At 37.6% G+C, this 72,089-nt stretch overlaps 2 protein-coding genes across 2 annotated transcripts; both read right to left on the bottom strand.

The window, feature by feature from the left end:
* Window positions 1-34,139: 34,139 nt before the first annotated feature.
* Window positions 34,140-42,598, bottom strand: LOC110806147 (synaptotagmin-2). The gene is made up of 12 exons (XM_022011780.2): window positions 42,107-42,598; window positions 41,667-41,765; window positions 41,520-41,570; window positions 41,307-41,430; window positions 40,578-40,696; window positions 40,354-40,455; window positions 40,015-40,089; window positions 36,598-36,674; window positions 36,230-36,476; window positions 35,791-36,141; window positions 34,546-34,677; window positions 34,140-34,440 (listed from the first exon to the last, which is right to left on the bottom strand). The coding sequence occupies exons 1-12, from the start codon at window positions 42,215-42,217 to the stop codon at window positions 34,312-34,314; spliced, it is 1,617 nt and encodes a 538-aa protein (XP_021867472.1). The 5' UTR covers window positions 42,218-42,598; the 3' UTR covers window positions 34,140-34,311.
* Window positions 42,599-43,471: 873 nt separating this feature from the next.
* Window positions 43,472-44,113, bottom strand: LOC130463266 (uncharacterized). Its single transcript, XM_056832347.1, has 2 exons — window positions 43,772-44,113; window positions 43,472-43,645 (listed from the first exon to the last, which is right to left on the bottom strand). Exons 1-2 carry the CDS (start codon window positions 44,111-44,113, stop codon window positions 43,472-43,474), a joined length of 516 nt encoding a protein of 171 aa, XP_056688325.1.
* Window positions 44,114-72,089: the final 27,976 nt, after the last annotated feature.

Below are 72,089 nucleotides of genomic sequence, written 5' to 3'. Positions count from 1 at the left end.
TTGCAAGAATGGATAAAAAGAAATTCTCAAAAGAAATCATAAAAAACCAAAGAAATAGGAACTTGCCCATCTTCAGTTGGCAAGACCGCGGCACGCGAATCCCAAATCAAAAAGATGAATTCAGGTTCGCTCACCTCCAGCGAGTGGGGCGTCCACCCTTAGCGGACAGGGCTCGCCCATCTTCAGCCGGCGGGGTCTACGTCACAAACCACGTAGGTCCTTATTTTCAAAAAAACACAAAACAAATTTCAAAATAGATTCGTCCACTTCTATCGGACGGGGTGTCCACCCTTAGCGGACAGGTTCGCCATCTTTAGCCGGCGGGGTCTACGTCACAAACCGCGTAGGTCCTTATTTTCAAATTTCAAAAACAGATTCGTCCACTTCTATCGGACGGGGTGTCCACCCTTAGCGGACAGGCTCGCCATCTTTAGCCGGCGGGGTCTGCATCACTAACCGTGCAAGTCCTTAGTCGCTGCAGCGATAACTTTTTCTGGTTTTCCCTTTTCCAAAAATTAAAAGAATTGGTTTTCCGTTTTTTCCAAAAAAGAGCGATGTGCTGGATTTTCCTTCGTTTTACGTCCCATAAAAACAAGGGGGTTTTCTCGTTTAGCTAGCCCTGAAAATGAGAATCTTTAAAAACACTTTTACCTCGTGGTTGGGCTTGGCCAGGCCCAATTACACTTTATAGCTTTGATTTCGAAAACATCTGTAGCTACTCCCAATGACAAAGTGAGGGAGTTTCTACGCATCTTTAGATACTTCCAATGACAAAGTGAGGGAGTTTCTATACTATCCGTTCACAAATCCCAATGATACGTGAAGGATATGTCGACACTTCAAGTGATGACCCTTAAGTCAAATGTTATCACTCGGGGGCTCGTGAGACCCTCGCAAAAGCAGGTCACCATGACTTGTGTGGCGCACTCCGTCTAATACTTTGACCATCGTCTTACTCCAAGACTCAGTCAAAGTGGGGGCAAACTGTAGACACCTACTTTTGTCCCCATTCTCGAAAGGGAAAGGTTCGATGATGAAAACATAAATCTCCACTTGACAACGCATCTCCTTAAAATAAACGAATCTCAATTCCCCTTTTCATTTCACCCGAAACCTGCTATTTATAGAAACCTGCTAAAAATAGTAACTGCCGTAAAGGGTAGCTCCTAAAAGTGGCAAGTCATAAAAGATAGAAACCTGTCAGAATTAGGTGTTGCATTCCGACGTAAATCTTAAATGAGATAGAAAACTGCGAGAATCCTATTCCTAATATGATTCGGAAATAAGAGTTACGTAATAATTAAAATCCTAACGAGCCTAGAGTTCGTAACGGGCCCAGACGCATTCCGTCATGAAATTGATACGCACTAAAAGACTCGATTAAGTCTCAAACACTACAGATTTCAGGAATCCGAATCTGACTAAGAAAACAGCCCAGACCCTATTTTCAACGCCTGGCTCTGGGCGCCGAAATCTTCGGCGCCCAGGCCTGGGCGCTGAAAATACCTGGGTACGTGTTTTTTCCTAATTCTTTGTGGATTAGAACTCTGCAATTCTATCTTTCCACGAACTCTTCCCTATAAATACAGCCCCAAATTTGACGTGAAAGGAACACATACAACACACAATTATATTCTGAGTATTGACTCCAACCCTTAGCCTAAGCCTCACGCTGCGAAATTGTTCACGCGTTCTGTCGCAATCGATCCATAAATCGAACAGAACGTATCCTGTCCCATAATTGAGATTCGTTAAATAAAAAGGAGAAATAGCAAAGTCAAAGTGGTTAGTTTTCTGAGAACCGTGACGCACCTCTCAAGGGTGCGTCGTAATGTGCCCCTTCTCGATGATTTAATTGCTTTCCTCGCCCTTTTTATGAACTGTTAAACTAACTAAATCTGATTGTTCTATCACGCCTAACAAATATAATATTTTTGGGAAATTGGATTATCATGCTAGGTCCCTTAATGCTACTTAAATCAGATAATCGCGATCGATCTAGTATTATATGTTGCATATTGCTAAAATCAACTCAGATTAGTTTAATAGTTAACGCATGTCCCTTCAATTATTTATGCTGAGCTAGTAAGGATATCCTGCCTCTGGAGTTATCGACGAGCGAAGTACTCCTCTCGGTAGTTACAGTCCCCCGAACCCTCAATCTCTACCTTACGGGTGTATGTTGAAAGATCCCCACACCAGGGATCACAAGGGAACCTACGGCCCTCGTGGTCAAACATAATTGCACTCCCTTTATGTCACGATAACCGGGTTTTGTCAGTTTTTCTCATTGTCGTTAAAAACTGAATGGCAACTCCTATATTACTAGTCAATTGGGTGTAAACTCACAGGAAATCCAATTACACTTGATTGAATAAAAAGAATCGTCACACCCACGAGGGACGAGGTCACGCATTAGCCTGGTGCTTTTTCGACCCCCTCACAACGCCCACGGTGCAAAAACACAAAATATTCTTAAAAGCGCCCACGGTGCATAACAAGCAAAATCGTCAGAAGTCAACCGTCTGGAGCGTCCTCCTCATCATCAGAAGGCACAAACTCTGGGGGCGGGTGACCAAGGCGTTCAGCGGCCAGAACGGCAGAGCTATGGATCAGCCGTCGTTCGAACCAATGGAAGTTCTCCCCTCCATGTGATTCTCCCAAGCAAGCTTGGTAGCCTCCCATACGGCTTGCTCCCCTTGGTCGTAAGATTCTTGCAGACGCTCCCCAAAGGCACGGACTTGAGAGGTGGCGGCGTTCAGCTATACTTGTAACTGCTCAGAACTCTCGGCTAGTTCTTTGACTCGAGGATAATGCTCGAGCTGAGTCTAAAGTTCCTCCACCTCAGCCACTGCCTTCTTGTTCTCTTTTGTCAAGACCAACATAGCCTTGTCCTGCTGAAGAATTTTTTTCAGAAGCTCGGCCTTGTTCGACTTCAACGCCACCAATTCTTTTTCCTGGAGATCAATGGTTGTTTGCTTCTCGATACGAATCTCCTCTTTTATAGCAAAAGCATAGTCACCATGGTTGACGGCTTTGGAAACCTGCGTCTGGAGCTCTTTGGCCTTCATCTTAATCCTGTTTTTGCAGAACTCCATACGAATGAACAACTGCACAAGTAAATCAATAGAGATTCAGACGTCTACCAAAATAACAAGAAACCAAAAGAATAAAATGATACTCACGTCAGCCAAGGATACCTAGATAGCGCCAAACTAAGCCTCTGATTGGCCAGGAAGAGAAGTGATTTAGTCCTTTGGGACGGTGTTATACATGCGCTGGCAAATAGCCGGCCGTTCCCTAGCAGAGAAGTGAGGGGTATCAGGAATCTGCTAATCCTCCTCCAAACCTTGACGCTCGTTCCTTTGAGCTATAGGAAAAACAATGGCCTTAGAATGACACGGAGAGAAAGAAGAACTGCCATAAGAGGAACGATACGTCCTTACCACGTTCGGATAAAACTTACCACCAGATTCTCTCGCTCGATGGGCAATCTTCTCCGAAATTTGAGAACGGACGTCGGCAGGAATGCCGGCCAGGGGATCCACTTGCCCCACAAGGGCATCACTAGACTTTGACTTAGACTCCAGGTCCACAACAGCGATCGGCTTCTCCACCATCAGCTTTTCAACAGCCATGGTCTCCTCTTTTTTGGCCAAGCGGCGAGTCTTAGGTCGTGGCCTCTTTGGAGCAGTGGCCGACCCCGATTGCGTTAGAGCGGCCCTTTTTCTTAAGCAGTGAAAGGTCGGTGCCCTTCGTCTTAGCAGTCAACTTAGCCGCCTCCCTAGCTTGTTGTCATCACCAATTATATACACTAAGTGTCCAAAAGGCCGCTCGTCCAAAACACTAACGAGACACACTCAAGTGATCACCAGTCACTCACTAAGTAGTGACTCGTCATCAAATAAGACGCCCGTCCTAAACACTGACGAAGCGCACTTAAGTAATAACAAGTCACTCACTAAGTAGTGACTCGTCATCAAATATGACGCCCGCCCTGAACGTTGACGAGGCGCACTCAATTGATCACAAGCCACTAACTAAGTAGTGACTCGTCCTCAAAACAGCCGACTCGTCAATAAACAAAGCATACTCACTAGTACGCTTACCTTCTCTTCTAGCTCAGCAGTGGCCTTCCTCATTTTGGCCTTGTAGATGTCGGCCATCCAGTCCGTCACATCCCCCTCTCCAATATCAGCATCCTTCAGCTGGCTCATACCTGCACAAGCAAGTGAGAATCATGGTCAATTTCTATCAAAAGAAATCATACAAGAGAAATGAAAGATGCGGTCGCGCGGCCCATGACCTAAGACGCTACCTTTGGTCATAGAATATCCTAAACCTACGGCGGCCAGAAATGCCTCATCTCGAAACTGACTTATGTGCGGAAACCATTGAGCTGGCACGTGAAAGGACTTGTCTGCAGTTAATTGGTGGGAGTTGGCCTTAAAAATTATATTTTTTTGGTCCCACTCCGTAGCTGTCAAAGGGGGAAGGGCCTCGTGATGGTCCATAAAGCTAGTCGCAGCACTCCAACAGCCCATTCTGTAATACATCTTCCGGTCGTCCGTATGGAAGACGACCCACCTCTTTCTCCAGTTATGCCACTTGGAGAGCTTACCCACTCCAATATTGAACCCATCAAGGACCTCCACGACAAAGGGATGAGGAGGAAACCACATACCCAATTTGATAGCAGCGGCATAGACAGGAAATTCCCCGTCGGCTAAGAGACTCACGGTAGAGTCCAGGTCCGCCTGCACTCTCATCTCATATCCCGCGCCTACGCAAAGGTCGTCTCTAAGGTCAACCCCATTTTATCCAACCACTTCATCCATCCCTGATTCGGATGAATCTCTGAAGGGAGAATATGAGCCTCTTCTCGGCCGCCTGGCTTCGTCGGCCCTGGATCCACAGTCGACGGTTCTTTATGACTTGCTCGGCTACCCTTGTCTACCTCATCCACCTTTGTGCATTCGGATGAGCTAGTCGTCCCCCCCTCCTTGTGATCGACATACTCATCGATCTCTTGAAAGAGATCGGCATATTCATCGTCAAGTGTCGGCTCCGTAGAAGAGTTTCTCTCAGGAGGGGGCATTGAAGTCTCATCCCGCAAGCGTAAGCGGGTAGGATCGGCCGTCTGCTTAGTTCTTGCCATGCCGTCTGCATAGTTTAACAGAATACGGCTTAGGGTAGACCGAGAATGAGGAAAAAGGACGACCGAGTATGCGCTTGGCTAAAGCCGACGGCACAACGCTATATAAATCTAACCAACGCACGTCTATCACTAGACTTCCGCCCACTAACCATGTTCAAATTATTGGTACAAAAATCAACAAATTAAAGAAAACATATACCGAAAGCCGAAACACTAACCTGAAAGATCTGATAGCAAGTAAAGGATGAGTTTGGTGAAGAACAGGTTGAGTTTGGTGAAGAACAGCTGGAGCTTGCTATGGCCGAAAATCGCCTACTGGTGTTTTACACTTGCCGGAAATCGCCACTCCCCAGAGCTCAGTGAATTTAATGAAGTGAAAATAAAAAAATGAAGTTTACCTCCTCTATATTTATAGAATGGCGGAAATGAGATGTGTGACACGTGTCATCATCCCCAGGCTTTACTTAATTGGCATCTGGGATACCAAAGGTCAAGGAGCGATATCTGAAAGATCGTTTCCAGAAATACCCTCCTTGAGGGGCAAATTTAGTAGGCAAAATTACCACGCCACTTGAATCAGTTGAAAAGTGACACATGGTCCTATGGCGTTCAGTGGAATGTCCAGTGTGGATAAATACCTGCAAGGTGGCACAATATACCCAGCATAACTATAGTTATGCCCCGTGTCTACATCTGGCCCGCATACCGAGGCTTAGGATAATCTTTAGAAATAAATTCAATCATCTTTATGATTATTGCAATCATAATTTATGATTAAGCTAAATTTGGGGATTACATCAATTAACCCATAATTCATTCACATAAATCACATATCAAGAAGCCAAAAATAAGTAACATTTGTTTATTACTACGTACATAAACTTAACCCCATCTCCATTCTAATCACTGAAAACACAATATATGTTTCGCTCTCCCTTTATTTGATCTCTAATGTATGACCATGTTATACATTTACTTTGTAGAGTATTGAGCTAGCATTATTATTATTGGTTGTAGTTGAATAGCTATTAATTGTACAATATAATGTCAGTTTATTTTACAATGATCTTACAATTATAACACATTTGGTGGATCTCAACCTATCATTTTATTTTAAAGTTTTCAACATATCCCTATTATTGCTTAATGTTTTCATAATTTTTATTACTCTGTAATAACTAATCAAGTTCTCTATTTTTCTTATACTATTTTTTTGTAGAAACTAAAGAGGTAGGTGAAAATGATGTTCATATGTTATTTGCTACTCCGTACTATAGCCTTTTCACATTATAATCGACCTCTATAATATCTTTTTTTTATATTTTTTATCATATGTTATTGTTAAAGCACTAATGCATTAAAGATTCTGTCATTCTTATTTATCGTAACGCATGAAATTGTTTTAAAAAAAAATCATGTACTCTGTAATACTAAAGTATTTAACACTTATTATTGCACGAAACACCTTTCAAAAAATATTGGCAGTCTCCCATCTTTTTTTTTCTTTGATAGTGACAATCTATCATCTACTCCCTCCGCCCCAAAATTATAATCTTATATTGCAAATCTGGCATCCTATAATTCTAGTCTTGTTTCCTTATTTGAACATAAAATACTTCTTATATTATCATAATTTGGAAACACAAAAAAAATGCATTGAAAACCTCTCTATGTACTATATTCCCCTTCCTCGTGTACTTTACTATATTCTCTTTCCACATGTACTTTATTCCTTTTTACATGTACTATATTTTATTTTCTCATACAAAGCAATCATCAATTTACTATATTTCAATTTCCCACACACTATATTCCACTTTTCTTAAAATTTGTGTTTTTAGTCAAACAGGACTATAACTTTGGGACGGAGGTATAAAACAAGAAAAAAAAACCTGACCAAAGAAATTAGGCTTTTCATAAGTTTTTAATTTATATATTAATTTGTAAACCAAAACATGATGAATAGTATATACCACTATACCTCAAATAATTGTTAAAACTTTGATTTGACAACAAAAATCGCGTACAAATTGGTTTGTGTAGATCTTTTTGACAATTTTGTTCGATCAGACATTTGTGATGAAATCTTGCAACAGGTATTAAACAATTCGTTAAAATACGTACTTTTTGAATAAAAGAAAAAAAAATAGTGATAATAAATATTGATTTATTGATGTTGGTGTGTATGAAATCTAAATTCCATGCACACAAAACTAGTAATAATAGTAGTAGTAAGCTACTCCCTCCGTCCTAAAATTATAGTCATGTTTGACTAAAAAACGGATTTTAAGAATAGTAGAATATAGTGTGTGGGAAATTGAAATATAGTACAATGATGATGGGAAAATAGAATATAGTATATGTAAAAAGGAATATAGTACATGTGGAAAAGAAAATAGTACATGTAAAAAGGAATAAAGTAGATTTTCTTTTTGTTTTGTGGTCCCATGAGGGTAACATGGGAATTATTTTATGTTCAAATAAGGAAACATTATTATAATTATGGGACGTCCGATTTGAAAAACAAGACTATAATTTTGGGACAAAGGGAGTAGTAAAGAGTAGGTAGCTAGGGTAGCTGCATGTTCATTGGTTTTGAGAATGGACTTGATAAGCAAGAGGATTCTTGTTCTATCCACCGTTAAATGGGATTAACGGTTATCACACTTTTGGGGGGTTTTGGCCATTTATTATTATTTGGATTCCATTTGCATCAGATTTTAATGACTTCTTTGGTGATGGTGTGACAGCTTCACTCCTCCATTTTTATTTTCTTTTATATTAAAAGCTTCCCCAATTACACCTTAAATAGAATCGAATACTCCATACTCGTCGTTCTTAAATAGATAAAAATTTTAAGATAGTCATCATAAAAATGACCATGGTAGGGAATTAATATAAACCACACAAATTGGGTTTTTTTTCTTTTTTTTTATCCAAAAATCATTTAATTGATTTTTGAGAAATATGAAAAATCAATATATTTAATTTTGTGAAAATCAATAAATAATTTCCATAAATAATTAGGAAAATAATTAACTTTTGAGTGTTGTTAATTTATGGGTTAAGCTCAATTCTCTCTCCTCTTCCTCTCCTCTGCCGGTGCCGAAAAATTCACCGGCGAAATCAAATCGAGGCGCGCTGTCACCATCTCTTTCCCCCGACATCCACTCCTCCTTCTCAACTCTCTCAGTACACCATAAGATGATTTCCATCGTCTTCATCCTCTGCTCATACTCCAGGAAAAAAAAATATTGAATGGCGATGGTTGTCAACGAGAGGTACAACGTTTCCGAATGCAGATTAATTTAATGATATGGAGAAATGGTTGTCGAAGTTTGGTTAAGGATTGTTAAAAAAATGGTTTCTCAATTTTCCAGATCAGTGTTGCAAATATATGTTTTAGATCTAGAAATTTTGTTGACAAGTACTTTGTAATATTGTTTGGTTAAATTCAAAGTTACACATTAACACTTTGGGTGTATGTAAGCTATTGGGGGTCCGAGGGAAAAGATGCTGAAAGTTGCGTTTTGGGTTTGAAGGAAGAAGACGATGAACAATAGTTAAATTTAGAACTAAGTCCCGGACGTGGCAATTACAAAACTTGAGTGAAAAACCCTGATTATAGTATTGTCTATGAATATTTGTGGCCACTACCAACGCACATGGATGATTAAAAAACCACGCACAATAGGACATTACCAAGTATATTTATGGACATCACCGACCATATAAGATGAACTATAATAGTCTAGTAGTTTAGTGAAATTACCAAATAGGTGTAGAAGTTAGGACACTTATCAAACGTGTAAGAGAACAAACAAGTAAATCATATAGATTCAACAGATTACGAATTAAGAGATAAAACACAAACAAAATTGTATATTAATCCCTCTTATTTATTTAAGGGATACACTTGCCTTTTTCCGGCCGTATTTATTTAAGAGATACACTTGCCATTTTTAGTAACTTATCAACTCCACCATCTAATTAAATAATATATCTACATCCCACCCCCCACTCCCTAAAATTACATAGCCCCCACTTGTTTTTCTTATTAAAATATCTACTCAACCCCACTTGTTTTATTACTTTATTTCATTCAATTCTTTTTCTTAATACCCGTGCCCGGCCAAGTGTATCTCTTAAATAAATACGGAGGGAGCATTAGGGTAACGTAAAAAACAACAAAAAACATAAAATATAGAGGCATATATAGCTCAACTTGGCTGCCACTAGATAATTAAAACGGGGGTACAGAAAAAGGAAATAAAACTAGTACATGAAACAGAGACTACATCATCATCCATGGAAGCACCACCAGCTTCACCAGCTTCACTGCATGGACCAGATGTTCAAACAAGCTTGTACATCTTGTTAAAGCCGGCTGAAATTGCTTCATATATCCTAATGCTCTCATGCATTGTCGTTTCCGCGTTGATTCTAGCTATTGTTGCTATATCAGCAGTCTGATAGCACAGATGGGCACCTCTAAACAGACGAGCATCTGTCCTCGTAGCCAACCATGCATAAATCCCAGTCGGGGCTCCCATATTAGATAGGTAATGTGTTCTACCATGCCCTGCCAACTCATACTGTCTAGACAACCGTGCAGCAGACTCAAAATGTTCTTGGCGCCCCCCAAAATCAACGAAGGGATATCCTAAGAAACTAGACCCATCCCATTGTCCCCTCACCTTGGTTACCCTGAATCCAAGGTCGATGAGTTCATGTTTCAGCCAAGAAAGACTTCTGCTTGTTGTCTTCCCTCCGATGAACTCTATCGGCAAGTTTTTCATAACAATTGTGTAAGGATGAACGTACGGAACATTGGAAGCCATTTCCGACGAGAATAAGAGGGGAAAAAGAAAGAAAATATGGATGGTTGTTTGAAATGAGAAAGAAAGGGAAGTGATGGATATTGGAAATAAAAAACAAAGCTCTATTTATAAAGGTGTTATCAACTTAACATGCATTGGATTCTGTTGTCATGGTAGTTACCTAGGTAATTTACCACGGTTTGAATACATGCATGGTAATCACCAATTTATTTTCATACGTTAGTCTTCCAACAATAACTGACTTCTTTTAAAAAAAAAAGCACTGAAAATTTATTTAAAGTCTTCAACAAGTTCATTTATTGAATTGATTGGTCGTATCCCACTGTTTCCATGCTTGGTAGGTACCTGAATCATATGTTATTGATTGAATGCATGTAGGTACCTAGGTCTTGTAGCCTTCTATTGTTTCGTTTCCCAATAACTAAGTCAGAAGCACTGAAAAGTTTCAAAGCATGACATTTTCAGCTAGGAATCTGACTGGTATTTGCTTAGTGTTCACTAATGTAACTATTCTTAATAAAAGTAACCAGATAAAACTAGTTCCGTTGGCATGTATTTATCAGGAACACCACTGCTGGAACAATGGCATAGAGTATCAATGACTAAATGTTTATCCTTGGTTGTATCTGTAGTGTAGTAATGGCCTATGCGAAATACAGATACTACCCAGAACAATTGAAACGTAAGATAACTAGAGTGTCACTAAATAGTTGAACAACAAAAAATATTGATAAATTTAGATAAATGTGTACTACATGCGGGTTGGTGGTAGAAAAAAAATGAATAAATATAACATGAGAAAAAACATATACGTGTTGTGGGGAAGAAAGATAAGATGGTTTATTTCCATGTTCACAAATAAAATAAATCATAACAATATGAAACGGACTACAAAGATTAGTAATTTTGAAATGGAGGTATTATTTGTTAAAATAATAAAACAATTATTATTTTTCTCAAAATAAAAACTATGAGTTTTCTGTATTAGTATTATAAATTAGTGAACATGTGTGGGTAATTACCAACTATTCACATGGATGGATAACACTATATTTGTATACCAATTGGTCATTACCGACTTTTGTCTCGGTAGTTACTTTCGACAAAACATGGTTCTATATTTAAGTTATTATCTTTAAGTAATTACCAAGATCATTCTCGGTAGTATCCCAAAAACTAAGTCTCAGGGTCGAAAGGTGAATTTTGTGGTAGTTGGGTATGAGATTTAGTTAAAGTATTTTAATTTGGTCATTACTGAGTAATCAGTTAGTTGTTACCGTAGGGAAAAACATGGTTCTAAATTTAAGTTATTATCTGTCAGTAAAGACCACGATATCTCTCGGTAGTGACCAACATAATAAATCTCAAAGTGGAAAGGTAAATTTTTTGGTAGCTGGGTATGAGATTTAGTTCAAGGATTTTAATCTATGAAATAGATCTCCATATGTATTTTTCCCACCAAAATAATGGGTATTGGTTAGGGTGAGGGCTTTCTCAAGGGTAAACATTTTTATGATCCATTTCTATTGCAATGAATATGTGTGTAACACCCCGACAATTCTCTCTTTTCTAAAATAACATTTTAATATAAAGCGTAGAGAATTATCAAGGCATTATCGCCCGTGTGAAAACGTTATTCAGAATTTTGCAGCGGAAAACATAAAACTAACTTTAGGTTTATAAATAATCGATTACAGGTTTAATCCCAAAATCATCCAACGAAAATAAGGAAATATAAATAGTACGACAAGTTTAAAGTCCCAATTAACAAACCCAAGTTAACTTAGCAAATCAAAACTAAATACAAGCTCTCTATTCCCGATCCCAATGATGCAACATCTTCAAACCTGCAGATGGACAATGCTTATTGATCCTTAGAGACTGCTCACCAAAGATTGGGTCATCACAGGATCAATAAGGCATAGCCATGATCAACATGCACAAGCAAAAGCACGTAATCAGCAAAGCTGAGTACTACATACTAAATCAATAATAATCCTAACATGATTCTATTAAACGAACAATCCTAACATGGTACTAAATAAAACATAAGCAAGGATAATCAAGATATATTGACTTGAAGACTATACTTGACTGAACTAGACCTTTGTATCATTAACATTATTTTAATTGAAATAGTCAATGGACTGAGTTGTCTACTAGAAACTTCTTCTTCTTCACTAAGGAAGACGAGGTACGGGCGCGACTCCGTAAACCCCAATGACCTGCGATATCGAGGGACTTTTTAAATAAAAATAGAACCGGTGATCAATCCGGCCCCAGAAAAAGCCATAGGCTACCCATGACCCCAACTCCTGATTGTCCGTCACTTTAGACGTGCACAGTCTAAAGCTATTGCTACTCATTTCACTTTACATGACTTAACTTTTAATACTTGGTTATGACTCATTAAACATAAATATCATATTCAACAAGTAAACACAACTTCTTTTAACCAGTGATCACAACATTCAACCAATAGCCAATTCCAACTATTTTAATCCTTTCTTTATCCATATTTAAAAACCTTTATTAGGTATAAGGTTCAACCACCAAACAAGGTCCTCGGCCCTTATAAAGTAGTGAAAATCTAAAGAGGAACAACGATCAATAAAGATCTAAACCAATATTAAATAATATAAAGTTCCACAAAACCAACATGCTTGCATCAATATTCCATGCTAACATGCATGATTCAATTCTTATAAATAAAGTTCTATGCTCAACGCATTAATTCAACGACATTGAACATGAAATTCCAACATAAACAAGTTCATAAATATATTCATCATATTCTCAATACAACACACATCCAAGCACACGGTATGTACGTACCTTGTGTAAACAAACTGATAAGTCACTTTAACGAATTCAAAAGTCGCCTACAAAGAATTCTCCGCCTAAAATAATCAAGAAACGTACCCAAATCAATTCCTAATCATGGGCAACCATAACAAAACATTCTAAATGCATCCTAAACATATTTAGAACATTCCCCAATATCAAAACTTAAACCTTTGATTTCCTAGCATCATAATTATTGAATTAATGATTCAAATTCATTGAAAACTCTTCGCAAACACCATACTTAGAATTTTCAGCGATATGCATTAATTCCAAACCACTCCAAAATATATTCAACATACTTAAAATCATAAAAATAATAATTTAATAACTTATAATCATCCTAACATGAATTTAAAATATTAGAACCTTAAAATTCGCGCTTTAAATAATTCAAATTCTTGTTTCAAACCAATTATATAATCTGAAAATTACATTATTAATTAAGAAAATATATAATCTGAAAATTCATAACTTAATCATAAAAATCATAAATTTAATTCAAGAAACATAAATTAAATTATTAAAACGTAATTAAAACATTAATTAGTTTTAAGGGTTTAGAAATCAACCAAAGGAAAGAGAGGGAAGCTGGCCGACGGCGGGCTGTGCGACGGCGGTGCAGGTGGTCGCCGAGGTTGGGCGACGCTTGCTGATGGTGGCGGTTGTAGGTAGACACGTCGTGGTGGCGAGCAGGCCGACGGTAAGAATCGCGACAAGAACTCGCGACGGCTGTGCTGGTGGCGAGCTTGGTGGTCTCGTTGGTTGTTGTAGGTGGTGGTGAGAGGAGCACTCAAAGGAGGAGGGAGAAATCCACGCGAATTGAAAGAGGAAGAGAGGAAGGAAGGGCGCCGGCTGGTTGGCGGCGGCGGTGCAGCAAGGGTCGACGGCGGTGCTGGTACAGCAGCCACCAAGGAGAGGAGAATTACGAACGTGAAGGTGGAGGTTTTGGGGTTTTTTACGTGAAGCTTGAAGTAGCAGGGGTTTGAGGTTTGCTTTTCCACGTGAAGTTGGATTAGAAAAGGGAGTAGTTTGGGTTTTTGTTATTTGGGCTTCATCCAAATGGGCTAGAATTAGGATTGAAGTTGCTTGAATCCAGAATGGTTAGGATTGCTTTTTAAATTCAAACGAACGTGTTTTCGTAAAACGAATTCTTTTCAATGTAAAGTTCTAAAACTATTTTGATTTCATAAATCGTTAAAAAAAATATTTAAAATGTAATTAACTAAAATAAATATACGTTAATTATATATTTATTATTAAAATTCAAAAATTTTATTTAAATATAAATAATATACGTTAAAATATATTAATAAAATTTATAAATTTACGGGGGATTACAATCTACCCCTCTTAAAGAAGTTTCGTCCCGAAACTTGACACGAAATTTCCCACATATGTTTCCAAACTTTTCAACTTATTCTTATTGTAGAAGTACTTTGTGCCACTCTTGTGCACTCTTTTGCCACTCTTGTGCACTCTTTTGCCAACTCAAAGCTGTTTGTGTTACTCATGAACACCTTTTCTTATGCGGAGAATCTATTTGCTTTGCATCAACTTGTAAAGGTTGCTAAAAATAAGCATAAAATGCATAAAACAACCATAAAAATAGGTAAAAAGCTCGAATTTCTATCGCATTCTACCCCCTTAAAGAAAACGAGTTACGCCCTCGTAACTCACCTCAGGGAATAGCTAACCAAAATTCTCTTTCGACGAATTCTATCCTCAAAATTCCTATTTCATTAAAACTATTAACTTTAGACTTTTCACAACATATGACGAAACAAAAGAACAAGTTACCACGAATTACATAATGCTTAACTTGCGTGGAGTTAATAGAAAAGTACCAGAATCTATATTGGCAGATCGTTCATCCTCATTCTGATTCATCATGTACAACTTTCCTGGAGCCTTATTCGGGTTGTTGTTATCATTTGCAGGCTTATTATAGTTCTCTTGATTGTTTTGTGCCCCTCCAGGCTTTGAATTTTGACCTCCAAACTGGTTAAACCTCACTTGGTTTCCACCTCCATTACTATTTTGTTCCTTTCTGTGCTTAGTGAAGCACTCATACTCCCTATGTCCCCTTTTCTGACAATAGTTGCAGGTCACTAATTCTCCTTTGCAGTTCTTGCCAGGGTGATTGTTACTGCACATTTTGCAATGATGCACTCTCTCAGATGGGTTCGAGTTGTTGTGGTGCCCCTGATTGTTTCCTCCTTGGAAATTTCCATTTCCATTCCCATTTCCGTTTCTATTCCTTTTAAAGTTTTCTTGGTTACCCCCAGCATTAAAATCTTTTCTCTTTTCCCCAATTATTACAGTTTTCTTGTCCCTTCTAAACTGCAGACCATAAATATGAGCGGCTCTCCCATACACTATGTCTAAGGATGTAAAAGTTTCCCCACCTAATCCCAGTTGAATTTCATCAGTCAGCCCTTGCTCGAACCTTTGAGCCTTTAGCTCCTCAGTAGCTACCACCTCAGGTGCAAACCTCGATAAAGCTATAAACTTGCTATAGTATTCAGCAATAGTCATATTCCCCATCCTAAGGTTGATGAACTCCTGAGCTTTCTGCTTTCTCATAAAAGGAGGATAAAACTTCCCCCTCAAGGCAACAATAAATGAATCCCAATTGAATCCATCAGCAGCACTTAGTCTAGTTCCATTTTCCTTCCACCAAAGGTCGGCCTCATCTTTCAGGTAAAGGACAGCTTGACTTACTCTCATACTCTCAGGGCAACTCACAGCCTCAAATAGTTTCTCAAACTCCCTAATCCAGTTTTCCAGGAAGGTTGGGTCTGCTTGCCCATTGAAATACGGTGGCTTAACCTTAGAAAGTCTTTCAAACATTTCCCCTGCAGAATCGGGGCGCTCAGTTCTCTCCTGGGTTAGCTTTTCCGCCAAGAGGCGAATCGCAACAGCTAGATCATTGTTGTTGGCCATTCTAGAACGCGACCTGCAATTAGTATATTCTACTTTAGGTTTGAAACATCACTTATACGTTATCCCATACAATTTAATACTTGAATTGACCATAAAGATCGCCTCAACCAACAATGTTCACATTAATACACATCATTTACGAAGGCACGACAATCGTTTACGAAGGTGCAACGATCGTCTACAAGATGCAATAATCATTGGAAAATAATCATCCTCAATAATTCACGAAAGACATTTACACACTACACATAAGGCATAACATTTTGAATCATATTGGTCATGAGGGTCTAGATTTGTCCTCACTTCCTTTATGTACTCAAATCATTTAATATTATTGTGGCAATTAAATTGATCCACAATTCACACTGAGTATGCAACCAATAGAAAAATTAATCCATGACGTACTACCTAGAGGTTGGAGTATTATGGAATCCTCAAAATAGAATAAAGAACAATTCCTTGAAAACTTTAACTTTTATTGCTAACTCCATAGAGGTTTATTACATCCTTGAAAATAATAAAGAACATTTCAAACTTCAATAAACTTAACCCTTAAACAGTTGTAGCTTTGCTACTTATTCTTTAAAACATAAAAGAGCTAATTAACTATTTATGACTTCAAAATATTTGTGGCCTCTTGCCTATCCATTGCTCCTGAAACTTGCGGAGTGAAATTTAGATCTCAAGATCATCGAACTCTTCTTCAGGGTCTTCCTCAGGGTTTACATCTTCTCCCATGTCTTCATCTTGATTAGGCTCACTTGCCATCTCCTGTTCACTTTCGAGCTCTGCATCCGAATCACTAGAAATCTCAATGGTTGGCTCATGAGCCGCTGGGTTAGGATTCTCTGCCTCAACACCTACATTCTCATTCTCCACAGCTACGTCATTTTCCTCTAGGTCATTATTTACACTTATTCCCATAGGTTCTTCTGTAACTGAATCCCCAACATGACTTCCTACGATTTTACCGTCTCTAAACCCACTTTCTGCCGCTTCAATAATGGTGGTCAGAATTTCTGAATCATATTTCCATCTACCATCCCAAGTCCCATACTTAGTCAAGTTTGGAGTTCCATTATCAGAATGCATGTCTTTAAACTTTTCCTTGAGTTCTAGGTATGGAAATTTGTTAGGTAAGCAATTAATGATAGTGGCTGCTATGATATCCTTTCTCATTAAGATAGGTTGCCCTTGAACTTTAGCATAATATTCACATCCAAACACAATTTTCTTCACGTAAATATCAGGGGTTTCTATATCAAGTTTCTCGAAGGATCCTATGTTGGTATACTTGGAAAGAAACATTTTATTCCTGAAATAAACAATTCAAGGTCTCACTAACGATTTTCCAGCCAAAACATAAACAAGGTTCAATAATCAATAAGTTTGGTGGAATCAAACAATTCTTTATGCACATGTAAATGTAACACTTAAACAATTAGCACATGCACATACATAACAATCAATTTCTTATCATTGACAAGCTACTAATGCACATATAATTCTATCTTATATGCCCTTCTTATACTACCCATCTTTCATAAACTAAAGCATTGAAATAATTTAAATAACAAAGTAAAAAGACGATGATATAAGAAAATTATAACATAGAATAATAACATAAATAAAAATATAAATAAATAAAATAAAATAAATTAAGGAAATGCGTAGCGAATAAATTCGAAAATAAAGTTATTAATTCGAAAAAGATTTATATTTCCTAAATAACGAATTTTAAATCTTGAAACAACTTAAAAAGAAAATTTGAACTCCATTAAAAAGTGTATTCATTTTTATTTATTTTTGAATAATAAATAATAAGGAAAATAAAAATGTCGAAAGTATCGCTTTAATTCGAATAAATAATTTGATTTCGAACTTTAATAAAAAATATTTTATACTTTCAAACGAGATAAAAGGAAATCGGCCCCCCAAAAAAAAGTACCAATTTTTTATCACTATAATGCGTAGAATCTCGATTTTTAAGAAATTTATTTTAAATAACTAGATAGTTAGGCGCCTAAAAATTTATTAAAATAAAACCTTAGCTTCTAGATACCACTTTGTAACACCCCGACAATTCTCTCTTTTCTAAAATAACATTTTAATATAAAGCGTAGAGAATTATCAAGGCATTATCGCCCGTGTGAAAACGTAACGGCTTATTCAGAATTTTGCAGCGGAAAACATAAAACTAACTTTAGGTTTATAAATAATCGATTACAGGTTTAATCCCAAAATCATCCAACGAAAATAAGGAAATATAAATAGTACGACAAGTTTAAAGTCCCAATTAACAAACCCAAGTTAACTTAGCAAATCAAAACTAAATACAAGCTCTCTATTCCCGATCCCAATGATGCAACATCTTCAACCCTGCAGATGGACAATGCTTATTGATCCTTAGAGACTGCTCACCAAAGATTGGGTCATCACAGGATCAATAAGGCATAGCCATGATCAACATGCACAAGCAAAAGCACGTAATCAGCAAAGCTGAGTACTACATACTAAATCAATAATAATCCTAACATGATTCTATTAAACGAACAATCCTAACATGGTACTAAATAAAACATAAGCAAGGATAATCATGATATATTGACTTGAAGACTATACTTGACTGAACTAGACCTTTGTATCATTAACATTATTTTAATTGAAATAGTCAATGGACTGAGTTGTCTACTAGAAACTTCTTCTTCTTCACTAAGGAAGACGAGGTACGGGCGCGACTCCGTAAACCCCAATGACCTGCGATATCGAGGGACTTTTTAAATAAAAATAGAACCGGTGATCAATCCTGCCCCAGAAAAAGCCATAGGCTACCCATGACCCCAACTCCTGATTGTCCGTCACTTTAGACGTGCACAGTCTAAAGCTATTGCTACTCATTTCACTTTACATGACTTAACTTTTAATACTTGGTTATGACTCATTAAACATAAATATCATATTCAACAAGTAAACACAACTTCTTTTAACCAGTGATCACAACATTCAACCAAGAGCCAATTCCAACTATTTTAATCCTTCCTTTATCCATATTTAAAAACCTTTATTAGGTATAAGGTTCAACCACCAAACAAGGTCCTCGGCCCTTATAAAGTAGTGAAAATCTAAAGAGGAACAACGATCAATAAAGATCTAAACCAATATTAAATAATATAAAGTTCCACAAAACCAACATGCTTGCATCAATATTCCATGCTAACATGCATGATTCAATTCTTATAAATAAAGTTCTATGCTCAACGCATTAATTCAACGACATTGAACATGAAATTCCAACATAAACAAGTTCATAAATATATTCATCATATTCTCAATACAACACACATCGAAGCACACGGTATGTACGTACCTTGTGTAAACAAACTGATAAGTCACTTTAACGAATTCAAAAGTCGCCTACAAATAATTCTCCGCCTAAAATAATCAAGAAACGTACCCAAATCAATTCCTAATCATGGGCAACCATAACAAAACATTCTAAATGCATCCTAAACATATTTAGAACATTCCCCAATATCAAAACTTAAACCTTTGATTTCCTAGCATCATAATTATTGAATTAATGATTCAAATTCATTGAAAACTCTTCGCAAACACCATACTTAGAATTTTCAGCGATATGCATTAATTCCAAACCACTCCAAAATATATTCAACATACTTAAAATCATAAAAATAATAATTTAATAACTTATAATCATCCTAACATGAATTTAAAATATTAGAACCTTAAAATTCGCGCTTTAAATAATTCAAATTCTTGTTTCAAACCAATTATATAATCTGAAAATTACATTATTAATTAAGAAAATATATAATCTGAAAATTCATAACTTAATCATAAAAATCATAAATTTAATTCAAGAAACATAAATTAAATTATTAAAACGTAATTAAAACATTAATTAGTTTTAAGGGTTTAGAAATCAACCAAAGGAAAGAGAGGGAAGCTGGCCGACGGCGGGCTGTGCGACGGCGGTGCAGGTGGTCGCCGAGGTTGGGCGACGCTTGCTGATGGTGGCGGTTGTAGGTAGACACGTCGTGGTGGCGAGCAGGCCGACGGTAAGAATCGCGACAAGAACTCGCGACGGCTGTGCTGGTGGCGAGCTTGGTGGTCTCGTTGGTTGCTGTAGGTGGTGGTGAGAGGAGCACTCAAAGGAGGAGGGAGAAATCCACGCGAATTGAAAGAGGAAGAGAGGAAGGAAGGGCGCCGGCTGGTTGGCGGCGGCGGTGCAGCAAGGGTCGACGGCGGTGCTGGTACAGCAGCCACCAAGGAGAGGAGAATTACGAACGTGAAGGAGGAGGTTTTGGGGGTTTTTACGTGAAGCTTGAAGTAGCAGGGGTTTGAGGTTTGCTTTTCCACGTGAAGTTGGATTAGAAAAGGGAGTAGTTTGGGTTTTTGTTATTTGGGCTTCATCCAAATGGGCTAGAATTAGGATTGAAGTTGCTTGAATCCAGAATGGTTAGGATTGCTTTTTAAATTCAAACGAACGTGTTTTCGTAAAACGAATTCTTTTCAATGTAAAGTTCTAAAACTATTTTGATTTCATAAATCGTTAAAAAAAAATATTTAAAATGTAATTAACTAAAATAAACATACGTTAATTATATATTTATTATTAAAATTCAAAAATTTTATTTAAATATAAATAATATACGTTAAAATATATTAAATAAAATTTATAAATTTACGGGGGATTACAATGTGTGTTGTACTTATTTTGTCCATAAAGAATGCTACTAGTGAGTAAGGTGTACGTAGTAAGTTATGATGTTACTTTAACTCTAACTAATAACTCTTAGAGGCATAGGGGTATTTACATTTGGTTTAACATTAATAAGGGGTCGGCGGGTTCATCTATGAAACTAATAGTGAAACTTAAATCAATATACTGGTAATTACCTTTAGTAACTACCTAGATACATACTGGTAACTACCTTTGGAAAAAGAGCCCACTAACCAACCAGGTAACATTTCAAATTATTTGGGTTGTGTACAAACTTACTAATAAGGGAAAATTACAATATTTACCCCAATTGTTGAAATTTATTTGCCTCTTCATTTACTCCGTGTTCATTTATCAAGCTTTGATTGTTTGTGATTTATGAGTGACTTTACCGGGATGGGGAAGTTATCATTTGAAATGACAAAGGGGAGATAAGACAATACTTATACATTTCATATAAGAAAGACTAAAATAAAAATAATGTATCAGTTCCAAAAGTGGTAATCGCCAGGAATACTTAACATAATGTTAATAGTCTTGCGGATGCATATTGATAATTAGTGATGTGATGAACTGAATTTCGTCTAAGGTAGCCACTAACCAACAACAACAAAATTCATTTATGATATATCTAATTAAGATAAAAGATAATAATGGAAAAAAATAGCCATGAAAAAACAAGTGTCATTGAAAAAATTCTTCTCGTTCCTTGCACAGCTCATCAGCTCAATTCGTGTTTGGCATAACTCGTTCTTCATTTCTTGAACATCCTCCTCAAAATTCTCCTTCTTCATTTGCAGCTTCTTTACTTTTTCTTCCTAAATATTATTTTCCAACTCCAAATCAACTATCATTTTTTCCTTCTCCAAGATCTGCAAGATCTGATATTCACGTTCTTCCATACCACCGCTATTTGGAATCCACTCGAAAAAACCGCGGTCGTCCCGCTGTGAATGTAAAAAAAAAATTACTTTGTTATACTAGAACGGTATATAATTATATAAAAAAAGGTACAGCAACCTAGTTACCTAGAAGAAACTTACAGGCCATTTAGAACAACCAAGAAATTTGCACCCAGAGTTCGGCCCTTTCTTTGCAACCCGGACGACTGCATCTATGTCATGCTCACACTTGATCTGCGAATTTGACAGCCCCCTGACGTTTGAAGAACAACCCGATCCTAAAGAATTAGGGTTCACCCATGTCATACTCTTTGTTTTATCTAAGTTTGTGAAAATGAAGAATTTTGAGAAACAGAGGAAGCGAATGAAGCAGAGGGCGGGCATATTTAATAGCACTTTGTGGGTGGGGTTATTCAAAGCAAGCATTAATTCGCCAACTAACACTGCCACATTAGAAATATATTTATTATTGAAGGTGCTTGGTAATAACCAAATCCTTTAGTGGCAAACACCATAAACACATTAACATGGACTTGGCTTCTATTAAATTGATCAGTAAGTTACATTGTTTACATTGTTTCCAAATCATTCAAGGACGTTGCTTTCCAAAAGGTATCATTAATCTAACTATGGATCCAAAAGGTATCAGTTTAACTAGCATTCCAAAACGGTTACAGTATGAGATGCTACATTGTTGTCCAAAATATACATGTACGTTACTTCAGTACACCGGTTACATTCATATGTAACGCGTACAATTTTTCCAAAACGCGGAAAACGAAACTGGAAATTACTTGAAAACTTCAGAAGACAATCATTTCACAATGGCGCGATCATTGAACTTACATGAAACGAGCTTGCCCAAACATTTTAGTCGTTCCACCCGCATCTCGGATATCTGGAATTTGGTTAAATTGTACACTAATCAATGGAAACACAGTTCGAACTTTTTTAGTATACTGTTTCATATAGTTAAAATTTCCAAGGAATAATATCGTAAAAAGAGTTGTTACCATATAGAATATGTTTGGTATATCATCAATGTTTCCAGATTCGATATACTTGATTACATACATGCCACAATCATGTCAGAACAAACAAACATTAAATCAATCATCATCAACTAAATGATTAGTTTGAGAATATTAAATAAGATACGACTAGTGTGGCATATGAAAATCATAATTCATACCCGTTCGGTTGGGTCTTGCATTGAGGTTTATGATAAGCAAAGTTTGTAACATCTTGAAAAAGTGCATTCAACCTAGAATTCTCGAATATTTCTGACGACTTCCTCATCTATTAGAATATAGCATTGATTTGTTAGAAATTTTACTAGAGTATTGATTTTTTCATGGACCAACTTGTAGGTTGGTAAGTTCATAAAGTATCCCTGGTATTCACTAAAGAAACAATTTCAATTGTTCTAAACGAGTACAGAAAAATGTAAACAAGGCAGAATTTATTTCTTACTAACCAGATCTATTGCGAGAGTGAATTGTGAACTCGAAACACCAATAGAATCCATAATCCACACCTCTTTATCATGTATTTTGACGACCAACAAAAACCAATGCTCACTTGATTCATTTTCAAAATCATATGCAAGAATGTACACCTGCAATCACCAAACAAACAAAATTATTACAATATTACAATAATTAGTTACAATTTAAGGAACGACATTAAACAATTGTACAAACCGTGCTTTCTGACTCAAATCATCAGGTAGATATGAAGCAGTACGTTCCCAAGCATGTTGAATTAAGTTTTCGTTAGCCACATACGCGTTACGTACATCATTTTTCAGAATAACAACCTATAAGAAACATTTGGTTTGTTGGTCAAAAAAACTCACGCCTAAATAAAACGACCAAAATATAGTATTCTTAATAGAGCATTTACAGATTTTACTACCTGGAATAAAGTTGGAAAAATCAACTTCGTATTCCCTTCGTGCAAAGCGCGACGTTCCAGATCATACAAGTACATGTCAATAAACTGCAATTAAAAAATTGTGTTAACAAACAATTTGATACTATTGGAATACTCAACGCCAATAGTAATATGTACGTGGCCTGTAACTCTTGAGTCCGGATACACAACATGCGATTCTCCAAATGTGAGGTACATAGGATAACCTGGCGGCCAGTATGCATGGTAGCCGGTGTTCTCTCGAGCTATATGTTGGCATATTTGTCTTTCTAATGGAGTTAGGGAACTCAAGCAGTCTAGGTAGATAGGACTTGGTCCTTCTGCTGTTATGTTGGTGTGATGCTTCATGCACATCATATTTGTCTCTCGAGCTTCATGCACATCATTGTTGTTGTCCTAACCAAGCGTATACAAAGTGACTGTTAAATAAAATCCACATGCTCTTGGTGATGACCAAGTATGTTCATGGAAATTACCATATCGGGATCTCTCAAATCTACCTGCGGTGATGAGAATACTTCATTGAGTTGTTGCCCATCCTGCACAGCTCAAAAAGAAGCACATCCAATGGCCAAACAGTGTTCCTTATATATTAGGTGGTGATCAAAATTACAAGAAAAATAACATGATTCCTACAACATTTAATGTTAAAATAAAATAGGGATATACCTCCTCTCTAGGCTTAATAACAGCAAGAATTTTTGGTGGTCTTCCCTTCTTTGGTTTTTCTAGAGGTAGACCTTTCTTCGTAACTGCAGGACTTTTGGGTGGTCTGCCCCTCTTTGGTTTTGCTGGAGGTACACGTTCCATAATGACTTCATTTTCTCCTGATCGCTCTGAACCAACATTAGTCTCCTCTTCCTGTTCTCACGCACATATCAAACGACCAAGAGTCAGTTCGCTTTTACATTAATCAAATGCCAACAATGTAATTCATAGATAACGTTTAGTCATATCCACCTCATAATAAGATGGCATATAAATATTCAGTGATGGCCAATACCCTGTTATAACTACGAAAGATGAATATAGTGCACAAGTGAGTAAGTTACCAGTTGTTTATCTTTGTTACCACGACGAGTTCCTCTTCTTTTTGTAATTTTTCTCTCTGACTGATTAGCATCGTACGTTATGTCGCCTGTATTGTCATCACTCTTCTTAGTTGGAGCCTTCTCGGTTGTTTTCTTTATCACCGGACTCGTCACAGGATCTTTTTTCTTTTTATTGACCACGTCAAGAATTGGGAATTCCATTAAAGTGTCCATCCCATCAGGGAACTGGGATGCCGTGAAGCGAATATCTCTAATGTTGATAGTTGGACCATCATCATCATCCGGGTCTACTCCATTTTCATCCGGGTCAATAATCAATTTCCTTTTCACCGAATTCCCGACTGGAGTTAAGAACGGAGAATGTCCTCGATTACCCTTTAGGATGTTATCGTTGATAGAGAATGGGGAATTCGGAGAACATCCTCGATTACCCTTTAGGATGTGGTCGTTGATGAAGAATGGGGAATTCAGAGAACATTCTCGATTACCATCCCCTGTTTTCATCAACTTAATTATGAGGTCCTTCACTTGATTCAATGTATAATCCAAGTTTCCAACCCTCCAATTGAGTTGATTCACATGGTTTTCTATAACACTCACTCGCTATTCAAGCAACCATGACATAGGAGAAGAGAAAACAAATAAGCAATTATCTAAACCCAGAAACAAATGAAAGACTTTTGTAATTCTAAATTTAATCTACTTACATCTAAAACAATTTCAAGGGAACCTTTTCCATTTGTATCTTGTATCCCTTCGGACATGACCAATACCGTAGTTCGCCGTTACTAACCTGTATTTGGGAAGTGACCCGGATACCTCCGCCTGCATTTACAAAGAAACAAGGACCCATAATCATTATAAATTCTACAAATTATAAATTAATGTACAATTCATTTAGGGTGTAGTGCCTAATTCACGTGAGAAGGGGCTTAAATTGAAATTAAAGAGAGCGAAATTAGGTTTTAAAAGAATAGAATTTAGGATTTTAATGTACAATTCTGGGAGTGGGTTGAAGAGAGAGAAAATAGGTTTAAGAAGAATAGAATTTAGGGTTTGGGTTTGGGTTTGAATGTACAATTCTGGGAGAAAGCAAGAAAGTGTAGGGGAGAAAGCGGAAAACAGAGAAGAAGGGTTTCACTGTTGGGAGAAAAAAGAGGGAAATTACGGACATTTTTAATTGTGTTTGGGTACTATCCTTGATTGATGTTGGTAGTTTCCTTAATACCTTAAGAGAGGTAGCTACCAACAATGTTTATGGAAACTACCCTGCAGATGATAGTAAATTCACAAAGACATAAGTATGGTAATAACCATAAAAGTGTTTGGATACTATCCGTAAATGATGTTGATAATGTCCAAAAGAACATGAGGATATTCAGTAAAAACCTCGGTTCCTTCCTTCTCCCATGGCAGCGGCATACCTGCAACTTTTGCCAAACAAATTCCAGGCATGGTAACCATCATTAAATCGACGGAAATTCCAGATTTAGCACTAAAACATTATTATTATTCAACATATTTAACACTCCCGACAAATTGCCAAACTTCCGTCGGCACTCCATTTTTTCCGGCGGCCACCAAAGTCTGTCATTTCTCCTTTCTACGGCCATGGCTACCGATAATTGTAGCAAATTCTATGGAACAAGCACCGAAATTCATTGCTGTTTGTTTCACAACACCTCCCTCTTTTGATTTCCTGATCTAACAACCCAAAACCCAGAATTTCGTGGTAAGAAACAAGGACGAAACTATGAGAATATAAAAGAACCCCGGCGATACCCATGAACGATGAACGACGAACGATATGATGAACGACGAACCAGCTTTGTGAGGTCCTTCACTGTAGGCCGATTTGCCGGCAATCGGAACTCCGGCGAAACCTTGGGTTAGCTTAAGCAAGAGGAAAGAGAAATAAACTTAATTGTTAATTAAGTTTCCTAATTATTTATTTATTCATTTCAGATAATACAAAAGATATTTTTGGGAAATTCATAAATTACAAAAGGTATTTTCATAAAAGAAATTGTTTAATTAAATTTAAAGATAAAAGAAGTAAATTCATTAAAATATATTATTTTTATAAAATTTAAAGATAAAAGAAAAGAATCTTGTGTGGCCCATATTAATTTTGAACAATTGTCATTTTTATGATGACCATGATAGAATGATCCTTAAATAGAAGTTCATGTAAGTGCACCATACTCATCTTGTATGCACAATGTACTCCCTCAGTCTTGTTTTTTTTCCTTATGTTTGTTATTTTGCACACGTTTTAACGAGTTATTAATATATATATTGAAATTTTCTGTTTTTTTTATTTAAACAAGAAAAAATTACGTTTATTTATAATATTTTCACTTTTATCAAAATTCTGATATTGGAAAAATGAGAAAATTTTAATGTCCCAATTGAAAAGTGTGAGAGATTAAATGACCCAGTGAATTTAACTGGTTAAAATAACCATTAGACACATATTTTGATACAATATTAAATCATTTATGTAAAATGTAAAGAACATTGTGAGACACTAAAAAAAGAGAACGTAAAGAATAAAAAGAGACGGAAGAAGTACTTATATAGGAGTATTCTTTTAGATCGATTTGTAAAGAATGAACAATGAAAAATAAGATCTTATTTGATTGACATGAGAATTTAATGGAAGTTGTACTTCAAGGGTATTACCTCCCTTGTTAAATTATTAGGAATTTCTCTAAGTTGATTGATTTACGACATGGGAATCAGATAGTCATGAATTTTAATTGACCACGAGAGCTAAATAATTAATTCCCATGTTCTGGAAAGAATTTCAACTTCCCTAATATATATATTTTTTTTAATGTACGTCAACCAAACCACTATCTAACCCACCAATGCCCATGAATTTTCACTTCCCAGTGACCTTACTGAACCCATCTCGTTAGCCTTCTCTATATCTAAACCATGAATTTCACTAAAATTGTGTACTTACATCCATAGGTCCATACTCGATAGTCGATACTCAATCGTATGGACATGGAAAATAGAGATATGTAGTGCTCCAGAAAACACACAAATAGATGAGACTGTTCCACTTGATCCTAGTTTTTTCTCCTATATTTGGATTTTGGGCCTCGGAAAGTTGGAATGCTTCCACCTCAAAGAAAGTGGTGATACAGTGAGTTATATCCTAGGTAGAGGCATAGGGGTATAGGAGCATAGCACTAGTCATTCGTAGAATGAAAAGGGAGCCTGGACCTGGAGGCCGGTCATGTTTCTACTTGAGAATTGCAGGATCTATACAGCAGGGATAACCTGACATGTCTAATCGTAAACCAACACACATTACGTTCCATAAAAGCAACATCTAAACAGTGGGGCAATTTATTACGTACACAGTATACTGAAATTCTAAAATGTACATCCAGATTTAGACTAAAGTCATTCAGATATTTTCTTTAACTTATCTGAACTTATCAGATATTATAGGACTTTATTTAATTTATAGGAATTTATAACACCTTATTTAACTTATACTCCGTAGGATCTTATAAGACCTTATAAAACCTTATTAAATCTTATTAGACTTTATTCAAAGTTTGTTAGATTGTTGAGTGATTTCCTTCAATATTGCATAAAGATCCAATAATTCCCAAAATATGTTACTTTCTAAGTTAACTCCCACCATACCGTCCACGTCAGCAAGGGAGAAAGAGAAATTTTTTTTTTTTTCCGGTTCAGCGTTGAACCGCCATCTGAGATAGCGGTTTTGTTTTAAAGCAAACCACCATCTCAGATGGCGGTTCAATGTTATAAACCGCTATCTGAGTTAACGGTTTGCTTTAAAACAAAACCGCTACTCCGTATCTCAGATGGTGGTTTGCTTTAAAACATAACGGGGATACTATAAGTTTTTGTTTTGGAAGCTCACTGTAACTTTTGATTTAGGGAATATCTAAACCGCTATCTGAGATAGCGATATACTTATGTCAACCGCTACCTAAGATAGCGGTTTAGTACCGCTTTGTTAAAAAAATAGACCGGTTTTAATGCTGGCGTGGACTATATGGTGGGAATTAAGTTAGAAAGTGTCGTATTTTGGGAATTTGACGTTCTTTAAGCAATATTGAAGGAAATCGCTTTATTACTAAACTTTAAACCATTAGAATATTGATAATAGGTGATTGTAAATACTAATAAAGCAATTATTATTTAGTTTTTTATAAATAATATGTTTTTATGTTATTTAATAATATAAATTATTACTCTATGATAATTATCCATGATTTATAAAATCCAATTAAGAATTCGACCATTTTGTAAAAAAATATTTGTAACTAATTTTTTAATAAACATCTTCATACTCTGAACTGTAATTTTATTACGGACGAAAAAAAACTCTTTGATATTCCCTACGAGAATTGCACTTAATGAATTGATGTAAAGAAAAAAATATTATAAGTATTTGCGTCATACCAAAATACCGTCAATTGATTTGTGATGTACATGTAATTTTAAAAGTGTTTATTAAATTTTCCCTTATAATTTAATTGATAGTAATTAATAATAACATATTAATTCATATTTACGAATCATTGATAATCATTATCGTTAATTAGTAACCACAAATTATTTTAATATAATAATATAAATATGATTTATTTCATATAACAACGCAAATAATCATAATATTACACATTTTTTTGAATACCTTATTGGAACTTATACGACCTTATTAGACCTTATAGGAACTTATTGGATCCGGGAACTTATACTTATTTAACTTATAGAAACCATATGAACTTATCTAACCTTATAGGACATGAAAATAAGTTCCTATAAGTTGAATAGGGCGAGGCCTAAGTAATGCAAAAACTGCATTTACGAGTAACAATAACCAGGGTCGTAGCTAGGATTTTTGTTAGAATAGTTGTATTTTGTAATATATGCTCCTCACGATCAATATAACTTCTTCTCATTGGCATGCAGACGTAGCTAACACATCGTTTGTGAACCATATTAAATCTCTGTGTTCTTTACTTACGTTATTTGTAACTTTTCTTGCTTTCATTATAACAATTTTTAGGTCTGGAAGTGTAGAGATGGAACTGGATCAAGTTTAAGACACAACACGACACAATCAGACATGGAAGTAAAATAAGTTAAACTCGGTTTCGATGGATCGCCATCCTTCGCGACGCACCATATCAAAATACCATACTTATATATGGGGTTTTTGGTTAGGAGAGATTTGAGGGGGAAATAGCTTTTTGAGATGAATTAGAGATTTGGCTTTTTGAAAAATATAATTGAAAGTGTTTGGTTAGGACGAGTTTGAAAGAGATTTGGCTTTTTTCCAAATAGAGGTTTGAGAAAGTGAATGTAAAATGATTATTTTGTCCAAATATTGCCTAAAATTACAACATTTACAAAGCTTAGCACCCTACATAATTCTCTTCTAAAAATGTTGTTCACGCCTCCTTAGTTTCACCCCTTTTGCTACTCGTTTCTTGTTGTAATAATTTTACATTAATATTATGAGGCACTGGAAAACTATTGCATGCTTGTAATATTATTAAATTAAATTAAGAATAATTTTTTTTTTTGAATTTTTTTGAATTATTCAATATTTTATTTAAAAAATAAAGAGAAATAATTAATAATAATAATAAATTATTTGTCTAATGTTAATAAGAAATAAAGTAACCGACAATATGTCATTGTCCTTAATGGTCATCTCACATATTAAACGGCTAATATCTAACAATTAATTTACCAAACACTTTTACACAATCAACTAATTCAACCAGGTAGTCAAATCAGCTAATAAATAGTCAATCCAATTACTAGCTCCTAACCAAACAAGATCATTAGAGCATCAATTATAGATGACTCTTAACCCCCTCTTAAGGAGAGAGGAATTGTAAGAGTTACCTTTTAGCAAAAACAAGGTAACTCTTAGCTCCCTCTTATTTAGAGGTTAATGGAGACATCCTCTAAATAAGAGGTAGCTCTTAGAAAATAAGAGGGGGTTGAGGTGGCACATTGTGGGAGTATCATGCTTAATTTTTGGTATTTTTGTTATAAAATTAAATTTAAAATGTGAAAAAGTTAAATAAGAGGTAGTGTATAAGAGTTAGTGTACTTCTTGGAATTTTTAATAGCTAACTCTTAATAAGAGTGGTAATGAGGTGGATGAGGAGAGAGACTAAGAATTGGAAAATAAGAGATAGCACCACTATTGATGCTCTAATTTTTTTAAAAGATAAGACCAAGTGTACTAACGAGTCAGAACCCTACGGGACATTAACATACTAGACATTTTGACCGTGAATAATTGATCCACTTAGTGGCGGCCTCACGTATATATATATATAAATCACAATTTAATGATGAAGTCCATTTACTAGTTATAGCAAAAAGATGGCCGGGATAAACGAGGTTGTTTTTTCGGATATCAGATATGTGTGGCAACACACATATCAGCTAAAAGACAAATAGCTAAAAGATAAAAAAGGAAGTACCATTTATGTTAAAAAAGTACCATTCTGTAAAAAAAAAAGTACCATTCAGTTAAAAAAAGTACCATTTTTGTTTAAAAAAGTACCATTTAATTTCTTTTTTATCATTTTTCTTATTTTGTCTTTTACTATGATATGCATTTGCCCACACATATCTGATATCCGAAAATACTTCCTCGGGATAAACACCATTTGTGGATTGGAATTGGTGAGGTGTTTGACTGTTTGGGCAGGCTGCATACAATATCTGGTTCAACTATTCAATAATTTCCCTCGGAGAATATTTTGTACGTAGCAGGTATTTTTCAATCAAGTTCGACCTACTGAAATAGGAGGTCAGGGATATATCACATTACACAGTACCGAATTTGATGTAGAGGCATACAAATTATGACTCGACTTGAAAATCGGACCTGAACCAACCTATATTCGTAATCTATAAGGACTTAAAACGTTGTTAAAACGAACAACCTATAATCTTACCTGGGCCTGAAATGTTGCTAAAATAGGTAACCCGTAACCAGAGTTGTACCCTACCCGATAAACCGATAATCGATTTGGACCAATAGTGTATGACTCGAACCCGACACAAAATTGGAAGATGATCGACCAATAACCGAACTAACCTGATTAGAACCCGACACAACCTGTTAGTAACTCGACATGTGGCTACCCGTTACCCGATTTAACTTGACATGTTGATAATCCGACTAGTCATTGACCTGGCTAAATAGTAACTCTAAACCTCTAGATGACTCGATCCTTCTTTTAACCAATTTGAAACAACTGAACTTGTTAACTAAGGGCCCGTTCCGTATCGTTTTGTGTTTTCAGTTTTCTATTTTTTACAAAACTAAAAACCAAAATATGAAACCACACAGAGTAGTTTTCAGTTTTCTGTTGCCAGTTTTCAAAATCAACATAATTACTATACGTAAGATTATCTTTTAGTTCATTATTCAATCTAAATCATATGACTTACAAAACCAAAAAACCAAAAACTGGAAACTGGCACCGATCGAGCCCTAAAATTGAAACAACTACTTTTGCAATTTCAAATATACGGAGTAAAATTTGAATGAAGAATATTGGTATAAATAATTTGAACATATTACTTCGCACTACTCCGTATATAACTAGAGTTGTTTATTCTCAACCCAAATCGTTGAACCCGCTTGCTTTGTCCAACCTTTTAAAACCAAATTGAAGTTTTATTAGACCCGATAGTTATCGGACCCGTTCATAACTCGTGTCCGAGAGTAACCCTGACCTAAGTTTTAGTTGACCCGATAATTATCCGATCCAAACTTGACCAGAATCCGAAATTACCTACTCTAAAATCGGCTAAACTCGACTAAATAAGACCGGATCCCGAAATTGAACCCGACTCAAATATGATTCGACCCGAACCCAAATTGAAAAAGAACATGACATGACCCTACCGAAAACTAAGCAACCTGAACTGAATCGGAGACCGGAATTTTGATATTGGAAATCTCAAAGACCAATCTGTTATGCTTAGACCGAATCAGGACAAATCCTGAAAAATCAGTCCGGACAAGACCAGTCATAAACATATTTCTATATTTTGTTACAAAGTACGGGTAAACAATGAATAAAAGAAGTGTATCGCTATTCGACGTCCTCATTCGTTAAAAACGCCCGCATATTTTATGTGAAAGGACCGTTGTGCCCTTATAAAGCTCTACCCCACCTCAAGCTTTCACACTCCTCCTTATTCCGGCAGTCCGTCCGGCGACAAAATCCGGCAGCCCTGCCTCACCTCACCATCTCCACCACCACCACCTTTCATCTTCAAACACCATCATCGCCTCTTCACCATCCTCACAGTCCCTTCACCATCATCACCACCCATTCACCTGCTGATCTTCACCGCACCACCATCCACCTGCACCGACGACCAAGTAGTAGGCGATTTTAATTTTTTTTTTTTTAAAAAAAAAACAGATGCCGCCCATGAATGGCGAAAGGGACCATGGTTGTGCCGCCCTGGAATAGCGGTGTCGTCCATGGTCCATTGGGCGGATGAACCATGGCTGACACCGCTATTCCAGGGCGGCACAACCATGGTCCCTTCCGCCATTCATGGGCGGCATTGGGAAAAAAATAAAAAAAAAAAAATCAAAAACTTACCCCTCGCAGAGTCGCAGGCGGAGGCTGGGCCATAGTTAGGACGGCGCGGTAATTGGGACGCAGCAACCGAACCGGCGCGGTGGTTGGGTTTTTCTCGAGCAGCGACAGGGGGCAGCGGTTTCTTCGACCATCGACAAGTTGCGGGGGTAGTCGTGGCACTGATGCGTAGCAAGTGCAGTGTGTGCGGTGATGGTGGTGGTGGCGTGGTGCGATTTATGGTGGTGGTGGACTGGCGCGGTTTCTGGTGGTGGTGCGATTTCTGGTGGTGGTGGTGATTTACAGCACGGGAATACGGCTGGGGTGAGAGGGGAAGGGGAGAGAGGGGATTAATTTTTTTAGGGGTAATAGTGTAATTTTGCCTTTGAAATGAGGGCGTTTTTAACGAAATAGGACGTCGAATAAAACCCCCTAAAAGAAGGAAAATTTGGTAATATTAATCCAACTTTTGCCCGGTTTTCTTTTATTAATCCCACCTACGACATATTTTTTAATAATCCCACCTTCACTACCCAACGACTTTTATTAGGCTTAAGTGACCGGTAATCGGTGAAAAAGTCATCGAGATGGTGATGAATTGATGATGATGACTGAATATATCGAGAGAGAGTATTGCCACGTAGGGACATATTACCGCCTACAATAGGTTTATGACGTATTGGGCACAATAAAAGTCGTTGGGCAGTAAAGGTGGGATTATTAAAAAATATGTCATAGGTGGGCTTAATAAAAGAAAATCAGTCAAAGGTTGGATTAATATTACCAAATTTTCCCTAAAAGAAACCACATTGTTTAACGTCTTTTTTAAAAAAGATAAATAAATAAAATAATTAACATATTATCGTAATATTTCAAACATATCATAGGAGGAAATTTACTTTTTACATGTTTTATGGAAAAGATGTATAAAACGGAAGGGAAATCGGAGTCCAAGGTAGTGAACTTAATTTGATTGCAACAGTTTTTTGAGTAGTGAACTTAACTAGTGCTATCCGATCCAAAACCTTTTTTACATCTTTTAAGGAAAACCAACTTAATTTGATTACAACAACGGAAGGGAAATAGCTTCAGAAAATTTTGTACTATTTATTTCACATAGTAATTCAAACTCTACTATTTATTTCACATAGTAATTCAATGAACACAAAATTTACAAGGAAACAAAAACAGGTCTGATGACTGATCTTGATCCATATCCAGGGGAACTTCATACAGATTAGTATTTTAATCTCGAAGTCCTAAGATGTTCTCCACTGCAGTTCAATCTGAATGCGGCCATTTTTCGAGTCAATGAGATTGTAACTTTGATTGATTCTTCTATTACTTACCACATCCGCAAGGTTAATATCAACATATCCCAGAGTTTCCTGTTTATAAACACAACAGGGAGGGATAAGAAAGTAGTTGTAATTTGGTAAATGTTTGATCACATGAGCCACCATGAAGCTGAATAAATATTACAATGTGCATACCTTTGGATGAAGTAAACCTATTCTGGACGAGGCACTATACACTTCGACATGAAGCCTATCATCAGTTGGCGGTTCCTCCAACATAAACTCAAAGTCCTCTTCCCATCTCGGATCTCTATTTTTCTTTATCATCTGTCAAAATAACAAGGATTATAACGGATGTCAGAAAATAACTAAGTCCAAAAAAAGGAAAATCCACCCATGGAATACCACAAAGCAATTTCACTCATCCCCACGAAATGTCATCATTCGTGCTCAATTATATACGGAGTATTTCTTTAAGGACTCATGGTCTCCCTATCCTAGCTGTCTCCTCTTCTTTTGGTTGTGGACATTGAATGACTTGTTATCATTTCCATTGGACTATCCAACTTGACTTTAAGGTCGATCCTCCGTAAATTTTACTGGTAAGCACTAGATTTTAGCAGTTGGGTAGAGCAACTAGTGTCATGCATTTGCAAAAGCTCAAAATTAGCTTATAGGATCGTCAATTTTTATTCATTTTACTACTCGAACAACAGCTAATACCTTGCACGAGTAGAACCTACATTAAACTGACCTCTTGAAAAGCTGAGCTACTACAACAACTATGTATGCCAAAAAGGTCATATTCCACCCTGCAGACTCCAGCAGTCCAGCTAAACTCATTTTTTGCTAAATCCTTACAGCTTCGGCAGTCGGCACTATACATATACATTAACAAGATATATCGCTCCAGTCATTTAGACCATATGAATATTATCACATGAGATTAGAGGTGCGTAGAAATGATAGCATTGCAAGATTGGCAAGATATCTTTGAATCTTAACCTACCTTGTCACTGATTTTTTTCCTCGGTAACTACAAGTTCAGATAAAGTTCTACGCCCTTTTAGGAACCAAACAAAGCAGGGTTTCTACACTGGTTTAGGTCAGCTACATGGATATCATGGTGTTCGCAATATAGGCAAGAAAAGCTCCATGTTTATTCTGGCTCTTGGCTACCCAGGGGATGGGAATTAAACAGCAGGAAAGAGGAATTATTCAACACAGATACCATTGCTGTTCTTCTTTGCAATGTGTAGATAAAGAGGTTCCAGTAATAATAAAGGAACTAAACGAGGCTCTTGTTCACTTAAACAAAATGTTGATATTTTAAGAAATGAAAGATGAAAATACGAGTGTAAGAGCATCAAGTTTAGCAATACAAGTAGGAAATCTGGAGGCACATGAAGCATTTGCAGAGAGTTTTTTGACATGGCATACCTTAGTCTTTCTTTCTTCACCTTTTAATAGTAGACGAACATAAGGATTTGTGTGGTGCTTTCCTTCAACATCTTGAGCTTGATGGACAGTGATCACAAGTAAACCACCACCATCAGGTGTTCCTTCTGGAGCCTTCTCAACTGTTCCAGAATCTTCAGGGTCATCAGGTATCTCATCCTCCTTAAATGGTTTGTAAGTAACTTCTAGAACAAGCTGACCACGTGACTTCTCATTTCGAGCATCATCAGGATCTGTGCTTTTCAGGAGCTCCAAAGTCAAGACTTTCGTTTCTTCTGGTGTAAGATCTTTAAGTGGAACAACATTTACGCCCATCTTATCATGGCTGCCAAACTAGTTCACAGTGGGGAAGACCTTGATTATGTGATTAAAGAATTATTACTTTAATATTAGTTAGAGACATTAGCATGCAGCTATATACCTTTTCCCAGTCATAGACGGATACATCTAAAACTTGAGTCTGTGGATCTCTGACGGACATACTGAATTCTTCATTCCACTCGGGGTTCAAATTCTTGTACTTGACAGTAGTTTTCTTTGAAGGAATCTTGTCTTCTGCAAGTTTCATCTTCACATATGGGTCGGATGCTCCAAGAATATCCTTCTTTTTTAGATTCATTGCTTTCACAACCTTGACATGTAAAACTCCAACAGGTTTCTTCCTAGCCCTGCAAAGTTAGAGAAATCATATTATATACTGAAAAAGGTAAGACAATTAGTTGTGAGAGCAGAGAGAAACAAAGAAAGAGCGAGAGACAGAAAAACTTTTAAAAGAGACTAGTCACTCACTGCCCAGGATCCAAAATAGGTATTACAAGGGTCTTAGGCCACAAGTACATGTTTGCTACCTGATCTTTTATTAATTCCTGCATGAAATACATGAAGTGGTGAGAGGTAAATCAATATTAAAATGTATAAAAAAAACACTGTAGAATCTTGATAGAAACATTGGATTGATTTGATTACAAAAAGACAGATAAACAGCACAAGGAGAAGAGGAATACTTCCCAAATTAAAACGTAGTGGACGACAGGGATCAGGACCCAGGAGAGTGATACTCCATCAAGAATTCAAGACAAAGTGTAAGAATAAATATGCGTTTCTTAAAACAGACCACTAATGAAATGAGAGCCACTGCATATGGACACACTAAACTCTGATTCAAGTATGAAGTGGTAAGGGGAATAAGTCGAGTTTTCCTGTTTCAATTTGTTATGATATGCATTGAATCCATGTGTCACCTTCGAACGACCCAACACAATGATCTCCATATATGTACTTTCCTGTTTCAGGACTTTCAACTTACGGTATCTGTTACATCGGACTACAGTTTTCTGTTTAGGCCTATTTTCTAGGCCTATTCTGTTTTTGTTTCGGGAGTACTAAGTAAACTTCCTAGGTTGGTAACCTAGCCTCATATTGTAATCTGTTTTTCTCAAGATCAATAAAACTTCCTCTCCCCAGCATGTGGACCTAGCTAACGAATTTTTCTTGAACCATGTAAATTCGTATTTTCATTATTATTGTTTTTCGTTAATCTTTCTTCAACCTTTACAACACAACTTTCAACCAAAAGAGAATTACTTTCTAACAAGTTCTGGTTATTGTGTACCGAGATGTGTAATTTATCCCTTGTCAATGAATTCCTTCTTTTTCTCGGGTTGAAGCTCATGGAATTAAAAATACTCCATCAGCACCCAAAAAAGAATAAAAAAAATAAGATACCCTGTATATCTTTTAGATTCTCTCAAACAAAAAAAGAAAGAAAGATAAAAACAAAACTAGAAAGACCATTGTAATTCACTTTTCCAAGATGAAAAATATTCCCTTCTTCTAGAGGTTTGCCTCTCTGACAGTGGATCATTGCTTATGCAAACAGGCCCAACACAGGCTAACTAACAAATGAGAGCCATGGCATATGGGCACACTTAACCCTGATTCAAGTACGAAGGTAACTTCTAAGGGGAATAAGTTGGGGAAAACAATTCTCCATCAATGTATTTTCCAGTTTCAACTTTCAACCAGAAGTGAATTATGCGTCTAAGTTCTAGTTACTGTATCCGAAAATGAGGGCTTTCCCTTGTCAACAAATTCCTTCTTTTTGTGGAATCAATATACGCTCTCCATTTTTTTATGCTATACCCCTAGACTCTTGTTTCTAGGAGAGGTGAGTGAGTGTAAGAAGAAGGTCAAAAAGTAAGAGAGATGTAGTGAAATAATGGGTAATGGACTAATAGTCGGTTGGTGTAAGAAAAAGGTGGGTAAAGTAGGAGAGATGATGGAAAAGAGTAATTATTGTGGGGAAAAAGGTTAAGATGGTAAAATATTTTTGCCAAAAATAGAATAACGTATAAGTGGGTAGAATTAAAAAAACACCCCTTTTTGGAATGTGGGTAACTATGTTACTCGGACTCGGGTACGGGTGTCGGACATCGGTATGGATCCGAGTGTCGGACCCGGTAAAGTTAAAATTTCAAGACACGGGGACCCTGTCCTAACGGGTATTGGGACATGGAAAAAAGTTACTAGAAAAATTAATAAATTACAGAAAAAGAAAATAAGAATTAATTTCTTTTGAAAAAAAGAATTGAAAAAGTTTTCTTAAAGCAGCCTCATGCTTTAAACAAAAAACAAAGTGAATTTTATTCCTAAACAGATTTAGGGTTAATTAAAACTAGATTGGAAAGTTTCTTAAAGCAGGGGCTGACAGCCATGTCTGACTGGCCGGCCAAGTACGGATTCCATACCCGGATCAGTGTCGTGTCGGGTCGACACGGGTATGAGCCCAAAAGAGGAGTGCCGAAGTAAAAAAAAACATAAAATGGAGGAGTATACCTTTTGGTTTTTCAGAAAAAGAAAAGAAAAGAAGACAATGAGGTAACAAAACTAAAAAGGCCATTAGACTTTCCTTTTCCAACATGACTCTTCTAGAGGCCTGCTGCTCTGCAAGTGGCTAATTGCTTATGCCAACTGATAAATGAGACTTCAAGACATACCCGAGGGGAGGTTGTACCTTGTAAGGTACATCCAATGTTATATTTTTTGCTCATTTGGAGCTTCGAAATGAGCACAAAAAAAAGAAGCCTCCGGTTGTATGGTGAAGACTCCCCCACATTAGGATATTAATCTTACTTCAGTCTTGATTGCAAAAGAGATTTCTTTATTAGTGGTTATAATTTCACGAAAGTCAATCTTTTCCCCTTCTGTATATCATACATAGGAATAATCTGAAAACTTCAACTCTGGATAACACAATGTCCCAGGAAATATGGACTTGTGTGATGATGCGAAGAATAAATATAGAAGGAACAAGAAAATCACTATTGTGTTTGGTCAAGAACAAAACTTTTCATATATTGAATTTAGCATTGATTTGTTTCCACCCAACCAAACACAGCTTAAAGGCAATCCAGAAATCTATATTCTTGTGAAATCATTTCCATATTCTTGAGGCAGCCTATTGACTGGTAAATACATTTAGATTTCTATTCAAATTTAAATTCAATTGTATGTGCCATTGCGCTGTATAATTGACACCACTAGTCCACTTAAATCAACTAACATAAAAGACCAGGTCCTACTAGTTCGAAGCTAATATCCTTGTCCTTTTGCTTTCTCTAATTGCTTTTCCTATGCAAAGGAGGTCAAGACAAAAATAATTCACAACTTTGCAAGCTGGAACTCAACAGAGACACCACTAAGCTTCATTGGATGAAGGCTCGAGTTCATTAAATTAGCATTTGCTAACACAAAGAAACAATGTCTTCGAAATTAAGAAAAGCAGAAATTATTCTCACTTAATTAGTAGTTGGAGGGAGGAGAAGGGATAAGGTCTTGAATCACTATAATAAATTTGAAAGACCAGTCAACGTAAAAATATAACTTTCAAAGTACCAGGATTCATGACATTCTGAGAGTTATATACTCCTCTTTCCATTTCCATACTAACATGGCAACACCCAACAACCCCCCCCCCCCCCCCCCCCCCCCCTCTCAAGGAGATTCCAACAGTGCTGAGTATGTAATGCGATTGGTGCAGTGTCAGAGACGACATGATAAATAGGGTCAGATAGATCCAATCACTTACCAAATTCATGAACAATTGCAGGTAAAGTAATTACTAATGTCTGCAGACTGCTCATTGGGCTTCCCATAGCAGAATGGAAAGATAGAAGTAGGAGTTGAAAGTAGAGGACAATGACATACCTGAACAAATCTATACAGGCCTGGAATCGCCATAGCATCTGCACCTAACAGCTTTAATCCAAAGTCGACGTGAGGCTGCAGATTCCCCAAGTACACAAGTTATTTGGTGAGCCAACAAAATGTAACAGCTTTGATAGACAACAAACAAATGTAGAAAATCGCTCCACAATTGGGAAAACCTCAACGGTTTGACCTGGGGTAGTTCTTCTAGACCTCTTTGGCATAAACACTGATTTACGAGGATCCAAAAAACCTTTTTAACCCTTAACTAGAAAAGGCCTACAAGCCTCCTGGTAAAACTATTTTGAGGGGAGGGGCTAGGAACTCAAAATCACCTACCTTCTCCATAAGAGAAACATATATGTTAGCAAAGCAAGGAAAAGCTGGCACCAGAGGCTTCAATGTTATACGTGGATGAGCAAACACATGCAAATCGACCACCTGAAGCATATGGACTATATCAGCTTTTCTGATGGCATAACATGTCACAATAATCAGTCGGGTTATTGAAATCAATAATGAACTGCATAGTTTGAGAAGGAAGGGGGGGGGGGGGGGATTACCTGAACACTGGCTTTCAATCCAAATGCTTTGACTGTCACATGGATGTTAGGGTTCCCTGCCCACTTCAATGCTGGTTCCATAATCAATTCTTTCTCTTCAGTACTGTATACCTTCATTCCTGACATGATACCAAGAAACAGTCATTAATACATTTCAGGCAATAAGACACATTTCAGATTTGATAAGTTCAACAAATTTTGATAAATGGAATGATCATATTCCCAGCAAACAGTACCTGTAAAGACCAAGGGAACTGTATAGATTCTATAGAATAATAAGATACGTTATCATCCCACTTTTAGAGCGTGCACCAATGAAATGATCTACAAATGCTTGATATGAAATTGTTTGAGGGTAGCAGTCCATGGAACACTATCTCTTCAGGAAGATATAACCCTTTTTCCAGCATGATGCAGATACCACACAATATCTAACCATTTTTCCATCATCCTATCTTAATTGCAAGTTTTAGACATGTAATCAAAACTGATTATAGTAGCGTCCACGGTTTTCATCACAGCCGCATAACCAACATTCACCAAGTACCGTTCCATGAAATCTGATTATTTCGAGTAATTCCCAATAATGGAATTGAGTTTTCACTTATTTCTAGGAACACAGATCTTTTTTTTGTGGGGTGGGGGGGGACACTATTTAAGCAGCTATATCATGTTTTACTCTACACAATGTACAAACTCGTGCTTGTAAGAGCGGATAAGTTATCCAACCTTGGAAAGTAGGAGGCAGAGTGCCTAAGCTAAGCGTTTCGAATTCAACTGACTGAATTTTGTACTTTGGAATTTGCTCAGCAATAATGGGCTTAGATATATCCCTTGCAGTCTTGCAAATTGCCTGCAGAAAATGCAACAGCAATGTCATAAGATTCAACAGGTTTTTGCACCAGAATATTTTTTTTTAAAAAATGTATTGATAGTAAGCACCTTATCTAGATAAGGCCACATATGCTGTATGAACTTGTTAAGCCAGTCCACCTTCACAAAAGCAATTCAAAATCAGCTTCAAAGCCAGTCCAAGGACCTTAAACTTTAGGCAATATTGAATAAAAGGGTAAAAGAATGAACACAGACCCGATCAAAGTCCGGGTTTTTCACCCAAAGTGGTATCTCAGGAAGCACCCTCAGTAAGGTCTTGGCATCTAACTCAGCCAACGGACGAACTTCGGGGTCCTAGGAATCAACCAAGATCAGGATAATAACTTCATAAGTAAATAAGCATACACAAACATCATATGCAACAGTATTACAAAAGTTGCCACATTGCTTGGTGAATTTTACTTCTATATGAACAAGATAAACCTCATATAAAAAATCAGACTCAACCCCACCAATAATTATCACATGTTAAGTTGAATTGCAGAAATTTCTTTAACATTTTGCAGAACTTCTATAAACTAATAACAAAAACCAATCACAGTATTACAAAATCAGCATTTCTAATTAGCAAAACATTGAAAATTTGCAGAAAAAAATGCAGAAAAATTAGGAAGTTGCGAATTTTAGAAGCGAACCTTGACATCAGTAGGCTGAAAGAAGATGAAGAAGTAGTAGCCAATTACAAGCCCAACACAAGATCCAAATCCGAACCCACAAACACTCAAAATTGTATTAAAAAACCCCATTTTTAATCTTCTTCCCAATTTTTTTTTTTGATGAAATCAAGCAAACCCAAATAGAAAAATGTGGAAATGCCAAAAATTGAAACAAAACCCACCTCAAATTTTACAGATTTTAACACTCAAATTCCATGGTTTAAGCAAAATCTCAAGAAAAAAAGGCACTTTGCACATTTAATTAAGGTAGATATAATACGATACCATAAAAAAAAGCCCCACAAAATAGTTAGTAGAAATAACTGTAATAAGTACTATAGTATCCACTCAAATCCCTAAAACAATTGAAAGGGAAAGTTTATGAATTATTGCCGGCATTAAAGAATCCCACCTACAGTTGGTGGGTTTGGATTTAGCACAAGTTTAGCAAGATTGGTCGATTCAACAAAGAGAGTGGGGACCTGGATTATTCATGCTACACTTTCACACTAATTATAAAATTTTAAATTATAAATTAAGGGACCTCGATTGTATTTTTGTCAATTAATTTGTAATTTTTGTTTGCCAACTCAGAATATTACATGTTGGCGTTACATAAAGGCGTGTCCCCACAAATTTAATTGAGATTTCGCTAATCACACTATGCTAATCCGTGTCGGCACTAATGCATTGTGGATTTTGGATCTCCCTCGCTCTGGAAAGAATAGGTCCATTGCCAATACGCCCAATACATCCTACTTGTTGTACTATATAAGGATTTAGGGAGGATACTAGAGCTCTTTACTATCAAGTTGTGGAGTCTTAGTTATGCATTTTACATTTCATCGGAAAACATAAATTTATAGTACTGGGTGAATTGTTACCCAATGATACATCTTATCAATTTAAAGAGGGCATGCCATATGCAGTAGTACATAGATTCAGTGTGATGTCTAATCGAGTGAATGGTTTTGGGCGATTGTGTTTCCCTAATTTACTTGTTGTAATAATCCATTCATTACGATTTTCGAAGCTTATTACAACACTCCCGCTTGAACGGATAAAATATCAGGGGCTACGACCATAAAAGTAAAAGTATATTTTGTTTAATTTACTGCTTCATATTTTCTGCTTAGTTAAAGCCTTGCCAAGAAAAACCCAGTGGGATAAAAACTTGGACAAAGGAAAAACAGTACAGAGAACATAAGGCCCCCCTTCAATTCAGTGTAGGTATCGAAGACGGTGCATGCCAGTCATGCGAGCAAGAACATGAAATTTCTTGGGTGGTAGAGACTTCGCGAATAGATCAACTAAGTTGTCACATGACTGGACCCATGACTGGACCTACTTGACATCGTTCTTTCCTTCTTTCTCTAAGTCATGAGTGGAGAAGAATTTAGGATCAATGTGTTTCGTCCTATCATCTTCGATATAACCTTCTTTGATTTGTGCAATACAAACAGCGTTATCTTCATAGATGATTGTTGGGTCTTCTTCAGTTGATTTTATACCACTTTCCTTGAGTACATGATTGATCAATAATATTAACCTTACACATTCTCTTCTAGCTTCTCATAGTGAAACTAATTCAGCTTTATTTGGTGAGGTGGTTGTTAGAGTCTGTTTTATTGACATCCAAGAAACTGTAGTGTTTCCATAACTGGAGAAAGAACCTGTTTGAGATTTTTCTTTGACTGGGTCTGATAAGTAACCCGCATCAATATATCCAACAAGAGTAGGAACCCCATTTTTGGGGTAGAATATCCCTATCCCACGTATGCAATGAAGTAGGTGTTTAACTCCAATCCAATGCCTTCTTGTAGGATCGAAGCTATATCTTCTTACCAATAAATTTATTGAAAATGCAATAGCTGGTCTTGTATTGATAGCTAGATACGTTAAAACTCCTATTTCACTTAAATATAGTACTCCAGGACCAAGTACATCTTCAACTCCCTCTCGAGGGCGGAAGGGGTTGTCTTTCATTTTTAAAGAACGAACAACCATGGGTGAAATCAATGGGTGTGCTTTGTGTTAGGTTATGATACATATGACAATTCATAAATCATGCGGAAAAAACCATTAAGCCAGGAATACATATTATTTACACATAATCATATAGCATAATTTAGATGCATACTCTTTGTTGCGTGCCTTCCCTAGCTGCGCCCGAACCGAACAAGAACAAGTCTTTAGGACTCCAAGTGTCGTCCCTCCGTAGATAGTCCACAGTACGTCCGGATCCGCCTTAAGATTGACCAACTAGAATCGCCCTTAAGGTACTATTATTTTCGGCTAAAATGGGCAAGAGTTATGGCTGATTTTTCTGCTTAAAAATCCTAGTTTTGAATACTTGAAAACTTATGTATAAATAATGACCCCTAGGCCCTTATTTATAGAGGTATGGAAAAGGAATTGTAATCCTACTAGGATCTGGATTTGTTAATTAGAACTTTATTAGGACTCTAAATAACAAAGCAATTCTAATAAGATTAGGATTTTAATCTTCGCACGAATCCCAATAGAATTAGGATTTCCGGCATACGCATCGCACAAGCCGTGCACCCGCGCAGGCCTTGCGGCCCACGACAAGCGCACAGCCCATGTGCGGTGCTGCGTGCGCGCGCGCGCCCTTGGCTGGGCCTGGCCTTGCGCTGGGCCTGGTCGAGGCGTGCGTTGCGTGCGGCTTGCTGGGCGATGGCCTGGCTTCGTGCTGGGCCTTCGTCTAGCGGGCCTCGTCCGATGCTAATTCGTACGATACGCTTCCGATTAAATTCCCGATTCCGGAATTCATTTCCGATACGAACAACATTTAATATTTCCGATTCCGGAATTAATTTCCGTTTCGAACAAATATTTAATATTTCCGTTTCTGACAATATTTCCGTTTCCGGCAATATTTCCGATTCCGGCAATATTTCCATTTCCGATAATATTTTCCGATACGTACCATGTTTCCGTTTCCGGCAACATCTACGACTTGGATAATATTTATATTTCCGATACGATCCATATTTTCGTTTCCGGCAATATCATCGTTTCCGGAGTATTCATTTCTTGCCTGTGACGATCTCAGCTCCCACTGAAACCAAGATCCGTCGATTCCGAATATCCATAGATGGAGTATTTAATGCCATTAAATACTTGATCCGTTTACGTACTATTTGTGTGACCCTACGGGTTCAGTCAAGAGTAAGCTGTGGATTAATATCATTAATTCCACTTGAACTGAAGCGGCCTCTAGCTAGGCATTCAGCTCACTTGATCTCACTGAATTATTAACTTGTTAATTAATACTGAACCGCATTTATTAGACTTAACATAGAATGCATACTTGGACCAAAGGGCATTATTTCCTTCAGTCTCCCACTTGTCCTTAGGGACAAGTGTGCATTTCCTAATTCCTTTGTCGCTCGATGCTTGCTCTTGAACATAAGGTAAGAGTTTTCATCCTTATTTTGTCCAGAGGTGTTTCTCGGTTTCAGAGTTCAACTGATCAAATAAACAGATAATCATAGCCTATGATTCATCCGAGCACGGCCATGCATTTTACAGTTTCTAGCTCTCCGAGTGGCCTTGTACAACTTTTAAGCATCTCATCCCGATTTATGGGAGGACAATCCCAATCTTGCGATCTTGAGATTAGACTTCGTTTGATAGGTGATTACCTGAGCGTTGCCTTTATAGCCTCCTTTTACGGTGCGACGGTTGGTCAACGTCAAAGCAACCAGTTCTCAAACAAGTAATCTCAAATCACTCAGGTATTGAGGATTTAGTGTCTAATAATTTTAATGAAATTTACTTATGACAGATTTTCATCTCTTACAGTAAAGTTTCATAGGTCTTGTCCGATACTAGTCTTCCCAAAGTAAGTATCTATGCAAATGATTATGACATTGCCATGTCCACATAGTTCAAGAAACAGAACTACTAGTCATCTTGCATTCTAATCGTCTAACGTTTTCTATGCGTCCAATTTTATAGAAAACTCACCCTAGGGACCATTTTCAACCTTTGACATTCAAGTTCACTTGATAAACATTTCTTAGTCACAGGACTGGTCCTGACAGTCTATCTTGAATATATCGTCAAATTGAAGGGACTCATCATTTAATAAACCACAAATTAAATGGAAAAATGAATTCTTTTCATTTATTGTGAATGATTAACCAATAATGTTTTACAAAGATTTAAACTCTAAAACTTTAAAACATTAAACAGAGACATCAAAGCCATTCTCCAATATGCTTGATTCCCATAGCTGCAGTGTGCGAGTTGTGCTTCGCCTACGGCAGAGGTTTAGTTAATGGATCTGATATGTTGTCATCAGTACCAATTTTGCTTATCTCGACTTCTTTTCTTTCAACGAACTCTCGTAGAAGGTGAAATCTACGAAGTACATGCTTGACTCTCTAGTGGTGTCTAGGCTCCTTTGCCTGTGCAATAGCTCCGTTATTGTCACAATACAGGGCTATTGGTCCTTTAATGGAGGGGACTACACCAAGTTCTCCTATGAACTTCCTTAGCCATATAGCTTCCTTTGCTGCTTCATGTGCAGCAATGTACTCCGCTTCAGTTGTAGAATCCGCAATGGTGCTTTGCTTAGCACTTTTCCAGCTTACTGCTCCTCCGTTGAGGCAGAAGACAAACCCAGACTGTGATCTGAAATCATCTTTGTCGGTTTGGAAACTTGCGTCCGTATAGCCTTTAACAATTAATTCATCATCTCCACCATAGACCAGGAAGTCATCTTTGTGCCTTTTCAGGTACTTCAGAATGTTCTTGGCAGCAGTCCAATGCGCCTCTCCTGGGTCTGACTGGTATCTGCTCGTAGCACTGAGTGCGTACGCAACATCCGGGCGTGTACATATCATAGCATACATTATTGAACCAATCAATGATGCATATGGAATCCCATTCATTCGTCTACGCTCATCAAGTGTTTTTGGGCACTGAGTCTTGCTTAGAGTCATTCCATGAGACATGGGTAGGTAGCCTCGCTTGGAGTCCGCCATTTTGAACCTATCAAGCACCTTATTGATATAAGTTCTTTGACTAAGTCCAATCATCCTTTTAGATCTATCTCTGTAAATCTTGATGCCCAATATGTACTGTGCTTCTCCTAGATCTTTCATCGAAAAACATTTCCCAAGCTAAATCTTGACAGAGTTCAACATAGGAATGTCATTTCCGATAAGTAATATGTCGTCGACATACAATACTAGGAAAGCAATTTTGCTCCCACTGACTTTCTTGTATACACAAGATTCGTCTGCATTCTTGATGAAACCAAAGTCACTGACTGCTTCATCAAAACGTATATTCCAGCTCCTGGATGCCTGCTTCAATCCGTAGATTGACTTCTTTAGCTTGCATACCTTTTTAGCATTCTTTGGATCCTCAAAACCTTCAGGCTGTGTCATAAACACAGTTTCTGTTAAAACGCCGTTTAAGAAAGCAGTTTTGACATCCATCTGCCATATTTCGTAATCGTAATATGCAGCGATTGCTAACATTTTCAGAATAGACTTTAGCATTGCAACTGGTGAAAAGGTTTCATCGTAATCCACACCGTGGACTTGCCTGTAACCTTTTGCAACCAATCTAGCTTTGAAAACTTCAAATTTCCCATCTTTGTCCTTTTTCAGTTTGAAAACCCATTTGCTTCCAATGGCTTGGTAGCCATCTGGCAAATCGACCAAATCCCATACTTGGTTTTCAGACATGGAGTCTAATTCAGATTGCATGGCTTCTTGCCATTGCTTGGAGCTAGGGCTCGTCATAGCTTGTTTGTAAGTCGCAGGTTCATCACTTTCAAGTAATAGAACGTCATAGCTCTCGTTCGTCAAAATACCTAAGTACCTTTCCGGTTGAGATCTATATCTTTGCGATCTACGCGGGGTAACATTTCTAGATTGACCATGATTCTCACCAGATTCTTCTAAAGATCTCTGAGTTTCATCCTGAATGTCATCTTGAGCATTCTCTAGAGTTTGTTGTTCGACTCGAATTTCTTCGAGGTCTACTTTTCTCCCACTTGTCATTTTGGAAATGTGATCTTTCTCCAAAAAGACACCATCTCGAGCAACAAACACCTTGTTCTCAGATGTATTGTAGAAGTAATACCCCTTTGTTTCCTTTGGATAGCCCACAAGGATACATTTGTCAGATTTTGGATGAAGTTTGTCTGAAATTAATCGTTTGACGTATACTTCACATCCCCAAATCTTAAGAAAATACACATTTGGAGGCTTTCCAAACCATAATTCATATGGAGTCTTTTCGACAGCTTTAGATGGAGCTCTATTTATAGTGAGTGCAGCTGTATTTAGTGCATGTCCCCAAAATTCTAATGGAAGTTCGGCTTGACCCATCATTGACTTGACCATGTCTAGCAAGGTTCTGTTCCTCCGTTCTGACACACCGTTCCATTGTGGTGTTCCAGGAGGAGTTAATTCTGATAGAATTCCACATTCTTTCAGATGGTCATCAAATTCATAGCTCAGATATTCACCGCCTCTATCAGACCGCAGTGCCTTAATCTTCTTGCCTAATTGATTCTCTACTTCACTCTGAAATTCCTTGAATTTGTCAAAGGATTCAGACTTATGCTTCATTAGGTAGACATAACCATATCTACTGAAGTCATCAGTGAAAGTGATAAAGTAGCTGAAACCACCTCTAGCATTTGTACTCATTGGTCCACATACATCTGTATGGATTAAACCCAATAGTTCATTTGCTCTTTCTCCAACTTTAGAGAAAGGTTGCTTTGTCATTTTGCCAAGTAAACATGATTCGCATTTACCATAATCCTCTAAGTCAAATGGCTCTAGAATTCCTTCCTTTTGAAGTCTTTCTAAGCGTTTCAAGTTTATATGGCCTAATCGACAATGCCACAGATAGGTGAGATCTGAATCATCCTTTTTGGCCTTTTTGGTATTTATGTTATATACTTGTTTGTCGTGATCTAATAAATAAAGTCCATTGACTAATCTAGCAGATCCATAAAACATCTCTTTAAAATAAAACGAACAACTATTGTCTTTTATTAAAAAGGAAAATCCCTTAGCATCTAAGCAAGAAACTGAAATGATGTTTTTAGTAAGACTTGGAACATGGAAACACTCTTCCAGTTCCAAAACTAGCCCGGAGGGCAACGACAAATAGTAAGTTCCTACAGCTAATGCAGCAATCCGTGCTCCATTTCCCACTCGTAGGTCGACTTCACCCTTGCTTAACTTTCTACTTCTTCTTAGTCCCTGTGGATTGGAACATAAGTGTGAGCCACAACCTGTATCTAATACCCAAGAAGTTGAATTATCAAGTATACAGTCTATAACGAAAATACCTGAAGATGGAACGACTGTTCCGTTCTTCTGATCTTCCTTTAGCTTCAAGCAATCTCTCTTCCAATGCCCCTTCTTCTTGCAGTAGAAGCATTCGGATTCAGAAGTGGGTTGACTGACCTTCCTCTTTACAGATTTGGCGCCAGTTTGCTTAGTTGGGCTGGCCTTGTTGCCACCTTTCTTAGCATTCCTCTTCTTTCCAGATTTCTTGAACTTGCCCCCACGCACCATAAGCACGTCCTGCTTATCACTTTTGAGCGTCTTTTCAGCGGTCTTCAGCATACCGTGAAGCTCAGTGAGCGTTTTGTCCAGACTATTCATACTGTAGTTCAGTTTTAATTGATCATACCCGCTATGAAGAGAATGGAGGATGGTGTCTATAGCCATTTCCTGAGAAAATTGCTGATCCAGCCGACTCATATTCTCAATGAGTCCAATCATTTTGAGAACATGTGGACTTACGGGCTCGCCTTTCTTAAGCTTGGTCTCAAGAATTTGCCTATGAGTCTCGAATCTTTCGACTCGAGCCAGATCTTGGAACATGTTCTTCAACTCACTGATGATTGTGAAAGCATCTGAGTTGATGAACGTTTTCTGTAGATCCGCACTCATGGTGGCGAGCATTAGACATTTCACATCCTTGTTGGCATCAATCCAACGATTGAGGGCTGCCTGAGTGACCCCGTCGCCTGCGGCTTCGGGCATCGCCTCTTCTTGGACATACTCCTTTTCTTCCTGCATAAGAACTATTTGCAAGTTCCTTTGCCAGTCAAGGAAGTTCTTCCCGTTCAACTTCTCCTTTTCGAGAATTGATCGAATGTTGAATGAATTGTTGTTTGCCATATTTAAAACTACAATTGAAAAGAATAAACAAATAAATAACCATTCACAGTTTCTCTTAATAAACTTAAATTCTAGCATACATGCATAATTCAATGTTTATTAAGCATTTTATTCAAGTTATGTGTTCCGGCAGGTGTGAATAAAATGATTCCAAGATCCTAAAATCATTGAAGAACTAAGCACAGTTTGTCGACTTAATCCTAAAACATCTTAGGTAAGCAAAAGCCTTTTGCTAATAGTCTAGAAACTATTCTTGGTTGATAGGTACGTCTAAGAACTTATTAGGTAAACCTATCGATTTTGCCACGACATAAAAGGACTCCTTACTTATATCGTTGAGTTTCACCAAAACTAACATGTACTCACAATTATTTGTGTACCTTGCCCCTTTAGGACCAATAAGTAACACCTCGCTGAGCGAAAACTATTACTAGATTGATGTAAAGGATATCCAAGCAAGTGTATATTTTGGCATGGCACCTTTTAACTCAATTTTTAAGTTTGGAACTTAAGGCTCTTACTATGTTGGTTAGATTTTAAGTGAACTAAAATCCTTAATCATGCAACATAATCAAGCCACAATCTTATGCATAATTAAGACATATTTAAAGCAATAAATAACTTAAAGCATGCATAAGATAAATGTGATCTAGTATGGCCCGACTTCATCTTGAAGCTTTGACTTCAAAGTCTGTCTTGAAAATCTCTGTGGGAGGCACCATTTTCTTCAAATAGGATAAGCTATAATTAAAACTAATTACAACTATTTGATGGTACGCAGACCATATTTGAATTGAAAAACAACTTTGGTACTTTAGACCAATTACATTCAAATTAATGGTACGCAGACCATATTTTCTATCCTATTTGGGCCATACTAGTCACTTCATAACCTGCAAAACAGTACATATACAATATATACCATTCACCCATTCATTATCATGAATGGCCCATATAGCTGGTTAGTAAAACACATTATGCATCACGTAAACATTTGCAGCAATTAATCAAGGGCACCAATAATATACCAATTATTCAGTCCTTATTAATTCTAATCAAGTTGTTTTAACCTTAAGGATTCGTAGACCTAATCAAGAGTTTATGACTAAAAGGGCTCCCACTTAAACCAATAAATTCATATGCTTTACTAATTTTAAACATAAAAATGTATTTCTAGTCTAACCGGAAACATACAAATTTAATTAAAATTTAAAGCTCATATAAATTTATAATTGAATCCAAAAAGTTTAATTTAATTTCAGTCGTATTTAAATTAATTCATGATTTTAATTTTAGTAAAATAATTAGAATAAATAAAATTTATTATAATTACAATATTTAAAATTAAAATCCAAGAAAATAATTTAAATTATTAATTTTAAAATTAATTAAAATTACGTAAACTGAAAATTTTAAATTAAACATTCAAAACGATCTAATCGCAACGCAAACACCCTACGCATTGCACGCCCATGGGCCACACGCACACAGCCATCGCTGGCCATGTGCGCGCAGCCCATGCGCTCGTCGCATAGCTGCTGCATCTTCCATCGCAAGCCATCGCACAAGTGGTGCTCGCTGCGCGCGCGCCAGCGCTCGACGCACGCGAGCCATCGCTCGCTGTGCGCGCTCGCCAGCGCTTGCTGCGCGCGCTCCAGCGCATGATGCACGCGAGCCATCGCTCGCTGTGCGCGAGCAATTGCGCGCGATCAACGCTGGGCGCAGCGTTCGTGGCACGCGAGCTTGCGCTCGCTGCGCGCGAGGCTGCGCGCGCTTGCGCGAGGCAGTGCGCGTTGTGGCGCAGCTCGCTTGCTGCCCACACGCGACTGCCATGCCTTGCCTTTCGCCCATGCCCATTCATCCATAGCTCGTGGCCCACGACACAAGGCAGGGCTGCTGCCTTGTGCTCGTGCACCATGCCCCTGCTCATTGCATTCGTGCCGCACGGGCGACGAGCTCCCTTGCTCGTCGTCGCATGCCCGCACTATACAACACCCCTTAAGGGTAACACGAAGCGTCCATTGCTTTGTGCGTGCAAGTTATATGAACGAATCGCATAAAAATTTAAAATTTATATTTAAAATTAATGACAAATTAATAAATAATATTAATTTCATAATTTTAGGGCGAAAAATCGAAAATTTATTATTCAATTAATTTCCGATTATTATGGATTCAAGCCTAGGTCATAAAAAATTAAAATTTATCATAAATTTACAATTTTTATGGTGGTTTTTAATCATAGGTTTCTAATTAAATTATAATTAATTATGAAAATCAAATTAATTCTAAATTATTCTAATTTTCAACAAATTAATCATAATTACAAATTAGATTGCATAATTAACAAGGCTAGGCATTCAAACTTGTTAAACATATACAGTAGGTCAATCAAAAATTTAAGATTTATCAACAAGAATCGCAAATATTTAATTTAACATCTTAAATTTACGAAATTTTGCATTCGAAAAACTAAAACCTTCGAAAAGTCATAGTTAGGCTTCGAATTTGAGAATTCTGGGTTCGGCAGAAAAATAATATTTTTGTCAAAATTTTAGAATGCCTTTTACATGCGGAATTGACACAAAAATCACTCGATTTGGATGAGTAACGAAGAAACTGCCGAAAAACTGCGTACGTATAATTAAATAAACGCAATTTGCAATTAATTAACAATTACGAAAATTAATCACCCCTTTTAATTCTTGCAAATTTGTAATATTTAACCATGTTCATGCAATTTAGATTATGTAAATAATAAGAGGCTCGTGATACCACTGTTAGGTTATGATACATATGACAATTCATAAATCATGCGGAAAAAACCATTATGCCAGGAATACATATTATTTACACATAATCATATAGCATAATTTAGATGCATACTCTTTGTTGCGTGCCTTCCCTAGCTGCGCCCGAACCGAACAAGAACAAGTCTTTAGGACTCCAAGTGTCGTCCCTCCGTAGATAGTCCACAGTACGTCCGGATCCGCCTTAAGATTGACCAACTAGAATCGCCCTTAAGGTACTATTATTTTCGGCTAAAATGGGCAAGAGTTATGGCTGATTTTTCTGCTTAAAAATCCTAGTTTTGAATACTTGAAAACTTATGTATAAATAATGACCCCTAGGCCCTTATTTATAGAGGTATGGAAAAGGAATTGTAATCCTACTAGGATCTGGATTTGTTAATTAGAACTTTATTAGGACTCTAAATAACAAAGCAATTCTAATAAGATTAGGATTTTAATCTTCGCACGAATCCCAATAGAATTAGGATTTCCGGCATACGCATCGCACAAGCCGTGCACCCGCGCAGGCCTTGCGGCCCACGACAAGCGCACAGCCCATGTGCGGTGCTGCGTGCGCGCGCGCGCCCTTGGCTGGGCCTGGCCTTGCGCTGGGCCTGGTCGAGGCGTGCGTTGCGTGCGGCTTGCTGGGCGATGGCCTGGCTTCGTGCTGGGCCTTCGTCTAGCGGGCCTCGTCCGATGCTAATTCGTACGATACGCTTCCGATTAAATTCCCGATTCCGGAATTCATTTCCGATACGAACAACATTTAATATTTCCGATTCCGGAATTAATTTCCGTTTCGAACAAATATTTAATATTTCCGTTTCTGACAATATTTTCGTTTCCGGCAATATTTCCGATTCCGGCAATATTTCCATTTCCGATAATATTTTCCGATACGTACCATGTTTCCGTTTCCGGCAACATCTACGACTTGGATAATATTTATATTTCCGATACGATCCATATTTCCGTTTCCGGCAATATCATCGTTTCCGGAGTATTCATTTCTTGCCTGTGACGATCTCAGCTCCCACTGAAACCAAGATCCGTCGATTCCGAATATCCATAGATGGAGTATTTAATGCCATTAAATACTTGATCCGTTTACGTACTATTTGTGTGACCCTACGGGTTCAGTCAAGAGTAAGCTGTGGATTAATATCATTAATTCCACTTGAACTGAAGCGGCCTCTAGCTAGGCATTCAGCTCACTTGATCTCACTGAATTATTAACTTGTTAATTAATACTGAACCGCATTTATTAGACTTAACATAGAATGCATACTTGGACCAAAGGGCATTATTTCCTTCACTTTGTCCATGTAAAACCTCTTGACTACACTTTCGGCGTAGTTGGATGGTGAATGAGAAACCATCTTTTTAATTTTTAATTTGTAGTACAGAGACAGTACTTGGCCCTACCAAGATCTTTCATTTCAAATTCATGCATCATGCATCTTGTGTTTCTTCAATTTCATCGGGTGTTCCAATGATATTTAAATCGTCAACATACATCTCGATTATAACAAAACTAGTTTTAGTTTGCTTGATGAAGAAGCATGGACAAATTTGATTGTTCTTGTAGCCTCTATTCAGGAGGTATTCGCTTAAGCAAATATACCACATTGTTCCCGATTGTTTCTAAGCATATAGTGACTTTTTCGATTTTATGAAATGTAAATTTCGGGGTTTTGACCTCTAAGCTTCAGGTAATTCTAGTCCTTCTGGAATTCTCATATAAATGTCAGTGTTAAGTGACCTACAGAGGTATGTAGTCACGACATCTATGAGACGCGTTTTTAGTCCTTTGCATGCAGATAAACTAACGAGGATTCTCAGCGTTGTGTCGTCTACCACCGGTGAATATATTTTCTCATAGTCAATTTCGGGTCTCTGGGAGAAACCTTGGGCTACAAGCCTATCCTTGTATCTTAGGACTTTATTGTTTTCATCTCATTTTTGTACAAACACCCATTTTTTTCCAACGGGTTTTACCCCATTTGGAGTTTGGGCTATAGGACTGAAAACTTCACCTTTTATGAGAGATATTAGTTCTTCCTAAATGGCTTATTTCCATTTTGCCAATCACTTCTTTGCTGACACTCATCCATTGAGGTTGGTTCAGTGTCGTCAATTGACATGTGCAGGACGATCACTATTCTACTATTGATTCAGAGATGGTTGATGGAGATGAAGTTGTTGAGCCTAGCCTCACTTTCGGATCCTAGATTGGTTGTGCTACCTAAGACAATCATGCCTACAATTGCTACTGATAACTTCAAGATTGAGCCGACATTGATCCATATGATTGAGAGGCACCAATTCAGTGGGGAAAAGGGTGCACATTCAGTATTTCATCCAGTATTGCTCAACAATCAAGCAAAAGAATGTGGCTGCAGAGCAGACTATAGAGATGCTTTTCTCGTTATCTCTAAGTGGAAAGGAAAAGCTGTGGGTTAATGGTCTCAATAGGGCGGCCATGAAGATAACAAACAGGGAATATTTGACCCTTTCTTTTTATGTGAAGTACTTCCCACATGAGAAGACTACCGTCGGAGGGGCTAAATAATTTCTATCACACAACTGGCTGATGAGACTCTACCTGAGGCGTGGGAAAGATACACGAATTTGCAATGAGAGTGCCCTCATCATGGTTTGCCACCATTGTTCTTGATCAAAAATTCTATAATGGTATGGGAACTGAATCTAAGCTCACACTTGACTCTGCTGCAAATGGGAGGTTTATGAAACTCCCCGTTTCAAAGGGGTTGGAAATAATTGGGAGATGGCCATTCACAATGACAAGTATGGAATCCTAGAAGCCTATCTAACAAGGGTGGAAAGCATAAGGTGAATTCAACTGATTTAATTAATGCTTAGTTGACTGCTTTACATCATAAGCTCGACAACATGCAAGTTGCATCCTCCAGTCCCTGTTGGGAACTAATGCTAATCCAAATTAACAAGAAGAAACATTCACCATAACCAAGATCACATGCAAAGTATAGGTTAAATGAAACATACATTTGTAGCATGTACTCCCACTAGCCTCATGAACACGATCAAGAACTCCACGCGTAGTTCCTTTATAATTGTCCATCAGCATGTTCGAATCCGCCTTGATTTTTTTAGCTTAGAACTTTCTCAAGGTATTTTGGCTTTTGGAAAACTATCACTTTTGAAGCACACATAGAATTATGGTTACAAAGTTTCTGTTGTGTGTTATGCAAAACACCCTAGGGTTCAATATAATAAAACCTTGGGAAGAAAGCAAGATAACCGACCAAAGGCTTAAAGCCTTGGGCGGCCACTTGCACAAGCGTGCAGCCCAACAACGTGCTCATATGCGTTCGACCTTGGGCCGCGCTGTGTAGCGCGTTGTTACCGCCGCCTTGTGCTCTCTCGTACGCACGAATAGTGAAGGCCATGGGCCTGTTGTTGGCTTGCGCTATGCAGCGTTGCAGTGCCCATGGGCCTTGGGGCCTTGCGCGCTTGGCTCGTGGGCTGCATCGTTGCTCGTCCCTTTTCTTATTTACATCTAAGCCCTTACTTCCATCAATTATCATATAGTACTTGACGATCCAATGTCGTATGATACGATTATTTGTACGACCATGCCTATGATATACGCAATACGATATACGATTTACGGTCCAACTATTTAGCGTATATTAATGTTTTCCAAACTAAATTCCCGATTAGCCATTAAATGAATTTCCGATTCATTTAATCCAGTGACCCATTATATGCCGTTGGTGTGACCTTATAGGTTCAGTTAAGAGTAAGATGTGAGCCTAATAAGGACTTTAACTCACTGATCGGATACATTAGTCCAGCTAGCTATTCCGATCACTTGATCTTACTGCATTAATTATTCTGTAATTATTCTGAACCTTGGATTAGACCAATGCACCTTGGGTGAATGACACATTTCCTTCAGTCTCCCACTTGGCCTTTAGACAAGTGTGTAGATTTATTCCTTTGTCTCTTAGTGTTACTTCATGAACATAAGGTAAGATCCAAGCCATCCTTATTAGGTCCAGAAGTGTTTCTCAAATTATGAAGTTCAAAATGTTAAACTTTTACAGAATGTTAAGCTTTAACCAATCTGAGAATGACCATGATTTTCACAGTATCTAACTCTCCGAGAGGCCTTGTTACACAACAACGCCATATCCTATTTAAGATAGCAGGACAATCCCTTCTTGTTACTTATGAAAGACTTAGTTTGATTCATAGTAAGCCTGCATATTAATTTTATAGTCTCCTTTTACGGTGCAATGTTTATCGAGCATCAAAGCGAACTAATTCTCAAACAAGTAATCATAACTACTCATGTTTTGAGGATAGTTCTAATCACCATTAATAAGAATGACTTATGGCATGACTTTAATCTCTTAAAGTGTTCTCATGGTCAATCCTATACGAATTCCAATAAGTATCTATGCAAAATATTTTTGGCATCCATGTCCCATCTAGTTCAAGAAACAGAACTATAAATCTACTTGCAATTTAATCTTCATTAGTCATTGTTCGTCCAATCGTTTAATGACCAGGATTAGGGATCCTTTTGAGAATCAATATTCATGTTCACTTATGGGTGTTTTGCCTAGGCAATGGCTCCACTATTATCACAATATAAAGCCATTGGTGCCTTAATGGAGGGGACAAACTCAAGTTTTTCGATGAACTTTTGAATCCAAACAGATTCCTTTGCTGCTTCTGAGGCAACAATGTACTCGGCTTTAGTTCTAGAATCCATAATTGTGCTTTTCTTAGCACTTTTCCAGCTTACTGCTTCGCCATTGAGGTAGAACACAAAACCAGAATGTGATCTGAAATCATCTATGTCAGTTTGGAAACTTGCATCTGTATAACCCTTAACAATCAACTCATCATTTCCACCATAGACTAGGAATTGTTCCTTTTTAGGACTTTAGGATATTCTTGGAAGCAGTCTAATGCTCCTCTCCAAGCCTGACTGGTATATTCTCGTTGCACTAAGTGCGAACGAAACATCCGGGCTTGTACATGAAGGAAATATGTTCTTCACCCAAGGTGCATTAAGTCTAATACCAAGGTTCAGATTAATTGCGAACAATTAATTCAGTAAGATCAAGTGATCGGAACATCTAGCTGGAGCAATGCTTCTGATCTGTGAGTTCTAATCTATATTAAGCTCACAACTTACTCTTGACTGAACCTATAAGGTCACACCAATGACATGTAACAGATCACCGGATTAAATGAATCGAAAACTTATTTAATAGCTTTTCGGGAATTAGTTTGGAAAACGTATTATACGATACGACCTTGCGTCGGAATCGTATATCGTATTGCGAATATTCGTAAGCTGGGCGAAACGAATAATCGTATCGTACGACGGTGATTCGTCGTATACGATACGATAAATAATAGTCGTAAGGCGTTAGTCGCGAATACGAGCCGCATCGGAGCTGCCGGCCCGTCGAGCCAAGCGCGCAAGCGCATAAGGCCCAACGAGCCAGCGAGCTCGCAACGCAGCAAGCAAGCCAGCCCGGGGGATGGCAGCGCGCATCACAACACAGCAACACAACAGCGAGCACGCAAGGCCCACGGCCTATGCGCGCTGCTCGGCTGCGCGCGCTGTGGGCTTCGGCCTGCAGTGTGTTGGCTGGGCGCGGGTGTGTGGTCGTGTGTAAGTGTGGCCGATCAAGGCCCTTGGTCTTGGCCGGTTACACTAATATAATAATTAGGTTATTATAATTTTACACACACTCACACAATCAGTTTTCCGTCTAACCTAAACCTAATTCCTAAATTACGTTCTTCAGTTTTTCTCTCTGCAAAGCTGTTCATCCCGAAAAGCAAAAATCTTATGCGTTGTCTAAGCTACAATAATCAAGATGGATCTGAACGTGTCGGTGAACCAAATAGAGGAACGACAAGTGGAGTTCTTTGTTTGTGTTCGTTGATACAATACTCGGGAAAACACGCTTCGAATGTAAGTTTGCTTGAACTGTGCTTTATACATGTTTCCTGGCTTTGGGGATGTTCCGCACTTGTTATGTATGTTTAACTGTATTCCCCTATAGTGGTATCATGAGCCTTATGTATTCAAAGCATTTTTTAACATGAATTATTGTTTTTGCTGTTGTTAAAATTGTATTTTTTGGAATTTTTTCGAATGTTTCTGGATTATTGGATTTATCGCAGGAAGCAGTTCTGAATTCAAAAATTGTTGAAATTTCGATTTTTCTGACCCTAATCGGATTGAAAATGATTTTCTAAAATCAAATCATGGGAATGGAATTGCAAAAACAGGCCCCGAAGTATGTGTTTTTGGGCGTTTTTGTTAATTTTTGTGTTAAAATTAAGAAATTTGGAAAGTTTTTCAATTAATTGGTCAACCTAAACTACTCGGAATTGATTGAAAATTTGACAAAATGCTACTGGGTATATTCTTTAAATATGGTAAAAATTTCAGCCGTTTTTATCAAGTATAATCCCTAATTTTGCTTTCCCCAAATTCGTAAATTTTAGATCGCTAATTGATTTTTTAAATAATTTGGATATAGTAATTTGGTTAATTGGGAAAGGGAATATAATTTCATGTTCAGTGGAAAATTTTAAAAATTATTGGATTAAAATTTTGATTAGATTCGTTAATTTTAATCGACACTTAAACCAAATTCGTAAAAATCTGAAATTTAAATGTTTAGAACGATTTAAAGTTTTAAATTCGATTATTTAAAAGTTCAAATTTTCAGTTGAAATTGTTCGTTCTTAAAATTTGAATAATGTTAGCCTTGATTTAATAATTTTAACGAAATTGTGTTGTTGTTAAATTAATTAAATCGTAAAAACGTTATTTTTCGAAAATAAAAATGGTAAATTTTGTGAAAAATAACTTAATGCAAATGTTCGTGATTTTTTTTTTTAATTAGTTGGTTCGTAGGCACGAACCAAAGGCACGAACACAAGGGTGGGGTGGACGTGTGGCTCGTCGAGCCATGCGGGCTGCCACGCCTGTGTCGAGCCACATCGACGCGGGCAGCAGCAAGCGTGCTGCGTGCCGCGCGCGCGCTCGGCGAGGAAGGGGGCAAGCAAGGCAGACACTCCTTGGCTTGCGAGCTGCGAGCAAGCAAGGCTGCCATGCCTTGCGCAGCATCGAGCACAACTGGCACCATGGGCAGCGAGAGCTGAGGTACGTGGGGCGTTGGCTGCGGGGGCATGGGCAGCTGCTCGTGTGCCTCGTAGGCCACACAACGTGCATTGCTGGGCTGGGCGCAAGCCTAGCCCGCATTGCACTCGAACAATTTTTTTGTTTTGTTGGGCTTGAATTTTATGTTTGCATTAAAATTGGCTAACGGGATAATTAATAATTATTTTATTTAACTTGGGCCGGGCCGTGAGTTTAATTTAATATTTAAAAAATTAATTATCCGGAATAATTATTGGTTTGAGTGGGAGCTAAATGAAATTAAAAATGAAATAATTATTTTAATTATTTTCGTATGTCGCATTATTTTAATTAAATTCAATTTTAATTAGAATAAAGTCTAAGGCTTAATAATTTGGAAATTGATTAATCTTTTAGGACGCGTTTATGTGAACGTGAATTTTAATTAATTCAAGTAAATACTTGAATAATTATATGGGTCATTCGTTTTAGCATACGAATGGGTGAATGCATAGTATGTATATTTTATGTAATGCAGGTACTCCAAGTGACTAGTATGGCCAATCTAGGATAGTTAAATACGGTCTGCGAACCGTTCTATCTTTGAATGTAAAGTTTTAAATATGGTATGCGAACCATGGAAATTTTGATGTAATTTTATTATTTCAAGTATTTCTAGTTTAGAACTTTAAGTTAGCATTGAATGAAGATTCAAGACGATGCCAAGCTAACAAGATGGTGAAGAAGATTGGATGCTTCAAGACAAGAGTTTTGGGCCATACTAGTTCACCAATTTATTTATGCACTATATACATACATATATACATATATATATATATATATATATATATATATATATATATATATATATATATATATATATATATATATATATATATATATATATATATATATATATATATATATATTATGCTTGAATGAATGTATATTATGCATGAATAGGTTGTTTGTATGACTCAATTAGATTTAGTTCACTAAATAATCGAACCAACATAGAAACAACCAGGTCCAAAGAAATATTGAGTTCAAAAGTTTCCTTCCAAATCAAGCACTTACAAAAATCTAAGGATCTAACGTAGTAGGTTTACGCCAAAGCGAGGTGCTACATTAGTTGACTTAGATGGTAAGGCGTCCCAAAGGACCACGTTGATTGTGGTTTCAACTCAAATAACAATGGCATTATGTTGTGGAAAAGGGATAAAATATGGTATTAATTTATTAACCAAGAGTAATTTGGAGATTACTAGCAATAGGTTTTGCTTACCTAGAATCTTAAAATACTTGAGACATGCCAAAGCTGCTTAAGGATTTAGGACTTTTAGGGTCTTGGAATCGTTTCAGTCATTTTTGGACCATGTTTTGCTTTTGCATGAATGAAATGTTTAATAGCTTTAATGATTGCATGCTAGCATTTATTTCAAAGTTATTAAGTTATGAATGGTTATTTATTGCGAATTCTTTTCAAATGTAGTAATCAAATGGCCGCAATCAAAACAACACTCAAAGTAACCGAGATTCTGGAAGTAAAATTGAACCTATCAAACTTTCTTGATTGGGAGAGGAAGCTTCGGCAAGTCCTCAGGTGGAACAACATTGAATATGTAGTTGAACATCCCATCCCCAGCTTTTACTCAAAGGATACGACTCTAGAAAAGCACTGTGCGTGGGCGAACCACATGTCGCTAGTGATGGATCTTATTCTTGGCTCAATCCCCAAGGATTGGAGTGCAAGGTTCATTACATATGAGCCGTGGGCACTCCTAAGGCATCTTAGGGATATATGTCGTGGTAGATTCCAACATGGTGGTCAACATGTCTACCAAAATGTCTTTGAATTGGTACATTCATTTGGGGATCTAAAGCTTAATGCTCCACTGGGTTGTTGCTTTGACGTCGAAAGACAAAAGGCAAGGGAAAGGGTCATTGATCTTGAAATGACAGAAGGAACGCCAATTAAAACGCATACAAAGAAAATGGTTGGGCTTCTCAACCGCCTTGAGTTACTTGGTGATCCATTCCCAGATTCTGCTGCTGCGGGAATACTTTTGAATTCTCTTCACCCTGGTTATAAGAAATTCAAATTACTCTATTTCTCCAAGAAAAGGGAAAACACTCTTAGTGAGCTAATTTATTTGCTTCATCAATATTAATTGGACTTTGAAAGTGATAAGCAAGCGTTGCTAAAAGTAAAGAGTAAGAAAATCAAGAAAAAGGTTCCGGGGAAGATCCAAAGCAAGGGTGCATCTCCATCTACTCCAGGAGGGCAAGTGGCGCCCTCCAAGAGGAAAATGAAGAAGGATCATTCTCCATCTACATCAGAATGCTTCTATTGTAATGAACTTTGTCATTACAAGCGAGATTTCCCTAAACTAAAGGAAGAGAAGAAGGACGGAAACGTTGCTTCTCCTTCAGGTATGTATGTTATACATTGTAATCTTGCTAATTCTACTTCTTGGGTATTAGATACTGGTTTTGGCTCACACTTAGGTTCCAATTCGCAGGGACTAAGGAGAAGTAGAAGGCTTGATAAAGGCGAGATGGATCTACGCGCGGGAAATGGAGCACGGATTGTTGCATTAGCCGTAGGATCTTATTTTATTTCTTTGCTTAGTGGTTTTGTTTTGGAACTAGAAAATTGTTACTATGTTCCTAGTATCACCAGAACCATTATTTCCGTTTCAAGTTTAGATTCTAAAGGTTTTAGTTTTCAATTTAAAGACAATAGTTGTTCTTTTGCTTTGAATGGAATGTTTTATGGTTCAGCACAACAAGAAAATGGTCTATATGTGCTAGATACGAGCAAACACATTTATAACATAAATACCAAAAAGGCTAAAACTGGTGATTCCGATCTCACTTTTCTGTGGCATTGTCGATTATGCCATATAAACACAAAGCGCATGGAATTACTTCTACGGAAGGGAATTCTAGAATCATTCGACTTAGAGAAGATTGATCAATGCGAATCTTGTTTACTTGACAAAATGACAAAGCAACCTTTCTCAAAGGTGGGAGAAAGAGCAAGCAAACTACTAGGGCTAATACATACGGACGTATGTGGGCCTATGAGTACGAAAGCTAGAGGTGATTTCAGCTATTTCATAACGTGTACGGTCGATTTCAGTAGATATGGCTATATTTACTTAATGAAACACAAGTCTGAATCGTTTGAGAAATTCCGAGAATTTCAAAATAAAGTAGAGAATCAACATGGCAAGAAAATAAAAGCTCTAAGATCAGACCAAGGAGGTGAATATCTTAGCCACGAGTTTGATGACCATCTAAAAGAATGCGGTATTCTTTCTGAATTGACTGCTCCGGGGACACCTCAATGGAATGGAGTGTCGAAACGGAGAAACATGACCTTACTCGATATGGTCAAGTCAATGATGGGTCAAGCCGAACTTCCTTTACAATTTTGGGGACATGCGTTGCAAACAGCAGCACTCACACTGAATTGTGCTCCGTCAAAAGCTGTTGAAAAGACTCCATACGAATTATGGAATGGAAAACTTCCAAATTTGTCTTTTCTAAAGATTTGGGGTTGCAAAGCATATGTCAAGCGATTAATTTCGGACAAGCTCGAACCAAAATCTGACAAATGTTTCTTCGTTGGGTATCCAAAAGAAACAAAGGGGTATTACTTCTACAACAAGTCAGACAACAAGGTATTCGTTGCTCGTGACGGTGTCTTTTTGGAAAGAAATCATATTTCCAAATTGACAAGTGAGAGAATAATAGACCTCGAAGAGATTCAAGACGAACAACGAACCAAGAACTCTTTAGAAGCAGTTCAGGACGAAGAACCTCCAAGGTTTTTAGAAGAGACGCGTTTCATGACTATAAAATATGGCAAATGGATGTCAAAACTTCCTTCTTGAATGGTGTTCTTGAAGAGACTGTGTTTATGACATAACCAGAGGGTTTTGTCGATCAAAAGAACCAAGGAAAGGTATGCAAGCTTAAGAAATCCATTTATGGATTAAAGTAGGCATCAAGGAGTTGGAATAAACGATTTGATGAAGCAGTCAATAAGTTTGGCTTAATCAAGAATCAGGATGAATCTTGTGTATACAAGAAGGTCAGTGGGAGTAAAATTGCATTCCTAGTCTTGTATGTAGATGACATACTACTTATTGGAAACGACATTAATTCCTATGTTGGAGTCTGTAAAGACTTGGCTTGGAAAGTGTTTCTAAATGAAGGGCTTAGGAGAGGCACAATACATATTGGGCATCAAGATCTATAGGGATAGATCTAAGAGGATGATTGGACTAAGCCAGAGCACTTTCATTGAAAACGTGCTAGCAAGGTTCAATATGATGGAAGCCAAGAGAGGCCATCTACCCATGTCACATGGCACATATCTAAGCAAGAATCAGTGTCCCAAAACATCTGATGAGCGTAGAAAGATGAGTGGAATTCCATACGCTTCGGCTATTGGTTCCATCATGTATGCTATGATTTGTACAAGGCCGGATGTTTCGTTCGCACTTAGTGCAACGAGCAGGTACCAGTCAGAACCAGGCGAGGCACATTGGACTGCTGCCAAGAATATCCTAAAGTACCTGAAAATGACTAAGGATCAGTTTCTGGTTTATAGTAGTACAGATGAGTTGATTGTTAAGGGCTATACGGACGCAAGCTTTCAAATCGACAGAGATGTTTTCAGATCACAGAGTGGGTTTGTGTTCTGCCTTAATGGCGGAGCAGTAAGCTGGAAAAGTGCTAAGAAAAGCACTATTGCGGATTCTACAACTGAAGCCGAGTACATTGCTGCCTCAGAAGAAGCAAAGGAAGCTGTTTGGATTCGGAAGTTCATCGAAGAACTTGGGGTTGTCCCCTCCATTAAAGGACAAGTGGCTTTGTATTGCGACAATAGCGAAGCCATTGCCTAGGCAAAGGAGCCTAGGCGCCACCTGAAGTCCAAGCACGTACTGCGGCAATTTCTTATACTTTGAGAAATCGTTGAAAGGAAACAATTCGAGATTTGCAAGGTTGGAACTGACGACAACGTTGCGGATCCATTGACTAAACCGTTGCCACAAGCGAAGCACAACGCACATGTAGCAACCATGGGAAGCAAGCATATTGGAGGATGGCTTTGATTATCTAAGTTTTGTTTTACAACATCTGTTAGATATCTGTTTAAAACAATTGGTTTAACCATTTCATATTTATGAAATTTATTATTTCATATTCATTTAATTTTGGTTTAGTATTAAATGATAAGTCCATGTGATTCAAAACATTCAAATGGGATGTCAAGATGGATTCTTCGACAAAGAAACACCCATAAGTGAACTTGAATATTGAAGTCACAAAGGATCCCTAATCCAGGTCATTAAAAGGCGGACGACCAATGACTAATGAAAGATTTTTAGTTCTGTTTCTTGAACTAGGTTGACTGGATGTCAGAATCTTTTGCATAGATACTTATTGGATCTTGTATCAGATTAACTATGACAACACTTCAAGAGATTAAAATCATGTCATAAGTAGTTCTCATTAATGGTGATTAGAACCATTCCTCAGAACATGAGAGATTATGTCTGCTCGTTTGAGAATTAGTTCACTTTGATACTAGCTAAACGTCGATCGCACCGTAAAAGGAGGCTATAAAAGCAGTTATTGGGCGTACTATGAATCAAAGTGAGTGTTCATAGATTGCAGGAATGGACTGTCCTCCTATCTTTGATAGGATATGGTGTTGTTGTGTAACAAGGCCTCTCGGAGAGTTAGATACTGTGAAAATACATGGCCGTGCTCAGAATGGTTAAGGCTTAACCTTCTGTAAAAGTTTAACAGTTGACATCTGTAATCCGAGAAACACTTCTGGACCTAATAAGGATGGCTTGGATCTTACCTTATGTTCAGCAAGTAACACTAAGCGACAAAGGAATGTGAATGCACACTTGTCTGAATGACAAGTGGCAGCCTGAAGGAAATATGTCCTTCACCCAAGGTGCATTAAGTCTAATACCAAGGTTCAGATTAATTGCGAACAATTAATTCAGTAAGATCAAGTGATCGGAACACCTAGCTGGAGCAATGCTTCCGATCTGTGAGTTCTAATCTATATTAAGCTCACAACTTACTCTTGACTGAACCTATAAGGTCACACCAATGACATGTAACAGATCACCGGATTAAATGAATCGGAAATTCATTTAATAGCTTTTCGGGAATTAGTTTGGAAAACGTATTATACGATACGACCTTGCGTCAGAATCGTATATCGTATCGCGAATATTCGTAAGCTGGGCGAAACGAATAATCGTATCGTACGACGGTGATTCGTCGTATACGATACGATAAATAATAGCCGTAAGGCGTTAGTCGCGAATACGAGCCGCATCGGAGCTTCCGGCCCGTTGAGCCAAGCGCGCAAGGCCCAACGAGCCAGCGAGCTCGCAACGCAGCAAGCAAGCCAGCCCGGGGCGTGGCAGCGCGCATCACCGCACAACAACACAGCAGCGAGCACACAAGGCCCACGGCCCATGCTGCTCGGCTGCGCGCGCTGTGGGCTTCAGCCTGTAGTGTGTTGGCTGGGCGCGGGTGTGTGGTCGTGTGTAAGTGTGGCCGGTCAAGGCCCTTGGTCTTGGCCGGTTACACTAATATAATAATTAGGTTATTATATTTTTACACACTCACAAAATTAGTTTTCCATCTAACCTAAACCTAATTCCTAAATTACGTTCTTCAGTTTTTCTCTCTGCAAAGCTGTTCATCCCGAAAAGCAAAAATCTTATGCATTGTCTAAGCTACAATAATCAAGACGGATCTGAACGTGTCGATGAACCAAATAGAGGAACGACAAGTGGAGTTCTTTATTCATGTTCGTTGATACAATACTCTGGAAAACACGCTTCGAATGTAAGTTTGCTTAAACTATGCTTTATACATGTTTCCTGGCTTTGGGGATGTTTTGCACATGTTATGTATGTTTAACTGTATTCCCCTATAGTACAAATCATGGCATACATATAAATCATGGAATCATACTCATCTTTCTACTCTTATCACAAGTCATAGAACACTGAGTCTTTCCTAGATATATATAGCATATGTCATGGGCAGATGGCCCCTTTTAGCTTTCCATCATATTGAACCGACCTAGCACCTTATCAATATAAGTACTTTGGCTAAGTTCAATCATCCTCTTAGATCTATCCCCATAGATCTTGATGCCCAAAATGTATTGTGCCTCTCCTAAGTCCTTCATTGAGAAACGCTTTCCAAGCCAAGCCTTTACAAACTACAACATAGGAATGTCATTTCCAATAAGCAATATGTCATCGACATATAAGACTAGGAATGCAATATTACTCCTACTGACCTTCTTATACACACAAGACTCGCCAAGATTCTTAATGAAGCCAAATTCACTTATTGCTTCATCAAATCGTATGTTCTAACTCTTTGATACTTGCTTCAATCCATAAATGAATTTCTTGAGGTTGCATACCTTACCTGCATTCTTTGGATAAAAAGACCCTCTGGGTTGTGTCATAAACACATTCTCTTCTATAATACCATTCAAGAAGGAAGTGTTGACATCCATTTGCCATCTTTCATAGTTATGAAATGCAGCAATTGCAAGGATTATCTGAGCAGACTTAAGCATTGTAATTGGAGAAGTGGTTTCATCATAGTCAACGTCGTGAACTTGTCTCTAACCTTTTGCTACCAATCTATCATTGTATACACATACATTTCCATATTTTTCTTTCTTCAATTTGAACACCCATTTGCTTTCGTTAGGTGTGAACCCATCATACAAATCAAACAAATCCCATACTTGATTTTCAGACATGGAGTCTATTTCGTATTTCATGGCCTCTAACCATTTTGTGAAGTTTGGGCTCGTCATAGATTTCTCGTAGGACAAAGGTTCATCACTATCCAATATGAGAACTTCTAAGTTTTAACTCAAGAGGACACCAGTCCATCTATCTTGTTGAACCTTAGTTCTTTGTGACCTACGAGGGGTAACAACATCTTGAGGTACTACTCTCACTGGCTCTTCCAAAGGCCTTGGAGGTTCCTCTTCTTGTACCTCTTCCAAAGAGTTCTTGATTTGTTATTCGTCTCGAATCTATTAGAGTTCTATTTTTTTTCCCATTTGTCATTTTGGAAATGTGTTTTCTTTCCAAATAGACACCGCCACGAGCAACAAATATCTTGTTCTCTAACTTGTTGTAGAAGTAATACCCTTTAGTTTCTTTTGGATACCCAAAAGAAAACATTTGTCTGATTTAGATGCTACCTTATCCGAAATTAATTGCTTGACACATGCTTCGTAAACCCAAATCTTAAGCAAATACAATTTTAGCAGTTTCCCAGTCCATAATTCATATGGAGTATTTTCAACAACTTTAGACGGAGCACAGTTCAGTGCGAGTGTTGCAGTTTCCAATGCATGACCCCAAAATTGTAAAGGAAGTTCCGCTTGACCCATCATTGACCTAGCCATATCGAGTAAGGTCATGTTTCTCCGTTTCGACACACCATTCCATTGGGGTGTCCATAAAGCTGTCAATTCATAAAGAATACCACATTCTTTAAGATGGTCATCAAACTCATTGCTAAGATACTCACTTCCTTGATTCAATCTTATAGCTTTTATCTTTTTTCCAAGTTGACTCTCAATTTTATTCTAAAATTCTCTGAATTTCTCAAATAACTCAGACTTGAGTTTCATTAGGTAGATATAGCCATATCTACTGAAATCATCTGTGAATGTTATGAAGTAACCGAAATCATCTCTAACTTTCAAACTCATAAGCCCACATACGTCTGTATGTATTAGCCCTAGTAATTCGCTTGCTCTTTATCCCAACTCTGAGAAAGGTTTCTTTGTCATCTTGCCAAGTAAACATGACTCGCATTGATCAATCTTCTCTAAATCGAATGATTCTAGAATTCCCTTCTTTTGAAGTCGTTCTATTCGTTTTATGTTTATATGTCCTAATCAACAATGCCACATATATGTGAGATCCGAATCATTAGCTTTAACCCTTTTGATATTTATGTTAAAGAATCGTTTGTTCATATCTAGAACATATAGACCATTTTCTTATTATGCTGAACCATAAAACATGCCATTCAAGGAAAAAGAACAACCATTGTCTTTAAATTGAAAACTAAAACCTTTAGAATCCAAACTTAAAACGGAAATGATGTTTCTGGTGATACTAGGAACGTAGTAATAGTTTCCTTAGTTCCAAAAAAACCACTAGGCAAAGAAATAAAATAAGATCCTACGGCTAATGCAACAATTTTTGCTCTATTTCCCACGCGCAGATTCATCTCGCCTTTATCAAGCCTTCTACTTATCCTTAGTCCATTTGGATTGGAACATAATTGTGAGCCACAACTAGTATCCAATACCCAAGAAGTAGAAGCAGCGTTTCTACCCTCCTTATCTGCCTTTCTATTTGAGCAATCTCTCTTGTAATGGCCAATTTCATCACAATAAAAGCATTGCGCCTTAGCTTTGTCTTAGGGTTTTGAGGCTTTTGTATTTAGATTTCAGATTTTTGGATATTTGCATGTCTGTTGGACATTTGGATTTTGAAATGGGTTTGAAAAGGTTTGAAATTTGACTCCAAAGGCTTGAAAGGTTTTTATACTTTGTATATGTATGTTTTGAATTAAACTGGTATGCGTTGTGTGTGAATTGAAATTTGAGGCTAAATGCATGAATGCAAAATGAAAAAATTTGCCCAAAATTTTGGAGACACACTATATATGCTATCTCACTATAAACCCCTACTTTGACTAAGGAAATTTCGTTAGAAAAAGCGCACGCCAAAGTGTACTCTACTCTTGCTGATGCAAATTCTAACTCGACTTAGGACGCTGACCTAGGACTTGAATTTTGAATTTGACTCATGCATGCTTTTTGAATGACTTTGACTCAAAATTTAACAGACTTTGACCAAATTTAAAGGATTGAACATTGAATGTGCACGTTAATTTATCTAAGACCAAGATATTTGACGGGAGTGAAACCCGATATGCGGCCGCTTTGACACAATAAGGAAAGATTGCGCTGAGTTATGCCACTTGTACTTGGAGAGCTTTGACTGATGCGATTTTGACTCTTTGAATGCTTTGAAATAGAATTTCTTTTAGACCAATTGAATATCCGTTGAAGGATTCTTGATGTGATTGACCAAATAATGCTCGTCTAACGTCGTTGGGTGTGACAGAAGCCCCTATTAAGACATGATTGAATGAGACTTGTGAACCTTTGAATTGATATGTGCTTACTCGATTTCGAACTTAGGATTTCATGCAAGGGTCCTAGATGAATGGGTGGTTATATGGCTGTTAGGTTATGATACATATGAATAAACATAAATCATGCGGAAAAACCATAATGCAAGGAAACATATTATTTACACATACTCATATAGCATAATTTAGGTGCATACACTTTGTAGCGTGCCCTCCCTAGCTGCGCCCGAACCGAACAAGAACAAGTCTTTAGGACTCCAAGTGTCGTCCCTCCGTAGATAGTCCACAACACGTCCGGATCCGCCTTAAGATTGACCAACTAGAATCGCCCTTAAGGTTCTTAGATTTTCGGCTATTTGGGTGCAAGTGTTTGGCTGATTTTTGCTTAAAATCTTACCTTGAATACTTCAATAATCGTCGGTTAAATATGTGACCCTAGGCCTATATTTATAGAGTTTATGGAAAGGAATTGGAATCCTACTAGGATACTAATTAGCTTAATTAGAATTATATTAAAACTCTTATTAACTATTTTGTCCTATTAGGATTAGGAATTTAATCTTTGAACAAACCCCTTTAGATTTAGGATTTGTATCGGACACAAACACCCACGAGCACGACCCTTGCGAGCGCTCAGCCCACGCAAGCCTTGCGGCCATCGCGAGCAGCGCAGCTCGCAGCCCACTCGTGCGCGCGCCTTGGCCTACTGGGCCTGGCCATGCGCTGGGCCTGGCCATGCGCTGGGCCTGGTGTGGCCTTGGCTGCCTTGTGTGGCGCGCAGGCTTGCTGGACGCGGGCCTGGCTTTGTGCTGGGCCTTCGTCTGGCAAGCCTCGTCCGATGCTAATTCGTACGATGCGCTTCCGATTAAATTCCCAGTTCCGGAATTCATTTCCGATATGACCAATATTTAATATTTCCGATTCCGGAATTAATTTCCGTTTCGAACGAATATTTAATATTTCCGTTTCCGGAATTATTTTCCGATTCCGATAATATTTCCGATTCAGACAATATTTCCGTTTCCGGCAATATTTCCGATTCCGGCAATATTTCCTTTTCCATCAATATTTTCCGATACGTACCATGTTTCCGTTTCCGGCAACATCTACGACTTGGATAATATTTATATTTCCGATACGATCATTATTTCCGTTTCCGGCAATATCATCGTTTCCGGAGTATTCATTTCTTGCTTATGACGATCTCAGCTCCCACTGAAACCAAGATCCGTCGATTCCGAATATCCATAGATGGAGTATTTAATGCCATTAAATACTTGATCCGTTTACGTGCTATTTGTGTGACCCTACGGATTCAGTCAAGAGTAAGCTGTGGATTAATATAATTAATTCCACTTGAACTGAAGCGGCCTCTAGCTAGGCATTCAGCTCACTTGATCTCACTGAATTATTAACTTTTTAATTAATACTGAACCGCATTTATTAGACTTAATATTATATGCATACTTAGACCAAGGGCACTATTTCCTTCAGTCTCCCACTTGTCCTTAGGGACAAATGTGCATTTCCTAATTCCTTTGTCGCTC

This window comes from Spinacia oleracea, chromosome 6 (assembly GCF_020520425.1).
Source record: "Spinacia oleracea cultivar Varoflay chromosome 6, BTI_SOV_V1, whole genome shotgun sequence".
Taxonomy (NCBI): Eukaryota; Viridiplantae; Streptophyta; class Magnoliopsida; order Caryophyllales; family Amaranthaceae; genus Spinacia; species Spinacia oleracea.
This window is presented reverse-complemented; position numbering and strand designations above follow the sequence as displayed.

Bases quoted from the DNA above. Each gene is read 5' to 3' on its own strand.
- LOC110806147 (XM_022011780.2), bottom strand. From the start codon at position 42,217: ATGGGGTTTTTTAATACAATTTTGAGTGTTTGTGGGTTCGGATTTGGA. The intron at 41,766-42,106 runs GTTCGCTTCTAA...GTTGATTCCTAG, and splicing joins TTCAGCCTACTGATGTCAAG to GACCCCGAAGTTCGTCCGTT. The intron at 41,431-41,519 runs GTGCTTACTATC...CATTTTCTGCAG, and splicing joins TGTGGCCTTATCTAGATAAG to GCAATTTGCAAGACTGCAAG.
- LOC130463266 (XM_056832347.1), bottom strand. From the start codon at position 44,113: ATGAAAGACAACCCCTTCCGCCCTCGAGAGGGAGTTGAAGATGTACTT. The intron at 43,646-43,771 runs GTTTCTTGGATG...CATGTACTCAAG, and splicing joins CCAGTTATGGAAACACTACA to GAAAGTGGTATAAAATCAAC.